This window comes from Silene latifolia, chromosome 10 (assembly GCF_048544455.1).
Source record: "Silene latifolia isolate original U9 population chromosome 10, ASM4854445v1, whole genome shotgun sequence".
Lineage (NCBI taxonomy): Eukaryota > Viridiplantae > Streptophyta > Magnoliopsida > Caryophyllales > Caryophyllaceae > Silene > Silene latifolia.
The window spans coordinates 22027406-22099494 of NC_133535.1; the positions used below are offsets into that span (position 1 = coordinate 22027406).

The 72089-nt window shown below is 37.6% G+C and overlaps 7 protein-coding genes across 8 annotated transcripts; 3 read left to right on the top strand and 4 right to left on the bottom strand.

Moving 5' to 3' along the window:
* The first annotated feature begins 16421 nt into the window (after nt 1-16421).
* Nucleotides 16422-20357, top strand: LOC141607269 (uncharacterized). The gene is made up of 4 exons (XM_074426626.1): nt 16422-17187; nt 17231-17820; nt 20144-20212; nt 20319-20357. Exons 1-4 carry the CDS (start codon nt 16422-16424, stop codon nt 20355-20357), a joined length of 1464 nt encoding a protein of 487 aa, XP_074282727.1.
* A 178-nt stretch (nt 20358-20535) lies between these two features.
* LOC141607271 (protein AGENET DOMAIN (AGD)-CONTAINING P1-like) lies at nt 20536-20958 on the bottom strand. The gene has a single exon (XM_074426627.1). It carries the CDS (start codon nt 20956-20958, stop codon nt 20536-20538), a length of 423 nt encoding a protein of 140 aa, XP_074282728.1.
* A 9744-nt stretch (nt 20959-30702) lies between these two features.
* Nucleotides 30703-35160, bottom strand: LOC141605352 (uncharacterized). 2 transcript variants are annotated; one of them, XM_074424073.1, is made up of 6 exons: nt 34897-35160; nt 34704-34774; nt 32199-32304; nt 31687-31819; nt 31421-31561; nt 30703-31032 (listed from the first exon to the last, which is right to left on the bottom strand). In XM_074424073.1, exons 1-6 carry the CDS (start codon nt 34971-34973, stop codon nt 30916-30918), a joined length of 645 nt encoding a protein of 214 aa, XP_074280174.1. In that variant the 5' UTR covers nt 34974-35160; the 3' UTR covers nt 30703-30915. The 2 variants fall into 2 exon arrangements, with proteins under 2 accessions (XP_074280174.1, XP_074280175.1); XM_074424074.1 differs by having other exon boundaries at nt 30703-31059; nt 34897-35132.
* A 14327-nt stretch (nt 35161-49487) lies between these two features.
* Nucleotides 49488-59283, bottom strand: LOC141605354 (single-stranded DNA-binding protein WHY2, mitochondrial). The gene is made up of 8 exons (XM_074424076.1): nt 59145-59283; nt 58220-58335; nt 58041-58126; nt 57839-57931; nt 54332-54426; nt 54179-54252; nt 52055-52143; nt 49488-49911 (listed from the first exon to the last, which is right to left on the bottom strand). Exons 1-8 carry the CDS (start codon nt 59174-59176, stop codon nt 49762-49764), a joined length of 735 nt encoding a protein of 244 aa, XP_074280177.1. The 5' UTR covers nt 59177-59283; the 3' UTR covers nt 49488-49761.
* Nucleotides 59284-61222: 1939 nt separating this feature from the next.
* On the bottom strand, nt 61223-62566 carry LOC141607272 (uncharacterized). Its single transcript, XM_074426628.1, has one exon. The coding sequence runs from the start codon at nt 62564-62566 to the stop codon at nt 61223-61225; it is 1344 nt and encodes a 447-aa protein (XP_074282729.1).
* Nucleotides 62567-66299: 3733 nt separating this feature from the next.
* Nucleotides 66300-66977, top strand: LOC141607273 (uncharacterized). The gene is made up of 2 exons (XM_074426629.1): nt 66300-66720; nt 66829-66977. Exons 1-2 carry the CDS (start codon nt 66300-66302, stop codon nt 66975-66977), a joined length of 570 nt encoding a protein of 189 aa, XP_074282730.1.
* A 3050-nt stretch (nt 66978-70027) lies between these two features.
* LOC141607274 (uncharacterized) lies at nt 70028-70895 on the top strand. Its single transcript, XM_074426631.1, has 2 exons — nt 70028-70544; nt 70588-70895. Exons 1-2 carry the CDS (start codon nt 70028-70030, stop codon nt 70893-70895), a joined length of 825 nt encoding a protein of 274 aa, XP_074282732.1.
* Nucleotides 70896-72089: the final 1194 nt, after the last annotated feature.

Genomic DNA, 72089 nt, shown 5'->3' on the forward strand with positions numbered 1-72089 from the left:
TTACATTGGGTTGTGTATAATTTAGTCTTGAATTTCCATTTTCCCCCACTTGCTATCCCAGTTGCCTAATTGAGGAAAGAAGTTTGTACTAACTTAATACGGATTACCAAATATGGAAGATGCTTTTTTTTTGCGGGAAAAACTTGACACAATGAAAGATAAATGACAACGGTTAGGCACCAATCGATGTAATATAATGAAAACAATTATGGGTTTATAATCAGCCGTGGTCATATTGCAAAACACAGAATACGGTTTCGCTTAACCCGTGTTTACTAGTTTCAATAAAATATTCAAACAACACACATGCAAACCTTCTCCTCGCCCACTTAAAATCCTCGAACACTAAGTTTCCCTAGAACCACTACTATTCTCCATCTCCATCGTCGTCGTCTTTGCAGTCGTCTTCGCCGTCGCCGTCGTCGTCGCCTCTGCCGTTGCCATCCCCATCGACGTCCCCTCCGTCATCGCCATACCTGAAGTAATAATAAATCCTACACCTTCGTCTCATTAACTTAATGTCTTTATTTTCTTAGTTGTGATATTATCCCCTAAATATCTTAGATTTATTGTGTGTTAAACAACACCTATTATTTTAAGTATATTGCGTGTTAAACAAATCTATATTTTTAGGTATACTGTGTGATCATTTATTTGAGACGATGCTCCTACTATGTCGACTTAATGCTTAAAGTTATTAGTTTGTTAATTTCTGGTTTAGATATGGGTGGAAAGCGGAAAAGAAATGATGGGAAAAGGTCAAACGAAGAAGATTCAGGTGATGAGAATAATTTGGAATCGGATACTGGGCGAAGGACCCATAGGGTTTCCCTAGAAGCAATAGAAAGTGGGATACCTAATAAACTTGAATGGGATCCATTAACGGGGTTGCCAGATGGTGATTTTGCTGCAAATTTCGCGACTTGGATTGGTTATTGTGTAAGAGAGTATGTGTCTCTCAGTTTGCCGCGTATATATCAATCAGTTGAGTCAAGACCTGGAGGAAAAGCTATGGGGGAGAATAAAGGTATGTATATACAATAATAAATGCAGTGAGATGACATTATCTTAGTATTTGATATGTGCTATTAGCCGAAACTAACAAAATATGATCACCATATATGCAGGCAGCTTACACTGTCCCCCAAGAACATGAGGGTTACCTAAAAAAAGAAAGATGGGGTATTCCTTCAGAGCATGTAAGTTAAAGGTTACTCAGAACCACTTGTTCGACAAGAAGACCGGACAGATAAACCAGAAACCACCAAAGAATAAGTATAAGTTTGTCAGCCAGCAAGATTGGATTAACTTTATTGCTTATAGGCAGTCTAAGAAGTTTAAGGTAATTTATCTGCGACTCATTGGGATCACTTTATTAGTAATCACTTAATAAGTAATGAAATATGCTTACGTTACTCGATACAATTCATTTTATGAAGACTATGAGTAGGCAGAACCAAGAGAAGATGTCAAAGAAAGAGAGCGTCTTTCATGGCTCCAGAGGTGGTTATAGATTGATTAAGAAGAAGCTTGGAACTGTCAATCGTCACGATGCTTGGGTGGCCGGTCACACTCCTAAGAATGGAAAGTTAGAAACTTCATATGATAAGGTCATCAAAGAGAAAATTGTAAGTTTGAATAAATGTATCACTCCTACCACTGGTGGTCGGTTATATAATTGTGAGTTTCAATAAAATTTTGTTGCATAATGGTTTTATGTGTATGTAGAAAATCTGTGAGAAGGAGGTACATGAAGGAAAATGGAAGCCTGAAGGACGCGATGACATTCTTGCTAAGGCAATCGGCAAGGCAGAGCATCCAGGTCGTGTGAGAGGGGTATCGACGCATGTTGGTATCACTAAGTATTTTGGAAAAAATACGCGAAGGACAATGAGTGGTGATGATAGGGTATATAAATACTGTATTCTGAAATTATTCTAATTTTAATCATATTCATTTCTACTACACAGCTACAAACAATGGCCAAGTTGATACTCAGAATGGTGAAAACGGGGGATAAGCCATCTGAAGAAGAGTTGGTTATGGTTCGGCAAGTCATAAAGGAAACAGGGGAGAAGAAGAAGAAAGCGGGCATGCGAAGTGAGAAAGACATGGCAAATGATCAAGATGGGGGAGATGAAGAGGAAGCCATGAAGGCAGGGGAGAAGGACGAGGAGGTGGGAGCCGAAGACACGTTCTTATCATCTCCAATTCCGGGTTTGACAAGGTATTAGCTACTACGACTAGTTTATAATTGCTGTATATATACTAATTAATTAAATTTATTATTTAAATTAGTGCATATATATATAATAATCAATTAAAAATGTGAAGGTCGTTTGCAAGAAGCCTTGTGTTCTTTACTACCAAATCTCTACTGTGGCAGCGGGCAGAATTACTGTTGCTAGGGGAGTTGAGGTTGAAGGCATTGCCCCCCGTGAGGGATGGAAGGAAGTGGAAGTGACCGAGATATATATGGAGAAGTATGGTATTCTAATAATACCATGTAGTGATAATTGGCTTTTGCAAGATGTCGTGGGTTCTATTGTGCAATGGCCTGAAGAATTCATTACTGTTGACATCTCCGGGGTAGTTATGCTAAAGCGAACGAATTTTATATAATGAATGCCTTTAAATTTATTAGGGTAACCTTATCTAACAAATAGTAAGTATTTGGATTTTTACATTTTCAGGAGTTACACGAAGCCATTATGGCTGAAATTAGGACTAGTACGTCAACACCCAAAGTCACTGATTCGACTGCTACGTCAACACCCAAAATTCAAGAGGTAGTGATAATTTGAAAAATAGATTGTGAATTTTTCCTTTTTTTTTGGTTATTTAAATTATATATGACGTCTCGTGTAATGTATATATTTGTTTTTTTCTAAATTATAGACCGGGGTTACATCTACTCTTACTGCACACAACGTTGGTGTTCCTCTTAATCCTAAATATCAGACCGATGTTTATACGCAAAAATTGAGTACTCCAACGTTCGTAGCTTTGCACCAGCTGGCTGAAAGGAAGCTAGCTGTCGGGACAGTACTCATGATTAACATCGAAGAGGATGTTATGGGTTTCGATTTCACTGTTTATATGGATGGGGAATCACTGTGTTAGTTTCTCGACCTTGACGAGTTAGATGTTGTGCATATTATAATTTGGATGAAGTAAGTTTTTTAATTAAAACTTGGCATTTGGCTTTTCGAATAATGATGTTTATTTAATCATCAATGAAAATAACATTCTTCATTCCATTTGACGTAATAGGTACCTGTATACACACATGGCTGAGAGGAACTATGTTTCTCATGACTACGGATTCGTGTCACCTGAATTGTTCTCTCATAAGTCATGCGGATACACATACAGCGAGTACAACCAGAGAATTGCTGAACGGTTGAAGACGCCCAAAAGCCTATGGTTTGCCCCATACAATGAGAATCAGTATGTATAGTAGTTTATTATAATGAATCACGATTCTATTCATTTATTAACACGCTTACGTGCATGCAATGTATATGAACTAACAGTTCAATTTTCAATATTTCATAGCAAGCATTGGCTGCTAACGACAATCAGTGTGAAAAAAGGCATAGTGTACTGGATTGACTCTTAACATAGTCCCACTGAGAGATTTGTAAAGATAATGACTGAGTAAGTTTACAACCTTATATTATAATGTTAATTGTTATTGTATGACCTTTGAAGACTAGGATCCTTTTAATGTCCCATCAGTATTACTGAGCCAAATGCTAATTATAATTTCCTGTATATATTTATGAATTAGTGTGTTTCAAAAAATTGGAGCATCAAGTCCAACATTTGTCAGGATAAGAGTAAGTGTATTCTTAATAATTACTCCTATCATTTAATTTATGTTTATCCCAGAGGTTGATCTAATTTAGCTTATTTATATGTGATTTATATAATAGTATCCAATACAATAACCAGGCAGCAACGAATGCGCCTTTTTCTGTTGTCGGTCCATGTGGGAGATTATAACCCGAAAGTATATCGACATACCCTCACCGGTTAGTGTGTTTTAATAACTATTTCAAACGTAACTTGGGTTTAATTCTGTGTAATATTTCACTTATTCTGTCTATTTTGATTAAGTATATTTTGATTTGTAGTTCCCACCCTCAATCAACAAAGACCCAACCTATTCGAAGAAAGACCTCGCCGACATGAGAAATAAGTGGGCCACTTATTTTCTTTCAGTAACGGATGGTCAATAGTCTGCTCATTATGTATGTGTGTATATAGAGCCATGTCTAATTAGTTTTGGTCACCCTGTTTATAATATTTTGATGTTGGGTTGAATAGATCAATCTGTGTAATATTCTGATGTTGCAGGATTGAAATTTTGCAATGCACAGCTGCTGAAATGCTATTTTGCTGTAGCATTTTAGCGGAACCTGCTACTGCAAAAATTAGCATTTCAGCAACTGCTGGAACCTGCTAAAACAATTTTTTTAAAAAATATTTATAAATTCGATCACGGTTAAAAATAAAATTGTGGTCAATAAATCTATTGAAAACGGTCGCATTTAAATAGAAACTCGTTGACATATTCATCCATAATATAACGGTTTAGAAATCACAAATTGTTGTCGAATTCATGACATTTAAAACGGTTTAATAAGCATAAACCGTTGTCATATTTACTATTTTACAACGGTTGTCTTTCAGTAAAACCGTTGTCATAGGTTTTCGTAGAGCATTCAGACTAATACTACCACAGTTTCAATATTATAGACAACGGTTTTTGAACCGTTTTTAACATTGTATAACGGTTATCTGAACCCGTTATTTACATTTCATAATGGTTCTGCTTTTTAAACAACCGTGGTCACGAAATAACAACGGTCGATGTAATAATGATTCCGTATTTTGTATTACAACGGTATATCACCTTATCTAACCGTTGTTGCACCGATTATTTGGCATAGTGTGAGACATATACCTCGATTAGTCATGATTAGTGGAAGATTTTGATCAAGTTTTGGCGGAATGTCGTTGGAATTTGAGAGAGTTTTAAGAGAATTTGTGTTTTGTTATAATGAGGAAACACGGGTTCTGTCGAGGTTTTACTCAGACAAGGACGAACTCAGGAAAGGACGTAGCAGGTGTTGCGCGTCTTCCTCAGCTTTCCTCCAATTCGATTTTCAAAAATTCGTTACAAGTTCGTTATTCGTGGGCCCATGTTTAGTGCGCCTCTTCTCCAACACCATATACCATACATTTGGTCCGTTTGATATTTATTCTTTGTCCGGGCTCGTATCTTCGAGCATACTGTGAATTGTCGCAGTATTTCATCAAGGCTTCGCTTGCAACAACGAGCAGGTTTTCTCCGACGGTGTTTCAACACACCTCAATCATTTCCCTAACGAGAGTTCACAACAGCCGGTTGTACTTCTCGAGACATGGAGCCCGCTTGAGACCGACGCAAGCATATTCCCCCAGTAGTTTCTACCTACGTCCTGTTGCCTTCAATGTAATGTTATACTTTGTTCCATCCAGATGTTCTCGTGCCAACTATCTTGTAGGTTCCCAGACTACCCATGTTCCCACACCTAGCTTTCACCGATAGGATCGCACTCCTTCGAAACCGCTTTTTCCTGGTTCATACGCCCAAAACCTTGGTTAACCCTTATGCCGCCTTCTCGCCGATGTTTTCATTTGAGGTCCCACACCCATAGCACAACCTTTATATATCTTTTAGGTCCTAGCCTTAGCTCTTACGCTTAACCTTAGCTCTTACGCACCTCCAGAAGCATCTCGAGAAAGAAGTTTCAGGTATGGTTTCTTCTTATGGCTGGCGAGCCTCCTTACGTAGTCTAATGGACTTTAAATGACCCTCCCTAGAAGTCAACAGACTCTAAAATGTTCCCGATGACAGGTCCTTGGCTCAGACCTCTTGAGCCGTCTCGCGTCGCAATAGTCGTCAGGTTGTAATCTTCGATTGACCTGATGGCTATACTTTGACTTTCGCCTTGTCTAAGCCTCAGTCAAAGTGGGGGCTCTGTAGATACCTCATTTATGCACCTCCCGCAAACCACTTGGTGATGATTGGGCCGCATGTTTGGTACACGGAATGATTTATGACAATTCGTAAGTTTATTGTCAAGTGATAACTCAAATACTTGTGTCTATCCCTTGGTCGTCATCTACGCACCGTTACGGTCGTTTTGACAGTAATTAGAGTTCATTTGGAGTCCGGGTCAAAAACCGTCTTCATTTTCTAATAAATTATTTAAAATGCCGAGTCGGAATGTTCTGGAATATTCCGGATATTTCTATTCCATAATTTTAATCTTTTCATCTTTTGGCAAAATATATCCCGAAATCTTATTTTAAACAATAAGGAAGTTGAGATCTACCGCAATTCCATAACGGAAACGCGGAAAATCTTTCTTCCGCAGGAGGAAACCTCTGGGGAAAGGACGCAGCACCTGCTGCGCCTCTTCCAAGGGTCGCAGTGGTTGCTGCGCCTCTTCCCCAGCTCTTTTCTGCGTGTTTTAAGATCTTTTCGAGATTTGTTTCTAAAGTTTTACCGTAACCCTAATTCCTCCGTGTGATTAGTATAAATAGGGACCTTCGTTCCTATATTTCTCACGTGAGTGTCAGCCCTTCTCTTCTCCCTTTGCATTCTAAGACCGCGCTCTATGCTTATTGACGTCTACGTGCTTGATCAATCGACCACGTAAGCTCGGATCCTTCTGAGTACCAGTCTCGTTGCATGACCGACCAATTTGACCAACTCCACTCATTAATCAAATCAATTTAATTTAAATCCTCTTACGAGGGCACTTTCATCATACATTCGAGTCGAGCAATCACTAATCGTTAACTTAGTTAATCTCCTTTCGTTAAACATGTAAGTCTGAGGGTGTAAATCCCATATTTTGTTATTGTATTTTATTATTGTATCAAATGAATGTAAGATTTATAAAACCCTTTATCAAACCTTTATCAAAACTATTTTCACGGATTAATAGAAGACAGACGTCGAGAAGAAACGCAGCAACTGCTGCGCTCCTTCGAAGAGCCGCAGCATCTGCTGCGCCTCTTCCTGAGGTTGCCGCAATTTCTGCCTTTCTTCTTCTTCCTTTGTTCTTTGTTGATTCGTCTCTTTTGTTCCGTCTTTTCTTATTTTCTTCATGTTCCATTCGCATAATGATCATAGTACATAGTTCACAATAATTTATCGTTTTTAAATCCGACTTAAATCCCAAGTAATCAATATTTGCGGGTTTTTCGTCATTAAAATCAAACCCGAATTTTAGAGATTCGAGTTGTTCATATCAAGTGTTTGGAATTCGCCTTTTGTACATGTTTTCATATGTTTATCACCACCTTTCTTAATAATTTAACATAAGTAAGCCTAATTAATCTGTATTAATTTGTATTGATGACTTGTTATTAATCACAATCGGTTTTAGTCCGTTTTAATTCCTTCTTTATCGCTTTTATGACTAATTCACATGTAAATAATCTGTTAAATCACTTCTACTTGAGTCGAGCATCAATAATCGATCATTAAATCACCAACGAACATTAACAATATGCAGTTCCGGCTTCACAGCCAGAACTCACTTCAAGAACAGACGCAGTGACCACTGCGCCTCTTCTAAGGGACGCAGCACTGCTGCGCCTGTTCCAGGGTGAGTTCTGTCTCTGAACTTCCGTTCTTGCTTTGACCTAGTTTGTTACTTTACGTATTAATCGACTATTAATCGTAATATCACCCATAATCTGTCCGTTTTCTAACCCTAATTATTTTCTTTTTTCTTTTTCTTAAATTATCCGTTTTAAATGTATTTTCGAAGTAAATCATTGAACCATTGTAATTATTGTAATTTTAATCATCGCATTTTATTTATTGTACCTTTATTATCGTCTGTTTGCTTTCACATGTAATCAATCTTAAATCCCTACTTCAACCTAATGTATGCTAAATTACGTGTTCACCGACTTAGTTAATTCTCACATGCTAGGATTAATTTATTGTTTGTTGCATTACATGCATATAATCGACAACATATCGAGTATAGATAATTTCCCTGATCATTAGTAGAGGCCGCTATCGAGGCGGGCGGGATTAGGTGTTCGATCAAAAGAGCTTCCAAATACGTACCCTAACCCCTTACTCCAGATATCTGTGAATATCCGTGTTCATTGGCATCCACGAGAGTCATTCTAGACATGGAATGCTAAGGGTAACGAGTTCTTAGTGTCTATGTCATTACTTTGTGTCTTGACATGACGCGAGGTATTCGAACAGTTTCCAATTTTCTACAATAAATTGGTGGCGACTCCACAAATGCAAACGCTTGTTTTCCAAGCGCCCCCGTGGGCCCCCCGTGTCCAAAATCGTTTCTCTCGATTTAAATTTTAAGTTTTTATAAAAGAAATCCGGAATTCGATTTTAAAACCCGTAATTTTCTGTTGACTTTGCATTACATTTCCGCTCTCCCTTTTGTTTTTCATTTTCCCTTTTCTATTCGCATTTTGAGATGTGCGTTCACCCATGAACAGTTCTAAAGGATGATTCATGTCAGCCGACCCCAAATCATTTTGGGATTAAGGCTCTGTTGTTGTTGTTGTTGTTGTTGTTGTTGTTGTTGTTATTGTTGTTGTTGTTGTTGTTGTTGTTGTTGTTGTTGTTGTTGTTGTTGTTGTTGTTGTTGTTGTTGTCTTATGTGGATACTTAACCCTTCTTAATCTTAAGGTTAAAATGGATATCCCGTTTTAAATGAGAATTTATATTCTTGGAAAGAAAATGGTTGGCTTGAAGATATTCAAACACAAATGTGGTTAAAGTGTGTGATCTCCAAAAATAAAAGAAAAATTGTTATCCTTTAGCAAAAAAAATTAATTTTGTAGATATAAAATGTATGTTTAATTTTAAATGTTTTTTTTTTCAGAAAGTTGTTCTAAAATGAAAAATTTAGCAAAATAGGGTCAATTTAAAACTCTTTAACAAAATATGGATCATATTTAAGACTAGTATAACATTTAGTAGTAGTGACGACGTATATTATGATCGGTAACAAAGAGACTTGATCTCTGATGGCGTAATTATTATAGTCTGGTTGTTCGGTTGTGCAGACCAACGAGCACACCAAGTGAATCAACATGCCTTCCTTTCCTCAAATTTCGAAAATGTAATCCTACACGGACCTATTTCACTAAATAACTAGTTTTGTAGCCCGTGAAAATCATGGGTTTGATTGTTTCGGGTTTTTTTTAAACGTTGTGGTGTTTGTGAAAGTATAACTTTCTTATTATTTGTTGTGTAATTAGGAGGACCATAATCATATTGATAATCAATCTCGGTGCAAAGAATTCTAATAATGTTGCGATCAAACTGTGTTCGAGCTTCTGCATCAATGGCGCAAGACAACAATCTCTGTCATCAATGGCTGACGCCTGACGGGATTCTACGAGAATCGGGTACTCATTTTGGGGCATCGTCTTTATAGCAAATAAAATTTAACATTTTAACTGATAACAAGGAAAATAAATAAGGGTTAATGATGGAAGTAGATGAAGTGAGTCATTCATTTCATGTAGAATTGAATTAGATCAAACCTCAAAAAAAAATAACAGTACTCTTCTTTTAGTAAGAGGATGGGCTCTTGACATAAAAAAAAATGAAGACCGTGGGGTAGGGTAAGGTTGTAAAAGGTGGAACACTAATTAATTTTTTTTAAAAGATAAGAATTACGTTAAACAATCAAATAATAATTTAGGGTTTTTTTGATAACTGCTGCCACGAGTAACCAGTTTTTGAGAACTACTACCAAAGTAAAAAAAAAAAAAAAAAGGTTTAAAAAGTGCTACCATATTCATTGGTTCGGCTAAAAATCAGTACCAATTAACACCGAAGCGCAATTTTTGACTTGAAAAGACATAACTACCCCTTCTTCAACCTTTCCCCTTCTTACTCGGTTATAGAAACACAATTTAACGCTCATCTTCTATCAAGTTCATCCTCTTCACTTAACTTTTCAAATTCATCATTCATAATCTATCAAATTATTAACCTACTCATTTGAAGAATTTAACCTGACAAAATTAACCTTCATCACTTAACTTTATTAACCTGAAAAAGGCTTTTGTCGGAATTATTTATTAGATTTCATAAAACCCTAAATTTTGAGTTTTTAATATCATATGCCTTAATTTGCCTAAGAATGGTAGTGGCTTCCTTGAACCTCTTATTTTGTTCCAACAAGTGTTCATTCTCACACTTAATCGTCATCAAATCACAATTTTGGTACCTTCTTCTCCAACAATATTCAAATAGCAAAAAACCCAGATTTTGTAAAACCCTAATTTGAAAACAAAATACAGATTTAACATGAATTAATGGAGTAGAAGAAAAGAGAATGAATGAATTGAAAGGATTTTTACCTGATAATAGATTCAAAGAGCAAGATTCAATGAATTAGGGAAAAACAGTTGAGGAATTGAAGAGGGATTAATATAGTTGAAGAGTTTAATGGGTAAGGAGAGTAGTGTATGTTATAAAAAGGGGGGAAGGCAAAGTAGGAATCAGAATTATAACTTAATCTAAAGATCTGAAATGAATGGTTGAGATTCAATCATTTAGCCTCGTTTAATGAATTGGTACTGATTTTTAACGAACCAACGATTATGGTAGCAGTTTTTAAACTTTTTTTACATTGGTAGCAGTTCTCAAAAACTGGTTTACTTGTGGTAGAAGTTATCAAAAAACCCTAATAATTTATAATTTATAATCTTAATTAATAGAAGTTAATTAAGATAATCTTGTGTGGCAAAAAATTAAATGTGTTAGGATGTCTTTTAACTATATAGTATAGATGATGATGATGATGATGATGATGATGATGATGATGATGATGATGATGATGATGATGATGATGATGATGATAATAATAATAATAATAATAATAATAATAATATTGTTATTATCAACTATAATAATATTAATATTTATAGTATAAATGTTAATAATAATATTACATTTATAGAAAAAAACTATAATATTATATATGAATAATCGTTAATTATAATAATGACGAATCCTTTGGCTCTCGCGATGTCTGGTGCGGTTTGACAGTCATCATTCACTAATAAAGCATGTGCTGAAAAAAAAAAAGAGAAGAAAGGTTGTTAAGTATATAGTCATTTATGCATTTAGCAGTGAACAATTAAATTACTTTTTTTTTTAAAAAATAAGGAGAAATGGTTACGGTTGTTCCAATATAACCGTAGCCTTTTATCACTTAACAGCTACAGTTGTTCTCATATAACCTTAGCCTTTTAAACTTTAGGCTACGGTTGTGCAAGCGTAGCCTTAAGTACTTACCTACGGTTACCCCCTGATTTACTACGGTTCAGCAACCGTAGCCGTATGTCCTTTTTAACCGTAGCCGTAAGTGATTTTTTTTTTTGATGCCGATGGGGTTGAGTCCCCCCGGGCCCATGCATTCCCGCACCACCACATGGACCATGTAAGCCACCCCCTTCGGGGGCTGCAGTGGCCAAGTGATCATCACCCCAGCTGGTAGTCGAACCTGGGACCTCTCAAGTCTCAGCTCCTGCATTTCTGCAAGCTTCAAGGTTTAACCCAGCTACCACTGGACTAACACCACTTGGTTCGTAAGTGATTTTTGTACTAGTGAAGGATCCACTGCATCTAACTACAGGTGATCAAACTCTTCTTCGGATCACACCGCAAGTCTTTTCTGGTAAATCATTTCTCCATTGGTCCAGAAACATTCGCATTGCTCTAATTTCTAAGAATAAATTAAGGTTTATAAATGGAAAATGTGCTAAACCTGCTGAAAATAGCGATAGTTACTATGATTGGATTAGGACTGATTACACTGCTATGCACTGGATTACTCATTCTCTATCCGATGATATTGCCGCGAGTGTTAGTTATGCGACTTCTAGTAAACATCTTTAGGAAGAATTGAATGAACGCTTTAATCAGTCCAATGCTCCATATCTTTATCAGTTAAGAAAGGACGTTACTCAGATTACTCGGGGAGATTTGTCTGTTGTTGAGTATTATGCTAGGTTAAAATCTGTTTGGAAAGACATGATGTCTTTGGATCCTTTGCCTACTTGTGATTGTGGTGCTGTTGATAAGTGTACTTGTCAGTTACTCAAAAAGCTTGTTGATCGAGAAAATGCAAACAATTTAATTGATTTCCTTATGGGATTAAACAAGAAATATAAACACGTAAGGAGTCAAATTCTTGCCCTAGATCCTTTGCCAACTGTGAACCAAGCTTTTGCCATGATTCATCAGACTGAGATGCATTTGAACATCTCAAGTGCTGAGAGGAATCCTGATCCTCATAGCCTAACCCTTGCAGTTTTACACCATTCTCCTGCTCATGTTGTTCACTCTTTTTCTGTTAATGTTGTACCTCACAATGCACCTATTATTGTTGGACCTGGCACTCAGTATATGCCTTATAATGTCTGGAGGAGAGACAATAAGAAGCTTAAGTATGAGAAACCAGCCTATTTCAGCAATCATTGTGTCAAGTCTGGTCATACTATACAATACTGCTTTCAGTACAAGAAAATGATGGCAAAAGCAAGCCAGGGTTGTTGCTGCTGCACAAGAACATGCTACTACTCAGGGTCAAGGTAGTGCTCCTAAGAAGTTTGCTGCGAATGTTATAGAGACACATGCATTCGTTGCTGATACTCCTTGTGAATCTGCTTCTTCTCCACCTATTGATCCAACATTGAATCCAGGCTTTATTCAGTTGGTGCCCAAAGAGTTATTCAAACTCCAGGGAAATAATTCTTTTCAAGACATTGCTGGACCTAGTCACTCAGTTCATTCTAATAATTCAGTCTCCTCTAGTTGGATTATTGATTCTGGAGCTTCTGACCATATGTGCCATGATTATGCATGTTTTCATAATGTTAAGCAACTCCCTAAGCCTTTGACTGTTACTTTGCCTAATGGTCAAATTAAGCAAGTGCAATACATTGGTGAGGTTATAAATATTAGTGATAGGTAACCAACAAGAAGTTCTCTATATTCCTGATTTTAAACACAACTTGCTTTCCCTTGGTCAGTTACTTAAAAATGCTACACTGACTGCTGTTTTTACTATTGATGGATGCCTGATCCAGGATACTACAACTCAGGAAATCTTATGCTTTGGCAGGAAGAGTGGTGGCCTCTTTCATTTAGTAACTACTCCATGTAATAAGCATAAGCCTAGCAATGCTATTAGTTCAACCTTTTCTGCTGCTGTAACTTTTGATGATGTAGCACTTATGCATGCTAGGTTAGGACATACCTCTGTCACTACGCTTAAGCATATAATACCTAACGGCATGAGTTCAACTAATAAAGAGAATTTTCATTGTGATACATGTGTTTTGGCAACGCATCACAAATTGCCTTTTTCCCATAAGTACTTCCACTAGTGCTCATGTTTTTTATTTGATTAGGTAAATGTGAGTTTTTATAAGAGATACAGAGGAATAATATGTAAGTAACTCTTCATCTCTTCTATTAAAAAATAAACATAGAAGTCAATGAGATTAATTAGACATTTATCTTTTATTTATACTAGCACATAAATTCAGTAATGAATTATTTTCTTAACAAGCATATCATATATGGAGTATTTTAAGTGATCATAGCATGAAAAAACTATTCATCTCCTCTATTAAAAACCATAGAACTTAATGAGATTAATTGGACATTTATCTTCCATTTATGCCAGTACATAAATTCAGCAATGAATCATCTTCTTTAACAAGAACATCATAGTATATGAAGTATTTTAAGTGATTGTAGTAATGTCACATATCGCAAGAGGATGCTCAAGCTAGGCTTTTTATATTATTTTATAAATTAGGGAGAAAAAACATTTAGAAACTGACGTTCAAAGGATTGTGGATAAATGAGAGTTGAATGGGGTGATGGTTTTGGAATTTGAAGGGTTGTAGATTTTGAGTTTTTTTTATATAATCTTTATGGTGAATTACAAAGTTAATACATGAATTTAATGAGGTGGTGGTTAATTATTGTATAAATATAACAAAGTTAATACATGAATTTAATGAGTTGAAGGAGGGGACCCACTGAAGTGTGCGAGTTTTGTGACGCAGTGGTATGGATTGAGGAATCTGTGGGCAAAAGTACCACCGGTCCCAAATTTAGCATTTGTTGTCAGAAAGGAAAAGTTGAATTACCTTTACTTAAAGAACCACCAGAATTTTTGCAACGTCTGCTTGACCCAAACGGTGGGCCAAGGTCCAAGGAATTTAGGAGGCTGATAAGATCCTACAACACCATTTATGCATTCACATCAATGGGGGGGAAGGTTGATCATGTTATCAACAAAGGAACTGGACCATATTGCTTCATATTGGGCGGTCAAAACCACCACAACATCGGCTCTTTCTTGCCTCCGGAGGGTAAACAACCTAGGTTCATGCAATTATACTTTTACGACAATGAACAAGAAGTGGCTGGAAGAATTAATAATGCAACGGGTAAAAATCAGCTAGACCCTGACATTGTGGAAGGACTTGCGAAAATGATGCAAGAACACAATGTAATAGCAAAGGTCTGTAAGATGACAAGAGAAAGACTTGATCCAGTCGACCTACAACCTGTGCAACTCAGGCTCCTAGGGAGTCGGAAAAAGGATGCTAGACAATACAATCAACCAACCGCGGATGAACTCGCTGCATTAATTGTGGGAAGTGAAGGGACCGAGAAGGGTTGCCGAGACATAATAATCTATGATCGTGCCAAAGGGGTTAAAAGAGTCTCAGAGTTACATCCAAGCTTCATGGCAATGCAATATCCTTTGATATTCCCATATGGGGAAGATGGCTACACAACTGGCCTGGAATCAAACACAGGGACGCTGAGACGACTAAAAGGAAGAAAAAGAAGAATGTGACGATGAGAGAGTATTACGCTTACCGCTTCCAAGAAACAAGAAAGGATGGAAAAATCATTGACGGCCTTTGTGTTTTATGTCGTAGATTACGGCAACAATTTATGGCAGATTCTTTTACATGTGTAGAAGAGACGCGGTTGGATTATATCCGATCCAACCAGAAAGTCATACGTAAATATTCCCTTCGTGAACTAATGGATGCTGTCGGAGCCGGAGAGACAATACCAGCATCACTGGGACAGCGCATAATTTTGCCTCCTTCATTGCCCGGCTGCTTCAGATTTCTGTTTCAGAATTACCAAGATGCATTGACAATCTGTCGGTGGGCTGGGCCACAGTATTTGTTTATCACTTTCACATGCAACCCAAAATGGGCAGAAATAAAAGAGTTCCTCTCAGCTATTCCTGGACAACAACCAGAAGACCGCCCAGACATCGTTGCTCGAGTCTTCAAAATCAAACTAAATGAGCTAATCAATGACATTACCAAAAAATAATTCTTTGGACAAGTGCTTGTAAGTAATGTTCCTACATTAACCAAAAATTGTATAATTTTTTAATTCACATAGATAAAAGTTACTAACACCTTAGACTTTTCATTGCAGTTGTATATACTATAGAATTTCAGAAAAGAGGTTTGCCGCATGCCCACATTTGCCTCTTTCTACATCCAAGCGTGAAGCACCTTGATCCAACTCATATTGACAAGATTATCACTGCGGAGTTACCTGATAAAGAAGAAGACCCAATCGGATATGACACAGTTATGCAATTCATGGTTCATGGTCCATGTGGAAACTTGAATTTGGAATCACCATGTATGGTTGATGATAAGTGCTCTAAATACTACCCTGGAAAATTTTGTAAAGAAACAACAATCGATGAAGATGGGTATCCCCAGTATCGCAGAAGAAAAGACGGCCGCACAGGCAAAAAAAGCGGAAAAATCGTGGACAACAGCTTTGTCGTCCCTTACAATATTGACCTCTTGGTCAAGTACCAGGCACACTTGAATGTAGAATGGTGTAATAAGCATAGATATATAAAATACCTGTTCAAGTATATGTCCAAGGGTCCCGATATGGCGCTCGCAAGTGTACAAGAAGTTAGAGGTGACGATGGTGACAAATATGACAAGTCAGTGGATGAAATAGAGACATTTCTAAGATGTAGGTATGTCTCTGCCTCATAAGCCTAGAAGGAGAACAAAATGTCATTTTTGATGACGAGGAACCACCTGACGAAGTACTTGAAAGAGTTGGGCAGGCACAGACGACCCTAACAGAGTGGATGGTAACAAAACAAAAACACAAGGAAGCTCGCCAATTAACATATGCCGAATTCCCAACAAAATGGGTTTGGGATTCTGAAACAAAAGTATGGACGAAAAGGAAAAAAGGCATGAAAATTGGGCTAAATTATTTTGCACCACCCAACTCGGGAGTGTTGTATTATTTAAGGCTCATGTTGAATATAGTGAAAGGAGCACAAAGTTTTAAAGATATTCGAACCGTGGACGATGTGGTGCATCCAACATTCAAATCGGCGTGTAATGCTCTGGGTCTCTTGGACGGTGATGACGAATGGCATACAGCTTTGACTGAAGCCGCCACTTGGTCAACCGCTCGACAACTTCGTGAGTTATTTGTAACAATACTATTATTCTGTGAAGTTTCAGACCCAAACACCATATGGTCGGCACATTGGGAAAAGTTATCTGATGACATTTTACCCCGCCAAAGAAGAAGAATGGGAGTTGAGGACTTAACTCTAAGTGAGGAACAGATTAAAAATTACGCTCTTCTTGACATTGAACAAATCTTAAATCGGAGTGGGAGGAGCCTGAAAGAATATGCGGAATTCCCTCTTCCAGATCACACACTGTTACAGTATTCAACAAATCGACTTATACTGGAAGAGCAGGATTATGACGAACTAGCACTCCAACTTCAAGTAGAGAACTTGCGCTCAAAGTTGAACACTGAACAAAGGGTAGTTTATGAAACTGTGTTAGATGCAGTGCACCAAAAGAGAGGAGGTGTGTACTTTGTTTATCACAGCGGAGGAACCGGGAAAACATATCTTTGGAAAACATTAATATCCCGCCTTAGAGGAGAAGGACATATAGTCCTAGCTGTTGCCTCATCTGGAATATCAGCATTGCTACTGATTTCGGGAAGAACAGCACATTCAAGGTTTGCAATACCATTAAATCTAACTGACAGTCAAAGTTACTGAATTAGCAGAATTCAATAAATGGGTACTTGATGTAGGTGATGGCAACATACTCGCAACAGCAAAAGAAGGCGAAGATGAGAGAACATGGATTAGCATACCGGAAGACATCTTAATTGAAAACAAAGGAGACCCGGTTAAGTCCATAGTAGAAGAGGTATACCCTCAACTACTTGACATCTACAAAGATCCCATATACTTACAAGGAAGAGCCATTCTCGCACCCAAAAATGAAACAACTGATGACGTGAACCATTACATGTTAGACCTCCTACCAGGAGATGCAGTAGTATCAAAGAGTGTGGACAGAATATATCCATTAACTAGGAGTGCAGAAAACATGGAGAACTTATACCCGCCAGAATTCCTAAATTCACTCAAGTTTCAGGGCTTACCAAACCACGAAATTCATCTTAAGGTGGGTTGTCCAATAATATTGTTGAGGAACATTAATCAGACAGCTGGAATGTGCAATGGTACAAGGCTCACAGTGACCAATATACAAACACGTATAATCGAGGCTAAGATCATCACAGGCACTAAAATAGTCTCTATTCCAAGAATTAAAATGACCCCAACAGAGACAAAGTGGCCATTTACAATGAAGAGGCGTCAGTTTCCGGTAAAGGTATGTTTCGCAATGACTATAAACAAAAGCCAAGGATACCGGAGCCTGTTTTTAGTCATGGGAAATTATTGTTGGAGCTTGTGTCCTACACAAATTAGTGTGATAACATTTATAAATCTCTTATAGGTTCACAAGGGTATACTTCGTATTTTATCAGTTGATTAACGATTACCTAATAACGGTTGGCTTGCTAGAAAGTTTGACGTTATTATCATACAGATGGCGGTGATCAACTGGTCCCTAAAAGTCACACCTAAAGGATGTATTTGAGAGATGTGATTGTATGAAAATATAATCACATTGATGCCTGACTAAAAGGTTAGTCCAAGTAATTGACTAAACAGATAGTCAACGTGTTGATGAGACGATTATTTAATGCCGATTAAATAATATTAGCTGAGACGAATTAACTGTCAATTCGTAAATTGAATATAATAAGTTATATTTAATTAATGTATATAATGTTAGCTTGGACGAATTAATATGTTAATTCGTAATTAAATGTAATCGGTTATATTTAATTAGCAAGTTAAAGTATATATTATACGATATTGTCACAGACCGGCATTAATAAGTTTACTGCAAGCTGTTGTGTGTAGACTAATTAATACGGAATGATATAAATGACAATTTATAAATAATACATTTTATACATTTTGTATACTACCAAAATAAGAAGATTTAATCTCCTTATTTTTGGTAAGTAGAAAAACCGAAAAAAAAAGAGAAAATAATTTCTCTTATTTTCGGAAAAATGGGCCGAAATTAGGAGATAAAAAAATCTCCCTTTGGACTTCTCTTTTTCGGTGTAAATAAGAGGAGAAGGGAGATTATTTCTCTACCCTAATTTTTCTAACCTATTCTTGCCTCTCATCTAAAAACACAAAAACGAAAAACCCTAAGCAATTTACTGAAATTCGGGGATCGATTCTAGCAAGAAGCAAAGGGCATATCTCATATCGTCTTGGGTGCAACTGATAGGTGAATATCATTGCGATATTGTTCTTAGGCCGATTTTGCTAGGACCGAAAGTTGTTTCTTTTTCTCTACCCTTTTGTTTATGTAATTTATTTTATGACTAGCATTCATCATTATAAATTCGTTATAATCCTTAATATTAAGGGAAGTATACAGATTATTTCTCACAATTATATGTAGCTATTTCAAGAGTAACCACCCGTAAAGGATTGAAGATATGCATACCTAAAAATGAGAATGATGACGAGTACAACAAAAAGACTAAAAATGTTGTTTATAAGGAAATATTGTCAACCTTATGAACAAACATTCATAAGTAAATCCTCTCTTCAAAAGACTTTTACTGGGGATATCATCTTCAGTCTTCGGTTTAAAAAAAAAAAAAAAAAAAAAAAAAAAAAAAAAAAAAAACTTTGTTATCTGGTGTGCACCCATATTTTTCTTAGTGTAATTCTTGATATCTTCATCAGCTTCAATCTTCATATTCTCAAAATTCTTCTAAAGGTATTTAGTATTTATGTTACTGTTTGTAGTACAAAGCACCAATATTGCAATTTATTCTGTTTACTTACCTAAATAACATAGTGCATTTCAAACTTAAGCTAACTAGATATACCCTCTGAAGTAGGTTTAAATAAATCCACCAAGAGTTCCCCAAAGGGTTCCCTAAAGACCTGTAACTTTGAAATGAACTAATTTTATCACATGATTTACAATTGCGGAGAAACGTGAGTGTACCTATAAGGAGTGGTGCAAGAAGAAATCCCTGATGATTTTAATTTGATTTATATCGGATGGACGAGGCCACGAGGGTGTGTTGAACTTGATGATCTTGCTATTTGTTATCTTGACAATGCTTTTAATTTGATTTGGTTGTTTTGAATATCTTATTTTCGATTTTTAGTTTCTCTTTAGGGTACACACTACATTTGGTCACATTAATCTTGGCTGAAAACTTTCATTTGGGCTGAAGAACAAAAAATTTAGGATGGTAAACATGTCTGTTGTTTCCTGTGTCATAAATGTTGATTATGGATTGCTCATTTTTCTACAGTGAATGATTTATTATAATTGCGCATGGTTTATTTGGTTCTCCAATTATCGTCGGTGTAATTCCCTCGCCCTGGGTATATGTTACGAAAATTAAAATTGGAGAAAAAAATTGCTTTTGGTAAATGGTGTTCTTCGCATAAAAACCATCATGGTTCGAATGAATTAACTTATTAGACTTATGTTATATATCATTTACGGCGTAGTTCTCACATTTGTAGGCTTTCTAGCCTTGATCATTTATGATGTAAGCTTAAAAAACTAACTTATAACTTATGTTGGATAATTGCTTTAGGTACAAAGCTTACACCTTGGGCTCCCAAAGCTACTTTACGACATGAAGGAAAAAGGCAGATATGAAATTGTAAGTTATTATTATTTTAAATTAATGTTATCTACTCTCATGGTTACATTTCTAATATACGATTAAAAATAAAACATTCTCAGTAACCTTCACATGTTTTTTTCAGTTGGTAAACAAACCTGGATTTATTTCCTATAACTATTAGTTTTAAAATTAACTTCAACCAAACGACACTTTGAAAGTTCTCTTTCTCATACTGAATCTAGAACACAATGTTATGTAATTCAAATGAAAATAAAGGATAGACTTGATACAAACATTGTCCACACCATACACTTGCCAACAAGGAAAAAAAAAACAGCACACCTATCTAGATTTTACATTTAATCAATCACAATAACCCATCTTTCTTCCTCCCACACCTGATGTAGGCGCATTTGCCCAAGTTCACAAATAACTACTTCATCAAATGTATCAATAAGCACTACATGGTAACTATAAAATGGGAATGCACAAACGTGCAAGACTCTTCCAAGCCACCAACCACCATCGAAGTACACCTCCGCTAGATCACCGCCATCAAATCTGGAGCTCTGGATATGCGGCGGGCGTGGCCGTATTTTCTCAATGGCAACAACTTCCCTATGAAGCCGTAGCCCATCAGGTTTAAACCAGTCCTCAAACTCAACATAAAAAACATCATCCTCAACCTCAAAAAGTAAGCACGCAACAAAGTAGGTAACTAAAAACCCCAACTCAGGAAAGCATACCTCAACTATGTCACCAAGAGCGTAAGAGTGAACCATTTTCAGGGGTAAGGATATAGAATATGATCAATTGTTAATTTAAGTGAAAAAATAACAAAGTGTAGCAAATAAGAGGCTGATGACATTATATTTATACGAATGACTAGGAGAAAAGAACTTAATAATATGTTTTAAAAGTATTGTGACTGTTACAAAATTTACCTTAGAAAATAATAGACCCAAATATTAAATGCGGAGAATGAATAATTAACACAATAAAATAAAATAAAGTCTGAATGATCTGCTCTGAAGTAAGTACTACTGACTGTTACAAAAAACGGACAGTCAAACAATAAAATCAGCATAATAAAAGCAAAAAATTGAATAATTACAAAATTAATCATCTTCAACATAATTAGCTAAATTAAATCATATTTACCACAATTAAATATAGCAATAAAGATCGGTGACATTATATTTGATATGAATGCAAACCAAAACTGAAGAAATGGAAAAGACTTTTCATATCATGACATTTATATTAATTTACTACCACGAGGCTATAAGTAACAAGCTAAAAACGTAAAAGAAACATAAAACAGTCAGAGAACCACAACTAACACAAAAGTAAACACAAAACACAATAAAAATTTAGTTAAAAAAAATTGTGAATTACGTTGACGCAAAACATCAAAATAGAACTAATATTTTGCCTAAATTAATGCAGGGAAGTCAAATACAAAATAGCAGCAAAGACAACTATGGCCCCTCAGGCAGCAACGGTCGCCACATTATCTCCTTCAAAGTCACTTATGAACTAACAGCTCGAGCAACCAGAATTTGGGAGATAACCTCAACCGAAAACGAACAACCACTTTCACTAGACATGGTTCTACTAGACCAAGAGGAACAATACAAAAATAAACAAGGTAAAAAAAATGATATATGATTATTAGCACTAACAATTTCTGTATATTATGTAAACAGGGCAACCATATACACACTACTATACCAAAACGCATGGTTAGTTCTTACAAAGAAACTCTCAAAGAAGGCAAAATCTACAAACTCCAACATTTCGATGTAGCCAAGAATAACCGGTCATACAAGCCTGTCACGATCACCGAAAACATCATCAAATGCACCACGTTTACTTCAATAATGGAAGAGCAGGACCAAAGTCAGCCAATCCCTCATCACAAGTTTGAGTTCTACCCACTAAACACTCTCCACGAGCATTCCAACAAATACGATTACTTAATAGGTATATTAAAATTCATACCCTTTTAAGTATTTATTTAATTTATTGATTTCAATTAATAATAATGACAGTTTCCTCACCATATCAAGAATATATAACCACCTCCGGTATATATTTTGTAGATGTTATTGGCTTCTTAACAATTGTTGAGAACAAGAGACAAATAGTAACCAAAAACGGACTCACCGAACTACGCCACATATACATCCAAGATGAGAGGTAAGAATCACTTTATCAAAATGCACATGCGATTATTATTTGGAATATATAACCAAGTACTGCAAGAAGCAGGAAAGAAGCGGTGAGAGTCACATTGTGGGGTAAAACAGCAGACCTAATAGGTGACAAACCAGAGTTGAACAATGCTCAAGCACACGTCGTCGTATAACATCTGTGAAAGATGTTTTGTATGATGGTAACTACATTAATTAAACCCAGCCCACTAACAATAACCAACACAATAAGCGCGAATCAATTAATATTATTTCTGAAAAATGCAGAGGCTGATCAGTTACAGTAAACATACGGTACAAAAATATACATCAACTTGGAAATTCCAGAAGTAAAACACTTAAGAGAAAGGTGCCACCAACCCCAGGCACGCTTTTAACTTATAATATAATTGTGTACAAACTATCTCAAGAAAAAAAAAAACAATTTTCAACGCAGGAAAGAAGAACCTCATGAGGTGAAGTTCATCAGCAATGCAGGAATTAACACAGAAGAACCGTTGTTCAAATCCATTGAAGAACTACAAGAGATGGAACTCCCATATGAGGTAAAATAGAAAATGATTCATTCGTTTATGTGAATTCTATGTAGAAAATATTTTCAAGATATATACATGCATAACCAAACCATTCCTAAAGAGAGAATTGTTCCTTTGTCAAGGGGCCATAACGGAAATAAGATTCGACGTTGAATGGAGGTACATGTCTTGCACGACATGCAAAACCAGTCTACAGGACGACAAAATTTGTACCCACTGCAACAAATATATAGAATACCCAATGCAAAGGTAAGTAACAGTAATATCCTAAAGTAAATCAAAATTAACCTTACCAAGACATTAAAAGCTAGGACTAAACATCATAGTAAAACAGGTACAGGCTAATGACAACCTTATCCGACGGAGTCAGCTCAGCGAAATTAGTGCTCTCCGACAAGGAAGCGGAGAAAGTCATAGGCAATCCAATTAACAAACTGCTTGACCTATATGAAAAGGTATGCCAGATCCCAAAACTATTTAAACCAAACAACTATTCTAAAACCAAATAACACAACATTGAAATTGGATACTAACTACGGGAGTATCAACACCTTGCAGGATGATGGAAAAGAAAGAGTTTTTAATATTTTACAGGAATGTGTTGGCAAAGAATACACATTTAAAGTCAAGGTCGGGATGAGCAAATTTGGGAACGAGAGAGAACTTAAAGGACAAAAGACAATGCCAACCAATCCAGAATTCGAAGAACCAAACAATGCCAATAATGAAAAAGAACAGGTACGTAGGACTACACTACTACTACTACTACAGTAAACCCTGCAATACTACTACAATGCAGCCAAAAAAATACACGGACGTTTTAAATGATTTAACATGAACAATAAACAACAGGTACATAACTCCGATGACAATTCCTGGAAGCTACTCTCAACCACAACACCAGAGAACAAAGAAAAACGAAAACAAGCAGAAAAGTAAGTAAATTTCATACACATTAAACTATGATTAAGTAAGAAGCGTTCGCAGCATTCTTCACCAGTTATATATATATATATATATATATATATATATATATATAATTTTTTCTTTTTCGATTTAAATAATATTATTACTCGCTACATAATTTTTATTAGTTTTAAGTTTGTATAACTTTAAAATAAATAAATGAATGTTTAATTTTTAGGTACTACGATTTTTGAGAAATATATAACGTTACATAAAATTTAAAGTTTAGTATTTACTTTTAAGTTTAATTGCTTTTTAATCTTCTTAACAAATAAAAAGCAAAATTTAATATTTATTATACTTTAATTTGTTTTTAATGCTATAACTATTCCAACTTTTTTGCAGGACAAAAATAAAAAAACAAGAGACCGATCTGGTGAGGTGCAACACAAACAGAAAGCGTCCAAAATCAGCGGAGACAACAACCCCACGTAACACCACCACCAAAAGAGCTAATGGATAATATAATGAGTAGGGAAAAAGGCACAACTGAAATAACGGTAAGAAGAATCTATTGCCTCCGTCTAGAGTTGCCATTTATTTTTCTAGCTAAACCCCAACAATAGTTTCCTTTTATTTAATTGTCGTATCTTTTCATTGTTCAATACACTATATGTACTACTGCTTAATTTACAATTTCGTACCCAACTAAATGGCTACCATATACAAAAAAAAAAAAAAAAAAAAAAAACCTAATACTAATAGCATAGCTAAATTCGCTTTAAACAGCCACTTAACAAACTAAAAACGGTAAAATGAATAACATAACCAAGAAAAGTAGCCAAAAAAAGATTACGTGGCTTTTTTTTTATCCGATGTGGCATTGTCTACGTGGCATTTCTAGGCTAACCTTTTAATAATATTTTATAGATTAATCTTTCTACAAGAAGAAAGGGCAATTAAAATATTAAATCATTCTGCTTTGTCTACTCATCATAAAGCATAAATGACCCTAGTAAATGAATAAATACTCTGGAGCCGAGAAGAAAAATATACCTATTTTATTCACCAATAAAACAATCTTCTTATTTCTGCCTGAGTTTCGCACCATTTTCTCCATATCAACACATCGTGTACCAAGGGGGTCACGAGCATCAAGAACCTCCACTATGGCATCAGATAAATCAATGACCTTAACCAACTCCTCATAGCAAACCTTGTCAGAATTATCTGCAAAAAGGAAGGAAAAGTAACTCACTCTGTCAAAAAACAGTCATCAGCAGAAACATTTCCTTCATTGTTTGTCGATTGCAAGCAAACATCGATAAGTCCTAAATTAATGCTAAAGTGCATTAAATAAACATGATATGGTATAGTTTACCGAGTGTATGCTATACATATTCAAAAATAAAACTAAACTGAAAAAAGGTGAACATAGTATCTGACCCAATTGGGATTGGGTCTTCAAACTTCTCAATCCTTTTGCAATAACGAAGCGCGATAGATGCATCATTCTTTCTCGATCTTCACCTTCTCCGTCTTCTCCAGATTGGCTCGCTTAAGAAGTTGAGCTCACTTGACTACATTCATTTTTGTGCTGATTCTACAGTTTTTCTCTTTGTTGTTTTCTGTTGTACACTCCCAGTAGTTGTCATCATCCAATGATGTCTTCTTATAATGCTCATGACATAGATAAACAGCGTATCCGATATGGCAAACACTATGTCTTTTTGTATTCTTATCGTTACATGTAACCTATATGCATTTGTGAAGGGTTATGAAAAATAACTAGGTTTGTGACCCGTGAGATTCACGGGTTTATCTGTTTTAGTTTTGTTATTTTTATCGTATTGTTTATATTTGTCGGAGCAATTAGTTGATCCATTTAAAAAATATAGTCTTGAAATACATAAAAGTTGGTTGGTTAATGCCTTATTTATGTGACAATTTAGGTTTATTTTCAAAACTATATATTGTATTTTAGTTGTTATTTTGATTATTATACTAAAAATATGCGGTTTTAAAAAAAGTTACCTTTCAATGAGTCCAGTAATTCATGACACCATGTAAAAAAATTAAATGCTTAAGGTTGCTTTTTGTTTAGATTGTATATATTTTGTACTAAATTTTCTATGTAAAAGTTTGAACGTCGCTTTGTCTTCCGGCAAATAAAGTTAATAAGTAAAGATGAAAGGGCAAATTAATGCACCATGTTGAATTATTTCTCTTTTTTTTCCCTTCTTTTTTTGAAAATAATAAATCTCACAATGTAAGGAGCTTAAAACATATAGAATTATAAAGTTTTTTTTATCTTCTCAATATTTTAACTGTCATAAATCATATAGTAGCATAGTTATGAAATTTAATAAATGCTAGTCTTACTATATCATTTATACCAATTTGTCAAAAATTCCAAATTTTATATTTTTGCATAAATGATAAAATGAGTTAAATAATAGCCTACTACAAATCTCATTGCAATCTTTTATGTATTATAAGACATATGCATTAGATAATATGATTGACATGTGCACATAAATATTGGATCATAATTTACATTTAGTCATTATCTATGTCAATAGAATTTTTTTGTCTAACTTGTTAATAAGATTGAGATCATCGCAACTCCAATTTCATTCTATGAGAGTTATTTTTCAAAGGAAAAATAATGAGTAAAAAAGAAACGCGTACCCAAATAAAACATACATTTGAAAGTTTCTGAAATACTAAATTTTATTTATAAACCTAAAAACAATTAGTCATTCACATTCATGTAATCAATTTTGTAGTTAGTTTATAACATAGTATTAAGTGAAATGGAGGGATTATTTGTTTAAACAATTTTAGTATTTATCTTTTTCAAATAGTCTTCTTTCTCCAATGAACTATCCCTAAAAAAAATCCACTGAGTGATTAATAAAAAACAAATTGGTGGAATTTGATTTATCTAATATTAACCTTATCGTTATTAATTTAAGTTTTCCCTTAAATAATGTAAGAAATAGGGTATTGAATCTTAAAGATGTAAATATATATTTACCTATGAATAGCACAACTTCACAAATCTTGATAGCCCCTAAATGAGGATAAAAGAACATATATGTGAAGGTTAAAAATGTGAAGATTACTTCATAACCAATGGAACATAAAAATAAATACATAAATTATTAATTTAAAACCTTAGTACACTTACCTTGATGTTGATATAATTATAAGAAAGATTATTGACACATATATATAATTCCTTTTGGCAATGGGGGTAAAAAAAATATTCGCTTTAATTTCGGCTCCCAAATGATGCCTTCCATCAAACATTTATAACCAAATGAGGATGCGTTTTATGACTTTTGGGTTTTTTTATTATTACAAAATTTAATATATACATAAATATGTATAAATGTTTTATGACGTTTGAGCATTCATTTTCATTATTAGCAAATTTAATATAGACATAAATATAGAGTAATGAGAAATGAAATATAAAAGGTTTAATTTATTTTTATTTTTTTACAAAATCCACATTGCATGAGAATTGTTTAGGGAGTTATCTTACAAACTAAAAAATGGTGGATATTTTTTCTTCCCTTTTATTTATAAATCATATTTATAGATTTACATATGTATTCAATTTAATGAAATTGAGCAAGTTTATTGCAATAATATTTAAGAAGGAGTTGCACATATAAATAATTTAAAATTAGAGTAATGTAAATTTTTATTTTTTGTTTAACCAATTGTAGTTTTAAAAATTAAAATGTCAATGTTTAATGTTAACTATATTATTATTTGCCTTTAATATTTACAAATTATTTATTATTTCATAAATAGCGTAAAATAAAATTATGTGATATTTATTTGTTACTTAAAATATTCTAAGAATAAACGTAGAAATTTAAAATTTAGTATGAATTTTGATTTTTAATTATTTTAAAATTTATCTAGAAATTAAAAAGGCCAAAATTTAATGTTTGTTATGCTAATTTATTTTTTATGTAAATATTTTTTAATGTGTGTATCGTTTTAAATGGATCATTATACGAACATGAATTACCCTCTTAATTAAACACGTCATACTACGCGAAGGATTGGTGACGTGGAATTTTGGTAATGCAAGGTGACATTTAGTAATACAAGGTGACATTGTCTACGTGGCTTTTAAGGTTTACCCTTTTAATAATATTTATAGATTTTGAGAGACCCATGGTTTGCTAATTGTAAACGTTCAAAACATTATTTTTAAAAGAAGTTTGATTTTTGAAGCTAATTGGGGGTTGAATTTAAAAAGGTGGTTGAAATCGAAATTGTAATTAATACTATTTCAAAGGTGATATCTGAAATATTTGAGTAAGTAGCTGAAAATGTACACCTTAATTAATTCTCAATAAAAAAGAACATTATCGGAGATGTCTTAGTCTAATGGTTAAGACGAAGCTATTGTGGACAATAGGTCCCAGATTCAAATCCCCCTCCTTTTTATTGTAATGCGACTTTTTGCACGCTTTAATTGACCAAAGATAAAATAAAAAAGAAGATCAAACAAAAACAAATATATAGAATCAATTTTTTCTCTCATGCCACTCCAAGTAGGTTTTTATTACAAGTTGCTGAAATTGATTTCGGTTGTTCATAACAAACACATAAAAAATAAAGTAGCTGAAAATTTGATGAAATAAACTATTTTAATCAGATAAGGTAACTTATTTAATTCACAAAGACAGTTTTGATAAAGTATTATGCTTGAAATTCCTTTTTTCATTAGTAAATTTAATTTCCATGCAATAAAATCGAAGCACTAGTCACTTGAAATTACATCACGAAAAGGATTACATTGTTCACCGCTTCGATATGGAAAGAATCAAGTCCAAAAATATTAGACATACGACAATCTTTTAGCCATACATGTTATAAAATCTACTACTAATTTTTAAGGTCAACTTCAAAAAGATCAACAATAAGTGTACTCGGCCAATTTGGGAGAGAAATGCGTTGGGATCATATGATCGACAGAAATTTGACAAGTTTAAGGTTCGGAATAATAGTGGAGAAATCACCTTTATAAGATATCCGTAAGAACTTGTTTGGATGAGGAGTGGAGGGAAAGGAAGTGGAGAGGTAGGAACTAGCCAACTAGGAAGGGATACAAAATCCCGGAAATGGATCATCTTTATTTCCTCTTAGGGCTTGCTTGGATTGAGGGTAATAGGAGGGGAATGAATAGGGGAGTAGTATGTGAGGTGTATTTCCCATGTTTGGTATGGGGGTAATTATTCACCCCCTGGAATTATTACCCTTGTGAAAGGGTAATACATTAACCACCCTCCCCCCTGGGTAATGATTGAGGGAGTAAAAGATCTACTCAGTAATCATTACTCTTATGTCAAACATATCATCAAGGAACTCATTACCCCACTAATTAATTTCCCCAGTAATTATCGCCCAATAAAACTTACCCCCTTAATAATTCCATGGATTCCAGGCAAGCCCTTAAACTTATTTAATACTCCCTTCTATTCCGAATAAGTGTCCCATTTGAACAATGACACGAAAATTAAGGAATATAGTTAAAATAATGAAAATTATTGTATAGGGGTAAGAATATATGAGTTAAATAATGAAAAGTATTGAATATAATGGCCTAATGGGTTATGGGTAGTTGGGGTTAGAGTTGGCATAAAGGGCCGCGGGCCGGTGGGCGGCACGGCCAGGCACGGCGCACGGCACGGCACGGCCCGGCCCAACGAGAAAATTGAGGAAGCACGGGCACGGCTGACTACTGGGCTTGAGACGCAGACTCCGCGCAATTTTTTTTTCAAACCGTGCCTAGGCACGGCACGCACGCCCAGACGGTGGGCCCGTCACACACACCAGCACGACGCGGGCTTGGCACGGCCCGACACGAAGAGTGGCCCGTTGATTATTATTTATTAAACAAAAAGTACATTAATATTTAATAAAATATATATTTAAAACATTAATCATCATTTATTAAACAAAAAGTACATTCATATTTAATAAAATATATATTTAAACCATTAATCATCATTTATTAAACACAAAGTATTAAAAAATATCAATTATATAACGTTTTTTTTTTAAATAAAAAAAAATATTAAGGCACATGGGCCGGCCCACGGACAAGGCACGAAAAGCCCATGGGCCAGGCACGGCCCGAGCACGAAAATGGCCGTGCCTTGAGCGGGCCGCGCGTAGGTTTGGATCGGTGGGCCGGCACGGCACGGCCCGAGGAGCCCAATATCCGTGCCTGGGCCGGGCCAATTTTGGGGGAAGGCACGACGGGCCGGCACGCGGGCCGGCCCAGCACGGCCCATTGCCTACTCTAGTTGGGGTGGTAAATAAAGAAAAGAGCTAAGGGTAGGAAAGTAAAAACAAACCATGTCCAAATATGGCAAATGGGACAGTTATGTGAATAGACGAAAATGGCAAACGGGACAGTTATTTAGAATAGGAGGGAGTAATATTTTTTCCCTCCAAACCTCATTATCCCTTTATTTTTACCCATAAATTTTTAGTCGTTCGATGATGCCAGAATACGATCTGAATCATCGAAAGGAAATGGCATCTCCATTTCTTTTTAGGAAATGGAGAGAAACTCTCCTCCAAAATCCCTTGTTTGGATAATATGTGGGGTACGAGGGAAATGGCAAGAATTTAGAGAGGTCCATTTTCCGTTCTCCAAGCATAATCAAATCCTTCCACTATAGGAAAGTTTTGGAGGAAAACACCACCTCTCCATTCCTGCTTCCCTTCCCTCCCCTCCCCTCCATCCCCAAACCCCCTTCCCTTCTCTTTTCCTTTACTTTCGCTATCCAAACACACCATAATCTAGTAATAAGTTATTTTGAAAAGATTTGACGAACTAGAAGTTATTTACGTTAAACTTACGACCTTTTTATGGCCATATATAAGATTCATACAATCTCGAACTGACGCCTTTACATAAGTACACAATTAATTAATTAATTAATTATACAAGAGGATTATGAAACTAATATGGTTTTATTGAAGCATTATAGACTAGTGCTTCCTGCATTAAGATTCACCATGTATAAACTAATTAACATTAGTTTCCAAGGCTTTGAGAAGAACGCAAGGGAACCAACAACTCAGCCATTTCAGAAGAATCAGCCATATTCGGTGCCCGCGCCTTTTGATCTTGATGCTCTTCTTTCAGATGATGCTACAATACAGCACATCATGTTTTCAACTGATTCATGTGCAATATTAAGTTTAGGGGATTCACATGCAATATTACTCGGACTCGACTACAAGCATCCAACACTGGGCTCGTCTGAATGTCAGACTGACCTTTTTACGAAAGTTTTTTTTTTTTTTGTTTTTTGCTTAAACCAAAGTATCCAGGTGTTGTACAACTTTCCGAATGTCGAGTGTTCGACATGGTACACAGGGTAATGTGACGAGTCTGAGTAACATAGTTCACATGAACAAGAACTGAAAGAGAATCAGCTACATGCCTACATGTCCTACAAATTCGAGCGACTCAACGTTTATAACCTAGAAACTTTTGATCCAACTAAAGAAAATAGCATTCATCAGGAATCCCTCACCTTAAGCCTGACTTCTGAGCTTGGTTTCTTAGGGCTTGATGAAGAGGACTTAAATTTCCGTACTAGAACCTTGAAACAAGGCAAAAGTAGGATATAAAGTACGGCCATGATAAATGGTGTCGCAATGAGCCATCCCAGCAACTGCAATTAAAAAAAAAAAAGTCAGGCATCAAATATCTTAACCACAGGAAACCAAATTCGCTTAAAGGAGTCAGGTAAGTACTGGATTAAAGGGAAAAAGAAGACAAATTATAAGGTATACATACCGCATGGAAAATGCTCAAAAGAACTTCAGTTGAAGCTTCACCAGTCAAGACCTTTTTGAGAGCGTCAGAGGTTAAAGCGAAATGGGAGCCTCCAGATATAGTTTCCCCAAGACGCAGGAAGGGTACAATGAGACTACAATTCAAACAAGAAACGACTTAATGAGCAAGAAACAGTAGAAACCTAGAAAATAATTTTTTAGGTGTCGCTTAAATTTTCTAAAAGTAATACTCGTATGAGGTTCTAGTTTGCTAAACACATAAAATCAAGCAAAATACACCCAAAAAGTGAATTTCTATGGTCCTGTGATGCCATCCCATGAAATACAACGTGCATCTCGCCAATGATTTTTGTATTATCCTATCATACAGATCAAACATAAAAGCTACTGTACAGATACTATAAACAGCAGACTCTATAATAGCAGTGTCACCATGTTTTAAAAAAAAAAATCCATCTAAGAAACAGAATGCACAGCAGCAGGGTAGACTGTAAGATCCAAAGCAGATTTTACCTCAACTCTACTGGAGTTGCCACAAAATTAGTTAGCAAGACAGTTGGAGCATGGCAATGTGATCCCAGAATTGTGATAGCCAGCCCACATAGGAAAACGGTAACTCCTGTCATGGATTATATTTACTCAGTAAGGGAAACCAGTGTACACCATTTTGCATTCATTACCAATCAAAGAGAACCTCTACCACATACAATGTGACAGGAATTCAGGAAGTATACTTCAGATCATGCAAAACCTAATGCTACGTTCATCCTCTCACCAATTGTTATTGAGAACAAAAGCTGACACCGTGCATGATTGAACACATATCATAACCCGGTAGTATGAGAGGTCTCCCAAATTCTTATGAGGTTATCATCTCAACTTGTAGGATTTATGAGTTGGTGAGACCATCTCATATAATATTTTATTCACAATGAACTCACTCTCCAGAACAAAAGCTACATTTCCATGTAGCTTTTGAAGAGCCCAAAATAATTTTGCAATCCAGAATTTTGATTGCGTTACTTGTACCAGATTGATGGGTGACTTACGACAACCCCTATATCCCTCTATCTATAAGGAAACACCGGCATAAAAGATTATCAAGCACCAATTAGATATGAAAGCTTAAGCCCCATGAAGACCTGACAAGCTTAACAGTTAACAGTTTAACACTATGCTAATGAACCAACACAAATTCTCATTGAAGACGGACACTATCCGTCACAGCTGAAGACGGATAGTATCTCTCTCACAAAATGCTAATGGATCGTGCAAGTGAGGGTGAAATGGATACCCCACTTACCCTCTCACTTGCATTTTGTGAGAGGGTCACTATCCGTATTCAGCTTGTGACGGATAGTGGTCGTCTTCAATGAGACGGACTGATGAACCAAAATGTGATAGTTTTATTGCCGGAAGTACTAAAATCACCGTGCCAAAATCAGTTGCAGATAAGACGACATTGTTGGCTAATTTTACTCTTCTTTTTTAAACACCCCTCTTAAAAGACCGTCCTACATTATATGACAGCCAGGAAATTAGAGTAGCCAAGAAAAAACACTTGAACCTTGTTTACATGCTTCGAATCTCGTTTTTGCTGATTTCCCTCTTTTTCCCCTCTCCTATTTCATATCCCACCAAAACTTTATTAATGCAATACTTCTCTTCACCCTCCACAACTGTCAACTAATCCTCTCCCTATGTCCATTGCTAACTTATGCCATTACTTTCAATTTCACAATGTCAACTGTCAAGGGGTCCTCAAACTCAACCAATAATTCAGCTGTAAGGAACCAAGGATGAAATGCAATTGTGCCTACCCCATCGCCTACCCAACATCTTGGACGTTCAACAATCCAGGGAGACGATTTGTTGCATGTAGAGTTGATACTCATTTTTCATGTGGGTTGATGATTATTACCTATTAGAGGGTGCTAATCGACTTTTCTTGTATTCCACATTTCCACAACAACATTACCCCAATGCCTTAGTGGCTCCTGCAAATTGCGGGTTGAGGGGAGTCGGATGTACCCCACTGTCACTTTTCTTGTGTTAAAGAAGATTATTGGTGATGGTGAAAATAGTTCCAGCAAGTAAGTAATTGAAAAGGAAGAGGAGGAGAGTAAATTGTTGGAGATGACAGTAGGAAGGTGGTGGTTAGGTTATACTTTTTGCAAGGAGGGAAATGAACAAGGTAAATAAGGGGATATCAGCCGAAAAGGAGATTCCCACACGTGTGAATATGGCCAATGCCCGATCATTAACTAAAACTCGACAGATTCATAGTTTTCGACAACAAAAAAGAAAACAAAGGTAGTTTAAAATAAAATACGATAAGATAGTCTTTTTCCAAATGCCCTTGATCTAAGATTGTTTTTGACAAAAAAAAACTTTGATCTTATTTTCAATGGCCTGATCTTTACCAATATACCGTCCCATACAATTTGGATTTCATTTGATTCTCCAGGCAATACAAGTAATAATATCCCTATTTCCAAATGACAAACCGAATTGGAAGAGCAAAAATCGAGCAATAGAGAAGAACACGCATTTAAAACTTAAAAATCAGAGCTTCCATTAAATTAAACACTATGAATCGGTTATCCACCTGATCGTAACCATTAGTAAGTATCCCATGTCTGATTATAACAAAGACAATCAATCAGAAATTAACTTCAATACAAGAGACCCATTTATACTAGCAAGCAGTTCAATCATAATAGAAAAATCGACATTTCCAGCTAACAAGGTTTTCTTTTCTGGTGTCAAAGGAGACACAAGGTGGGTACAATACCGAAGGAAGACGAATTCGAACCTGCAACCTATTATCCACACAGTAACTCCAACTCCGCCTAATATAAGACCTCTTTGTAAATTTAGTACTCTAACAATTCAATACATGATGCATTAAAACACAAATGCTGAACCTAATTACACAAATAATTACACAAATAAATGAGAAATTACAAAAAAAAAAAAAAAAAAAGTAATTAAGAGGGTAAAAGTAGTAAAAGTTACCACATATTGGGAAAACACCAAGAGTAAATCCAAGAGCAGATGAAAAGGCCAATTGTTTTGGCTCAGCACCCCTATACTTACAATAAAAACAACATAATAGGTTAAATCAATCATTCGAGAAATTATTAAGACGGTGGTATCGTGGACATTAGGTTACGAGTTCGAGAAAAGAAAGAAAGAAAGAAGAAAAAACCTGCGAATAATTTGGAGAAGAGGATCGACAACCTTGGTATGTAACCAAGAACCGAAACCCAATGTTTTTAATGGCATTTTCTATGTTTGATTTTGATTCAATGATTGCCGTTATTAATTTTTATTTTGTTTGTTGATGATGTTTATTAGATCAGGCGTCCCAAAGCTTGCTTCCCATTTCTTTCTTCTATTTTGTGGATATAAGAGAAAGAGAAACAGAAAGAGAAAGAGAAGATCAAATACTTTTTTTAAAAAAAATTGGTTTAATCTTTTTTTAAGTTTTTTTTTCTTTAAGGTAGTAAATTAATCACGAATTTTCATTTGTGACGAAAAAATATGATCATTTTATGATAATATATGTAAACTCACTAATTTTTTCTCCAAAAAACATTTTTTTTTATTAGGTAAGAAAACTAGGTTGATCCTCTAGGGTAGGACCAACCTATCTCATCCTTTCGAATGACGGAGGTAAGTTGAAGTCACCGGCTATCAAACCACCTTAAATAAGAAAGCTATTAATAATTTAATTGTATTTACTAAATAAGAAAATTAATAATTATAATGTATTTCGTTATATAATTCTTTTCATTAAAATCAATATTTTCATCAAATTATATAATTTTCACTAAATACTAAACTATAATCTTTTAATTAAAGTATATAACCCGCTTTCTTTAAAAAAAAATTTCTTTTTACAACAACATCAAAGCCTTAATCCCAAAATAAATTGGGGTCGGCTGGCATGAATCATCTTTAATAAATATTATTTATACTTTAAAATTTTAATTAAAGTATAAATAATATATAATTATAAACGATTAAATCTTTATTGATGCTATTATTTGAGAATGACTTGACTCATACTATTCTTATTATGTATAAACACAAGGAAAATGAAAGGGCGCCACCGGGTGACATCCAATTTGGGCGCCACCCTCTCACATGGGATGAGTGGGGACCCGTTCAATAAACAATTGTTGTGAGAGGGTGGCACCCAATTTGGGCGTCACCCGGTGGCGCCCTATATTATAAACACAAAATCTCATTTGTGACGGCACGTATCCGTCGAAGTGACGGATACCATTTTCCCTCACAAATAACCCAATTAGAGGAGAGAGGGAAGCACATGGGGGTGCCCCACCTTGTCCCCCCTATCCGTTTTATGAGTGGCATTATCCGTCACTTGATCCGACCCGTCTTCAGCAAGACTAATTAATAAATAAATAGTTTTGATTATTTTCATAACAAAAAAAAATGAGAGAATTTATAAATTGGAATCATTAGTTTTGCGGTACAAAAATACATTTCAGCACATTACTCAATTATCTTGGATTAATTTCAATTTCAATTTTTTTTTTTTACTCGAAACAAAATACAGTAAAGCAAAAAATGAACAATTAACAAGATACCAGTATTATTTTGCAATTCAATTTTACTCAATTTTCTTGAATAATTTTACAGTTCAATTCCTTTTGTTTTCTCATATCAAAATATAATGATGTGAAATACGAAAAATTAATGAGGCGTTACTTTAGCATAATTTAAGTAATACAAAAATAAAAACTCTATAAAGATCGCTCATTTATTACGCGGAATCTAAACTAGTTAGTTATTAATTATTAATTTTCCAAGTATTTATTGGTAGTTGAAATAAATATATGATGATTGTAAGATAATTAGCTTTCTTAGCTACTCGCTAGTATATATCAACATTTCACATGTGAAAAATGAGGTATATTATAGTATTAGGTAGAGTCTTACCAATCAACGACATTGTCTCAGTACTAAATCTGGCTATTGTATTTGTACTACATAATACTAAAAATTAAACAAAACTATTTACTAAATTAAACAAAACTATTTACTACTTGAAACGTAAATACTCCCTCTCATCCAAACTAAATGTTACATTTGACTTTTTGGCACTATTCATAATTGTAGAGGATCGTTGGTATTACTAGTAACGTATAAGAGAAAACATAGTCATGCGAGATCTTTTTGTATTCATCGTCATGAATGTTATATGAATATTAAGTTTTTAAAATTTTTAATAATGTGTAACTAAAAATATTTATGTTGTAAAACGCGTCTCGACAAGCATAATAAAGTCAAATCTAACCTTTAATTTGGATGGGAGGGAGTATCAAATAAAAATGCAATCGATGCACAGCGATTTACGGTGGCAGTTTACTGCATATGAAAAGAGAGAGAATAAGAAAAAAACGACACTCAACTACCCAATCACTCCACGCGTCCCCTGCCCACCACCGACCACCCTTGGGCTCGGCGACTACCAGCCAATTCCAACCACCCCACCAAACCACGTCCCTCGCCCTAGGCCAGCTCCAATGCCACCACACCAACTACCATTGCCACCCCATACCCCTCCCTCTCTCCAACAAACCACAGCCACCTACGCTTCACCACCCACCTAAACCACCACCACGCAAATGCCTATTCCCCCTCCCTCTCCCTTAACCACAGCCTAGACATCACCACGTCATGCTGTCATCGGCAACCCACACTGCACTTGTCTTTGTCATCGTCAATTTACGTAGTCAACCTAAACAACCCAAAACCATAACTTAAAAAAAAATGAAAAAAAAATTGGTTTGTTTAATAATCTGCAATTAACAAAGGGTATTGATTTTCGCATACACATTTTACTCATCATAGTACACTTTTTCCCAAATTACCCCTCTCATTTTTTTACACTCATATGCAAAAATTCATCTCCTCTTTCATCTCCCTTTTTGTACTACATTGTAATCTAAAACAAAACAAGTTATATAGTACACATTAATGTCAAGCCATTGATTCAACATCCACGACGAACAACAATTACAACTTTGATCATCGTTGGGGGCTTCCAAAAAAGATGGCAACTTGGCCAACACTGCTGTGTCGTCTTCTTTCTCAAGCACCGCAGTAACCAGAATTCAACTATGAAAGGGGGTAATTAACTTGGAGCATGGCATGGTACGAGGAGAATCAAGCAAAAACAAGGGGGACATGCCATGTAAGATTACAATTCTTCGGTCGCCCGACTCTATGTAGTAAAATCCATGATGTCACCATTATAAACTATCCTGATTATCTCAAATATCAAACCCTAATTAAGAAAAAACCAAAAGTACTAAGATTCTAATTAGAACATAAAAATAAATAGTAGACTGATCAATTAACATAATTTAAAAATTACACACTTGTACTTCAATTAAATTATGATCACTTACTGTGTTCCGGGTGTAATTCCAGAGCAGTATTGTTTACCACGCAAGCTTGGTGATTGGATGTCCTTCCTTGTCTTGACTCTTCCTCTCGGTCTCTCCTGAAACGATGAACAAACTGAGGGATTAAGATGTATGTTACTTGACAAAGTATATTGTAGAGAGATAAGGGAGTTTATACCAGATGAATAGTGAGTTTTAGGTTAGATTGTGTATCCTTTCCTCAATGAGGGTTGAGGAGTATTTATAGACTTTCACCTTTTGTCACGTAGTGGCCAAGTGGCCAAGTGGCTAGCAGGTGGAAAGACTGATCTACCCTCGGCCGAGGGACCCATGGCGGGCGGCGGGCCTGTTGACTCCATGCCGAGGGTCTTGGATATGAGTACGCGGATATGTGCCCATACCGTGCTAGTTGTCCCAACCGAGACCCAAGAGACAGCCGACAGCAGTGCGTCGGTTAGGGTTAGGCTTTCTAAGTCGTTGACTTGCTGTGGATATCTTTGACCTTGCTCAATATGTTGACTCGGTCAGCGGGTGCAGAATATGCCCCATCAATTTGCCCCAGCGTAGTCTATGCCGTGGTATGGACCTTCGATGAGTGTTGAGCGTATTCTGCGCAAAATCAAATTTTTCTGTCCCGGCTTCTTCTACCTCGGCTTGGTTCTGCTTAGGCCGTACCGTATCATATCCCCCCTCCACATGGATGTGTAATGGACATCAGATGTGGAAAAGAAAGTGGCGCTGGCCGAGACCGAGGTTGTGAGTGCCGTGTGCTTTTGATTGCCCCTAGCCGGTGCTGCCAAGCTTGGTTGAATCAGCGGGCCGTTTGGCAAGTAGATACCAAGGGGCGTGTTGAAGAAGATACGTCGATTGGCATTCTGTCAAGGAGCGTGTTGAAGAAGTTTTGTAACTGTTTGTCGATTGACATTCCATGGCTGCATGCTTGACATGTGTCTCGTTGTTGATTGGTTGACGCTTCATGGGCTTTGCCCTGATTGGTCGGATTGAGTGGGCTTTGCCCTATAAATGGGAGAGTTAGCCCCTGAATTTGGCCTTCCAAATTCATTCTCTCAAAAAATTTTCTTCTTCTCGCTTAGTTTTCTTTGACGAAACTTCTCTCTAGTCTTCGAAGCGTTACTCGGCGTAACACTCTTCCCAAGGTAAACAAACAAGTTTTTCAACTTTTAATTGTTTAAGTTTCTTTGTTGTGAACATGTCTTCTGCTGATGCCGGATCTAGTAATCCTGCGCCGGGGGGTTCCCCGTCGCGTCTTTATGAAGAGGAGGCACTAGCCGCCGTTCCGGTAAGGTCTGGGGGCCCTAGGTCTCCTTCTCCTGAAGTTGATCCAAAAGTTCTGGAGGATTGGGAGGATGATGATGATGTTGATGATGACGGTGATGATGAGGAAAGGGCTCATCCTGATGACGAGAGGCCGTACGTCCTCGATCACGGCGACGCCTGTAAGATCGGCCCTGACCGTGCTTGGACCCACAAATTTGCCAGTTGTTCTGGTCCTGACTTCTTCGAACATCATTTATCCTTCGGCAGGGAGTATAAGATTGTTATTCCTAGAGCGGGTCAGGCCGTCTGTTGCCCTCCTCCGGGCTGTATCGGCGTGTACATCAGACACCTGGAGTATGGGCTCCGGTTTCCTCTGAATGAATACGTTATGGCCATAATTAAAGCCATGAACGTCGCCGTGGCCCAACTGCACCCGTTGGCCATTAGGACTATAGTCGGCTTTGTGTGGCTCTGCCTTTTCAAGGGGGAGGTCCCAACGGTTAACTTATTCCGCCGGCTTCATCACCTTCGGCCGTCAGCCCCTGGTCGCGTTGGGTGGTACAGCGTGCAGACGGAGGCGGGTTACGTCTCCGTTGATAAGCTTTCTTCCTGCAAGGACTGGAAGGCGCGGTGGGTGTACGTTGAGGTTCCGAAGGATTATCCACTGCCCGGTCCTTCCAAAGACACCGCGTCAATTTGCGGTGCGAGTAAGGGGGAGCATGACAAATGGGTCTCCGGAGTAAGCTTAAGATGGACGCCTTGGCAGGTCCCTCTTAATGCGGATGAGAAGCGGGCGATGAGGCTGTTTGAGGCTGAGAAGAATGGGGTGCCGAAGGGATGGATGCCCCCGACGCAGATCATTCTTCAGGATGAGCTGCTCTGCCACGTCGGCCTCATACCGGCCCTCGAACGGGGTGAGTGGGGTCGGTGTGAGGCCCATCTCTGCTTTTAATGTTTTTGTTTTTTGAACTTTGATTTATTTCTTCTGTTTAACCCTTGCTTCGTTTCTTTTACAGACCGTTTTGGCTCGGATCTGTCTGAAGATATCCTTAGGAGAATGGGACTTGATAAGGACAAGCAAGTTGTTGATTTGCATCCTAAGGCCCAGACCCGTGATCGCAGACCGACGCCAAATGATCTCATGGATCGCGGTGAAGGGCTTAGATACGACGGCGCCCCAGGCGAAGGTTGCTGGTAACATACCGCGCCGAACGCGAAAAACAAAGTCTTCGGCGGCGACGGCGTCAACATCAGTTCCACCTCTCATCCCTTCAGTCCAAAAGGAGACGGTGGAGATCGTTGATATTACCGCCGAGGAGGAGGTCACCGTGGCAGTGAAATCTCCTCTCTTACGCAAGAGAAAAGAGACTGCTGCTGCTGCTACTACTGCTACCGAGGCCGCCAAAGAAATGGGTCCTCCGGCCAAGAAGGCCAAGCCTGGTACAGATCTATCCCGTGCTCGGACTTAGCTTGGTTCATTAGGCGTTCACGATGACAAAGCTCTCTGGTATGTCCATGAATGTTGACATGGATGCTTTGATTGAATTTTTTGTAGATCAACTGCCGCCGTCTACCGGACACAATGTTGAACGGCGTCCTGAGAAGCGACCTGCGCAGGCAGGTGGTAATGATGCCACCGTCGTCTCCTCCTTCCCGAAGCCTACCCCCGTCCAGATTAGGTCGGAGGGCCTAAGTTTGGCCAGGATCTTTGTCGAAGTGGGCCGAGGTGGCGGTGCTCTTATTATGGAGCAAGAAAAGGCCATGGTGAAGCGCCCCACGCTCGAGCGGCTCGGCTTGAACTCGGCTGCGGGAGAAGGAAGCCGAGAGGGCCAAGGCCGAGGCCGAAAAGGCGGTCCGTCTTTGAGAGAAAACTTAGGGAGGACGCTGAAAAGGCGTCCCTTCTTTGAGAGAGTCAAGGCCGAGGCCGCAGGGGTCCGGCCGCTAAGCTGCTGGAGGAGCGTAACAAGCTTCAGGCCGTCGCCGACTTCAATGCTAAGAAGAGGGAGGAATGGAGGTCCATGTTTAAGGCCCAGGGGAAGGCGCTTCAGGATAAGCAGGCTATCATCGCCCAGAGGGAGTTGGACACTGAGACGCTCCAAAGCAAGATTCTTCCTAACATGTGCGCCCAATACCGGGACCTGGCCGAAGAAGCCGCCAGGGAAGTGATAGGGGAGCTCTTTCTTGATGGCTCCTTTCCGTGGCAAAAATTTGACGAGCTGCTTGATGACAAGCTTGAAGCTAGGGAGAAGGCCGCGGAGGCGAAGGCCGCTGAGGAGGCAAGGGTGAAGAAGGAGGAAGAGGAGGTCGCGGAGAAGGCGGCCCTTGCTGAGAAGGCTAAGGCGGCCAAGGAGGAAGCCGAGAGAATGAGGGCAGCTGAGGCTGCTGAGGCTGAAGCTGCCAAGACAGTTTCTGGGTCGCCTACCAAAGACGATACTGCTGACGCCGCCGATGGCGGGCAGCAACAGGCATAGGGAGACGGGCGGTCGTCACCAGGCTCACCCGGCATCTCGGATAGCTTCAGCTGTTCGGGGGCCAATTATTAAGCCTTTCCTCCCTGCCATCTTTTGGCGCTTCAAATGATATGTCTGTAACCTTTTGTTCTTCTTTTCCTTGTTTTTTGTAAAACTTTGGTAGGTTGTGTTTTGGCTTATCCCTATGGGGACGGCCGTCGTCTGTATTCTCCTTGTAATCATTTTCAGTAAAGTTTGTTTATTGGCCCTCGGCTTGGCCGGGGCTTTGATCACAATCCTTCACTTGTCTTCTTACGTTATTAATTGAGCACTTTTTCGTTTTTACCTTCGGCCGGGCCGAGGCAGTTAGAATGCGTATCTCAACTGTGTTTAACATTTTTTTTTTAAGCATGTTGGCATGTTGGTCGCTTCCTCTTTCACTCTCGGTCTGGCCGAGGCGTCCGATTTGCGTTTTCCAACCGCCGATGTGAACATGTTAGCGTATCGACCGTTGTGTCCCCTACCAGGCCTTCGGTTGGCCGAGGCGGCTAGAGGTTACGACTCGACAGCGTTCGTATCTGTAGACATATTGATCGCTTCCTCTGACAGGCCTTCGGTTGGCCGAGGCGGCTAGAATTGCGTCTCAACTGTACTTATACGTTCCTAAGGTATGTTGGTCGCTTTCGCGAGTATCAATCGCTAGTTTGGTAGTGATCGCCGTGGCGTCTATTTCTTGGGGTGACTGCCCGGCTTGGGCCGTGGCGTCTACCTCGATATGACTACGGAGGGGATAAACACTTTGATGGAAAACTTGGATGATTTTTCAATAGATATAAACACGCGTTGGGGTGCCAACAACAGTTTTTGGACACCTCCGCCGCTATACAAAGTATTTCCTGAGGTTGTCAGTGTTCCAATGGCTCATCAAAGGCACGCCCTCCATATCTGTCAGCCGGTATGTACCCGACCTCATTTCTTCAACCACTTTGTAAGGACCCTCCCAGATGGCCGTCAATTTACCATGAATGTTCCCTTTGTTGGTGGCGGCCGACTTTCTTAAGACTAGATCCCCTACTTTTAAGTCCCTTTTGTGGACTCTTCGGTTGTAGGCTCTTCTCATTCGGTTTTGGTATACTTCCAAGTTGAGGCGTGCTGTATCTCGGTTTTCTTCGACCAGGTCTAGGGAGGTTCTAAGACCTTCCTCATTTTCAATCGGGTTAAAGGTGGCCGTTCTGAATGTCGGCACCGCTGCTTCGATTGGCAGGACTGCTTCGGACCCGTAGACTAAGTGGAATGGACTATACCCCGTTGCTTCTTTCTCCGTGGTCCGGAGGGACCACAGGACGACGGGTAGTTCATCGGCTCATCTTCCCTTTAGGTCTTCAACTTTCTTTTTCAAACCGTTGAGGATTGTTTTATTGGGTGCCTCACTTTGTCCGTTGCTTCTCGTGGGTGGCGGAGACGGAGGAGTATGCAAATTTGATACCAAGTTCCTCCAACCAGTTCATTATTGTGTCACTCCAAAACTCTCGGCCGTGGTCAAATACCATGACTTGGGGTAACCCAAAACGAGTTATGACATTTTCCCAGATTACCTTTCTTACGGCCGTCGTGGTCTTGGCAGGTACCGCGACTGCCTCGGCCCATTTGGTGAAGTAGTCGACGGCGACAATCAAGTACTTTCTTCCTCCGGATGCCGTTGGAAATGGCCCTAGTAGATCCATCCCCCACTGTGCAAAAGGAAGGGGACTAAGTAAATCCGTACGCAGTCTCGGGAAGGTGCATGTATCACCGGAGCATGCATTTGACATTGTTGCACTTTTTGGTTTTGGCTCGGAATCCTCAAGCATGGTGGGCCAGAAGTAGCTGGCTCGGAGAGCTTTGTGGGCTAGTGTTCTTGCCCCCATGTGATGACCACAGATGCCTTCGTGAATTTCTGTTAGTATTAGCTCCGCGTCGGCTGGGCCGACACATTTCAAGAGTGGCCTTATCACGGACCTCCTGTATAATTCTCCTTCAAACACCAAGTATCTTGCTGCGATCCTCTTTATCTTCTGTGAGAGATTGCGGTCCTCTGGTAATTCATTTATCAGTTTGTACTTCATTATCGGAGTCATCCACGTTGTCTCGGCCTCTATGTCGCCCACCATGCCGACGGTCTCAGTAATGCTTTTGGCATTCCTGATGTCCACCAAAGACGGTTCGACCGACATTCTTGATGGTTGAACCGACAAGCTTTGAGAGAGCGTCGGCTCGGTTGTTCTCGGACACAGGGAATGCATTGTATCTGAAAGATTTCAATTTTGAAGTGTCGCTTTTACCCTTTCCAGGTATCTTACCATCCCGTCGTCTCGAGTCTCGTACTCTCCTCTGATTTGATTAGCCACTAAAAGTGAATCTGTTTTCAAAATGATGTGCTCCGTCCCGGCAGCTGTAGCTAGCTCGACTCCAGTTATCACCGCCTCGTATTCGGATTCGTTGTTTGAGGCCGAGAAGGAAAATTTCAAGGCGTACTCAAACTCGTCCCCATTTGGGCTGATGATAAGTATGCCGGCTCCTGAGCTGTTCGTCGTGGAGGACCCGTCGGTGTATACTTCCCATACTCCGGGGTTTTGCTCTTCTTGATATGTGCACTCGGCCAGGAAATCTGCAAGTGCCTGTCCCTCTATCGAGGACCTCGGCTTGTATTGAATGCCGAAGCCGGATAGCTCTACTGCCCATTTGATGAGCCTACCGGATTGCTCAAATTTTTCCAATGCTTTCTCCAATGGTTGGTCGGTTAAGACCGTCACAGGATGTGCGTCGAAGTAAGGCTTCAGTTTCCTTGCGGCAACGACGACAGCAAAGGCTGCTTTTTCAATAAGTGGGTAATTTCTTTCGGCGGGCAACAATGTATGGCTAACAAAGTAGATTGGGTGTTGCTGTTTGTCTTCTTCTCTGATGATCACGGCACTGACCGTGGCCGAGGTAACTGCTATGTATAGATATAGCGTCTCCCCCAGCATCGGCCTGGATAGGGTTGGGAGAGTTTGAAGATGAGCTTTGTTCCTCCCCCCAGCTGAAGTCTTTATTTCCCTTCAACACCTTGAAGAATGGGGTGCTCTTGTCGGCTGACCGGGAGATGAAACGGGCGAGAGCTGCCATCCTCCCGGTCAACATCATAACCTCTTTTCGATTCCTCGGCTCCGGCAGGTCCAGTATTGCTTGGACTTTTTCTGGATTGGCATCAATTCCCCTGACGCTGACAAGTACGCCGATGAATTTACCTGACCGGACACCGAAGTTGCATTTCATTGGGTTAAGTTTCATCTTGTATTTCCTTAGTGAACAAAATGTCTCGTGTAAATCGGCTAATTGCTCGCTGTCAGACTTGCTTTTTACAATAGCATCGTCGACGTAAGCCTCAATGTTTCGCCCTTTATGATTTTGGAACACTTTGTCCACCAGTCTTGTGTAAGTTGCGCCGGCGTTCTTCAAACCGAACGGCATCATTTTATACATGTATGTGCCGTTACCGGTGATGAATGCGCATTTAGGCATGTCTTCTTCGGCCATGAATACCTGATGATACCCTGAGAAGGCGTCCAGCAGGCTCAGCATAGTGTAGCCTGCCGTGGCGTCGATTAAACTATCTATTCGAGGCAAGGGATAGCAATCTTTGGGGCACGCTTTATTAAGATTGGTAAAATCTACGCACATCCTCCACGCCCCCGATGATTTCTTCAACATTACAACATTAGCTAACCACTCAGGATAAGTACAAGGCATGATAAAGCCCGCCGCTAGTAATTTATCTACCTCGGCTTTGATGGCCTCATCTTTCTCGGCTGAGGAGTTCCTCATCTTCTCGCTTGACGGGCGAGCGGTGGAGAGTACGTTCACTTGTGAACAATTACCTCCCGGCTCACGCCGGCATCTCGCCGAGTAAGCGAAGACGTCTTTTGTCCTTCCTCATCGGTCTAGGAGAGCGGCCCGAATTTTGGCTCCAGGTTGACACCGACGCTACGGTGCGCCCGGGTCAATTTCCACTTCTTCGGTCTCCGCTCCTTCGACCATGCCGATAGTGGCATCCATGAGGTTGCCCTCCTGTTGTAAGGATGGGTTTTTCCCCTTCTCTGACTTCTTCGCCACTTTGAGGGATTGCATGTTGCACCCTCTGGCAGATATTTGGACGTTGACTACTTCGTCTTTTTCGTCCTTTGAGACGAGCTTATGCGCTTCCCCCCGGTCCGAGACGTACATCAGTGTCAGGGCCCGGATGGACATTACTGCATCGGCCTCGCTCAGAGTGACTCGGCCTATGAGGACGTTGTAGGCAGACGAGCCGTCAATGACCACGAACTCAGATAGGACGTTCTTAGCCGTATTCCCCTCGCCGAACATCACCGGCAGTCTGATTGACCCCAGGGGTACCAGGCCGCCCCGTAAAAACTGTACAATGGATTGGTGCAGGGGCTCAAGTCCTCAATCTTCAGACCGAGATTGAGAAAGCACTCCCTGAACATAATGTTCGTGTAGGCGCCTGTGTCAATCAGGCACCTCTTGACCAGGTGGTTGGCTATGTCCAAGTGGACTACAAGTGGGTCGCTGTGCGGGGCGACGACTCCCTCGTAGTCCTTCTTCCCAATAGTCATATCGGGGATGTTGGAAGCGGGGATCACTGTTTTGGGCACAAAGTTGATGGCCTGATATAGCTCGTTCAGGTGCCGTTTGTGCCCATGAGCGGACCCACCGTTCTCGTTGTCCCCGATGACAACATGGATTACTCCTATCCGTTCAAAGACGGACTTTTTATTTGAGCCGCCGGTATTAGTCTTTTGGCCTCCGGCAACATATTTGCTAAGGCTCCCCTTCCGGATCAGCTCTTCAATGGCATTCTTCGGATGCCTGCGCGAGTTGTCGATTAAGTGACCGGTGTGGCCGTGGTACTCACAGTACTGGCTCGTGTCACCGTCCCCCCTCGCCTTGGGAGGCCTTTCCCACTTCTGACCCTCGTTCTTGCTCAGGGAGAAGACCTCGGCGGCAGATACGACCAGGGGGGTGTGACCATTGTACCGCTTTTGGTAGTACGGTCCTGAACTCCCCCCGGCGCCCACCGAGTTTTGTTTCCTGGCGGACTTGTCAGACCGTGACCTATTATTGTCACGGCGTCCTTCATTCGGGTTGTCCTCCCGGCGGCTCTTACTCTCTGAGTGCCCGGCCTCGCTGGGGCCTACCCAGGTTTTGTGATAGTCCTCCACCTTTATGGCTTGGTCGGCCATCTTCCTGGCGGAGTCTAGGTTCGAGCCTCCGCACTTGATGAGCTCGTTTTTAAGTCTCCTCTCGGGAGGCCTTTCATCGATCTGAAAGCCGCCAGGTTCATTGCTCACTCATGAATCTGCTGAACCTTGGCGTCGAACCTCTTCACATAACTTCGGAGAGACTCGCCTCCCTCCTGTTTGATAGTCGGTAGATCCGATGTCTCGACGGCCCTTCTCTTATTGCAAGAATACTTTGGGCCAAAAATATGTCCCTTAGGTCGCCATAACAAAGATATCGACCCATTGGGTAGCCCCTTGTACCAACTTTGTGCCATCCCATGCAGGGTCGTTGGGAAGACTCGGCACCAAACCTCATCAGGTTGCTCCCATACCGACATGTAAGACTCGAAAGCCTCGGCGTGGTCGGTTGGGTCGCTTTCTCCTTTGTATGATATGGGCGACAATTTTAGCTTAGTCGGCACCGGGACCTCTAGGACATAGGGGTTGAGGGGCATCGACCACATGTCGAATGACACGCGGCGATCGGCTCCTCGCATCCTTAGTCCGGCTCCTCTCCCCGTGGTGGGAAGGGCTTCTTCTCCGACTCTGGTGAGTCGGGCTTCTTCTCCGACTCTGGTGAGTCGGACTTCTTCTCCGACTCTGGTGAGTCGGACTTCTTTCACTCCTCCGGGGCAGGCCTCGTCGGTCTTTGCGGCGACATCGTCCTCCCGCGAGTGCGGGAAGGACTCGAGTCTACCACCGGCACTCTGGGCTCCCCGGCGTCTTGACATGGTCGCTTCCTCCAATGCTTCGTTCAAGTTTCTCGAGTCACTTTTTGGACCCCGATCTCTCTGTGGGGTGCCGCCGCTCTTGTCGTTGTGACAGTGTGAGTCGGCGTGCTACCCATTAGGTCCAGGAGTAGCTTTAGTTTAGCTGCATCAACCACATGTCCCATGATAGTGACCTGGTCGGTGGGCGGTGTATCTGTTCGTTGGCATCCCGTACGTCGTATCGGTGATACGGCCGGTGGGGATCGCCCGATTTCGAGTTGTGGAATGTGTCATCTTGGAAGAATTCAGTTTCCACACGCACCATCTCTGGCTGTTTCGACATCTTCTTAGCTCGGCGAATGGGTTTTGTTTTTTTTTTTTTTTTTTTTTGTAAGGGATTTGATTAGCTTCTAGTATCTTTCCCACAGACGGCACCAATTGTTCTGGGTGTAATTCCAGAGCAGTGTTGTTTACCACGCAAGCTTGGTGATTGGATGTCCTTCCTTGTCTTGACTCTTCCTCTCGGTCTCTCCTGAAACGATGAACAAACTGAGGGCTTGGCTTTGCACCGAGCGTACTCACTCCGACGCTTAAGTCAGTGAACTTAAAGGGATTAAGTTGTATGTTACTTGACAAAGTATATTGTAGAGAGATAAGGGAGTTTATACCAGATGAATAGTGAGTTTTAGGTTAGATTGTGTATCCTTTCCTCAATGAGGGTTGAGGAGTATTTATAGACTTTCACCTTTTGTCACGTAGTGGCCAAGTGGCTAGCAGGTGGAAAGACTGATCTACCCTCGGCCGAGGGACCCATGGCAGGCCGGCGGGCCCTGTTGACTCCATGCCGAGGGGTCTTGGATATGAGTACGCGGATATGTGCCCCTACTGCTAGTTGTCCCAGTAGAGACCCAAGAGACAGCCGACAGGCTGCGTCGGTTAGGCTGTCTAAGTCGTTGACTTGCTGTGGATATCTTTGACCTTGCTCAATATGTTGACTCGGTCAGCGGGTGCAGAATATGCCCCATCATACTGAATTATGATTCATAATTGAAAAAATTTGATGTAACTTGATCAATTTGTGAGATCCTGATATTGGAAATTGAGAGAATTAAGTTTTTGATTTTTCAAGAGAAGGTATGCAAATGGAAAATATTACGTAAAAAGTACTGTAATGAATAAAAAACGTACTGCGAAAATAAATTACGTTAACGAATCAAGTTACAAAACACATTTTACATTATAGTTATCAATCTTATCATCCATAATTACAACCACCTTAATCCCAAAATGATTTGAGGTCGGCTAACATGAATCATCCTTTAGAACCGTCCATGGCTGAAGAAAAAAAAAAAAAGAAAAAAAAAACGTACAAACATAAAGCTTTGTACAAACATGCAAATGAAAACCGTTGTACAAAAATAAAGCTTACTACGAAAATATATACTACAATAAATAGAACACTTCCTTTATTTTTACTTCTTGTGGGTTGTGCCTCCATCTTTAATTTGGGGCCATTTTTATGTGATGGTGTTTTACTAGAAAATGGACATTGGACATGATAGAGTTAAAGCCGAACAGGAAAAGAAAAAAAAAAAAAAAAAAGATGATCACTAAAATGAGGTGGTTAACAAGCAAATTATTTAGGCAAGCTCACAACTTCACAAGATCTTCAATATTCTTTTGGCTGAAGGACCATAACCATGTACGCGGGACAGCCCCATTACAAGAAAAGGCATAAACGTGAAAAGGCTGCAGTTCGAACTTCAAACACTGACTTAACAATTAAACGATTGTATCACTTATTAACCGGTAATTAATTGGGTAGCCTACAATTGTTCCACATTTTCGAAAGACTACACTTTGCGCCATGGTGTACACATAACACATGGCACATTTCATCTATCCCATTCTGAACTAAATGCTTTCATTGGTGGCGGCCCGTTGGAGTACTCTGCCTTGCGACCCGAGTTCAAGGAATACTCTGCCTTCATTGGTGGTGGCCTGTTGGTGTATCGATCCCATCCCATGATGTGAGGCAAAGCAAACTACAAATCGAATCCATGCCAGGTAATTAGATCCACAAGAACACAAAAACGGATCAAAGCAATTAGAACACAGCAACAAGGCTAAATGCCTAAATGGTAAGTACCAGCAAGCAGTACTTGCTAGTTTGTGTGCGATGTTCAGAAATCGTACCGCTATTAACAAAACCAAAAGACATGAAACAAGCGAAAGACGGCAAGTTACTCTTACTCTTTATACCAACACGCGTACCCTTGTTCGAAGCACGACACTCCAATGTAGGTATCACACTTGGGCAATTTATTTATTTTAGACCAAAAATTTGAGAATGTGTCATAAAATAGCAAAGTCCGACACTCAATATAAACCTCAGGAGTATGCCTAAACCTAAAAGATAATGTGAAGTGCAACAACATTGCTTAATTTCCCAAGTCAACAACATTACCAATTTTCGGAATGAAACTTATTTATCGTTTTGGTGTCCACCTAGGATCGGTAAATCCCAAACCGAAAACCAAATGAATCTCAACCACCAATCCTCCACCGTTTTGAAATCACCTTTCAATCTTCCATCTCTATTTACTCACCCACCATCACCACCACCGCCACCATATCGTCACCCTACCACCATAATCGAAACCCCATGCCATCACCACTGAACAAGCCGCTATCAACCATGTCCTCTCAATCATCTCCAGGCCCAACCGCCATCATCTATGTCATCTTCATCACCGGAACCCACCACCACTGACCACGCCACCATCATCCATGTCCTTTCCATCAACTGAACCCACCACCACTGACCAAGACGCGAGCGGCGCATAAGGCCGGCATGCGGACAACCCAGATCCTCCCCCTGCTCTTATTCCTTCTTAAGGTCGGCGGCCTCGACCGTTGACTGTGGTGTCGCGGTGGATGAGGGTCAGCGAAGGGAGGGAGAGTTTGCAGGTTGTGAGGATTACGGTGGTTAAGTGAGGGGTAGAAGGGAAGGTGAAAGGAGAGGGGAATGGTAGAGGAGGGTGGGGAGGGTGGGGTATTTGTAAGGGAGGGGGGGGGGTGCCGGTGATGGCAGGTCGCAGGGATGGTGGCGCTGTAGTGGACCAGTAGTGGTAATGGTGGATGGTTGCGACTTGATAGATGGTTTGAAAATGTGATGGATGGTTGAGATTGAGTTGGACTTAGGTTTGGGTATTTCAAGCCTAGTTGGACACCAATTTCAGAAATAAGTTTTACCCCAACCCAAAATGATAATTTTTTTTTCAACTTTTATCTTAAAAAAACATTCACCATAAAACTGTGCTCTTTCATTTCTCTGTAGGTAGAGAGGTCGGCTACTACAAAAAAGGAATGTAGCCAAAGCTGAAGGAGATAAGGGAACACTTTTATTTAGCATTATAAGCTACCCTCTTAGTTAAAAAAAAATCGCAGCATGCACTGAGGGGGATAAGGGCCCATGGCGATAAGGTGCAAGGCGTGGGCATCACAGACACAGAGCAGACTCCTTTTACAAAATGAATCTATATTTCAAATTGAAATTTTGTGCGATAATTTCCTTTTAGCTTTTCAGCTCTAAAGTGGACTGACAAGTAAGGTAAAAACCTAGCCATTGTGTGGCAAAGAGAAGGGCATAATAAAATGACTTAGGCGTGCTATTTTAAACTGAGGCAACCTCAACCCCAGCTGTTGGCAGATACTTGAATATCAAAACATATGCTAACCATTTTCCATGACAACATAAAATATCTCAAAAAGACCTTCCAAACCAGATAACATGTCTACTTAGCATTGATACAAAACCTCTACCTTCTTCTCCACTTCACCTCACTACCAATCGCCTAATTTCCCTTAGCTACCCAAAAAATAAGGTTTCATCTCAACTTAAGAGGAAACAAAAGCCTGCTATCAGATTGCGAACTTTTATGACAGGAAAAGGGAATGCTTTTATAATTTCCCATTTTTTTAAGAACCAAGCTTCATGTAAATCAATTTTTTTTCCCTTTCAAGCCCTCCTTCCCCCAAAAATGAAAATTGGAATATCTTGTTGAAAAGGAAGTGAAGCTGTCAATTGACATGTGAATCATTTAAGATTTAAATTTACTCCTAGTTCAAACTCCAAACGTATAAAATAAAATTCAGGTATATAAGGGAGTATTCATAATCTCATACACTGAATGATGTACGGATGACAGAAAATTCTCCAGGCGTCACTTGTATTGTAAAGCGGTCGTTAGTTTTATTGATGTTATCAGCAACACCTGAAAGAGGAAAAACAAAATGCCAAAAAAACAATTAAAGGCATGTAGTGTATGCATTTAAACCAACATAACCCTGTTTAGGCCAAAATAAGAAGCCAGAAGCAGCCTCAGAAAATCAATAAAGTGAAATATCTTTGTAGCATAAGAAAAAAGATAAACGCCTTGTAGCTCATGTTGCAAAGAATCACCAAAGATCGTCTAAGCAAGAAAAGATAACCTAGCACCTCCACCTCCACCTCCACACCAACCCGGTGCCTCGAGGACTCCAAGACTTTGTACGCAACCTTTCCCACGGGTCAACAACATAGAGAGGTTGTTTCAGAACCTATAATGAAATTTGTATAAAGAATTACATTGAATGAATGTCACCCCAGTGCTTCATACTAAAAAGAACACAACCAGTTGAGAGCCATTTTGCTTTGTGACATCATAATTTATAACCAAATAATAATGACTCTTCGGCTTCATTAGACATGAACTTATTCCACCAAAAAACAAATTTAAAAAAAAAAAACAAAAAATTCCAAATGGTTAGCACTTATGCCTGGAAAAAAGAACTTCATATTCCAAGCTATTTATGGAACAAGAAAATGTCCTTGAACTCTGTGATGCTCGGACTTGAATACGAGGATCCGACACGGGTACGGATCCGAGTGTCGGATCCTTGAAATCTCAAAAACAAGGACTCGGATACGAGGATCCAAATTTAAATTTGGACTCAGTTAATTTTTATTTTTTCTGAAAAAACGTAATTTATTTTCGCAGTACGATTTTTACTCATTACAGTACATTTTACACAATACTTTCCATTTGTTTACCCTTAACTAAAAACTAAAACTTATCTCTCAACAAAATGACCTCTAAAATTTACCAAATTTCTTGAAAGTAGAATCTTATTCAACTGTACAACAACATTTGATTTGCTCATTACAAATTTAATCATGAAATCAATATTGACTTCCACTTTCTTTCATTTCTTTCGCAAGGTTTGGTTTTGCGGTTCGGTGGTAGGATTATTAACGACTGAATTAAGACACGCCCTTTGAAATTAGTGCAAGTAAATACCACAATGACCATTTGTTTTGTCCATTTAACAACAATAGCGCGTGGATCTATCTTCTGGAGCATAAACTATGCAAATAAGGTGGTGTTATGAGCACATCTAATTTTTGCCTATTATTTATCTGTTGGATGTCTTGTCGCTCTATTTGACCAAGAACGAGAGGTGGTGGGGAGTGCGGTGATGCCAAGTTTGGTTGCCGGTTGACGAAGGCTGGTGGTCGAGTGCCGAGGCGATTGCCGCAGGGGGCTCGGTGGGGGTGGTTAATGGAGTACTTTTTCCTTTCTTTTTCTTGCGCAATACATGCTTAAATTTATGGGAGGGGTAATTTGGTCAAAAGCGTACTACGTTGAGTAAAATGTGTACTGCGAAAATCAATACCCTGAAAAAATTGATTATTAGTTAAAAAAAATCAAAGAAAAGAAAGGAAAAGTAGTTTTTTCATGTTTAACATGAATGAAGACTTTATTAAAGCATTAAATTCATATCAAGATCACACTTGATATAGGGCTGCGGTACAAAACACAGGGTAAGAACAAAACACTCCCACACCGAAGGATCCAATCTCCCATAGAAGGATCCGTCAAGGGATCCATGTCCGGATCCTGTCCACCGGATCCACAAGGTCAGGTGAATAGTCCGAGTTGAACTCACTCCTTTTGTTCTAACAAACGTTCAACTCACAGAAGAACAGGAACTCAGCACTTATGGCTTCTGAAAATTGAAAATACGATATCCCAAAAAAGCTAAATCACGTATAGTGCGATAAAATAGGAAAGTATGATAAATAAATGGAAAACAAAAAAGTTTAATTGCTTATCATCAGCAGGAGGAAGCACATGCCAAATTTAAAATTTAGTTTCATCATTTTATTTGCCTTTCAGCTATCTTTGCAAAGCCTGATATGCATGTGTCTTTAAACTTCAACTAAATCAAAACTTAAAGTGGTGAAACCATTGCTGTAAAAGAACTTACTCAAGGTGATGAAGTAGAATTTCCCATCAGGATTTCCTTTAACTTGTAAGTTCTTCCGCACTTGACCGGCATTACTAAAATTGATACACAGATTAATAAATCTCACTATGTCACTAATGATGGGATAATAAATCATGTATGCTGAAAGCTTACCCAGTCTGCATTGCCGGGTCATGGAAGAATTCACAGGAACCACCAGGGCCCAAACTAACCAATGATCCAACCTCTGTAGGTGACATAGAAAATTTCTGGAAGAAGACAAGCAAGGAAAAGCTAAGTTACTTCGACACTTAGTCACCGTATTGCGTGTCAAACACGATTCATGGCCGACGTGAACTAGGACACGTGTCTGATACGCCAAAATCAGACACGACACTGAAACCTGACTAATATTCTTAAAATAACGTAGTCAAGAAAAGAGCGTGAAGAGGGGAAGATGGAAAAAGAAAGTAAAAGGTGTAATAAAAAAACACTTTCCCGAAAAGAAGAGGAAGACATGGGAGAGGCAAGTACCCGTTGAAACTATAAGAAAATTTAACTTTCCTCTCTTTAAATCTAGTGTTAACTGTTAAAGCATGGCTAGTTAAAATATTTTACAATATCTGTCATGTTCGTCAGTCTGTGTGTAATAATTGGTCAAGATACTTGTTTAACAGTATCCTCGCGTCGCTCAAGTTTCAATACAGAGTGTGAGACTGTCACAGCCTACACTATGATAGCGAGACTGAGTAATATATAGATTACCAATCCCCTATCTACTAAAAGAATAGGTGAACTCACAATTTTTCCCTCCAAAAAGCATCTTTTTAAATAAGGAAGCTATTGATAATTTAATTGTATTTACTAAATAAGGAAATTAATAATTATAATGTATTTGATTATATAACTCTTTTTATTAAAATTAATCTTTTCATCAAATAATATAATTTTCACTAAACAATAAACTATAATATTTTAATTAAAGTATAAATTATAAAACTATAAACTATTAAATCTTTTAGTGATGCTATTATTTGAGAATGACTTGACTAATACTATATTCATACTATGTATAAACAAAACTATAAATCGTTTTGATTACTTTCATAACAAAAAAATTGAGAGAACTTAGAAATACCACTACTATTTTACAGTTCAATTTACTCAGTTTTCTTGAATAATTTTACAATGCAATTTTTTCTTTCTCATATCAAAATATAATGACGTGAAATATGAAAAATTAATGAGGTGTTAATTTAGCATGATTAAGTAATATAAAAATAAAAACTCTATAAATACCGTGCATTCATTGCGCGAGATCTAAACTAGTTTACAAGTAAATCTTGGGAACAACAACATCAACATTACCCTAGTGCATCATGGGATTCCCACAAATAGTAGGGTAAGAGGGTCATTAGTATATAGTCTTACCCCTGTGTTAGCAACGCAAAAAAAAATGAAAATGCATCCAAAATTGCACAGAAAGACGGTTACTTCTTAATAAAAAGAATCGCAACCAGTTTATTACGCCGTTTGCTTTAACATCCTAATTCATAACCAAAGAATGATAAGTCTTTGGCGCTATTGGACATGGAAATCTTCGGAAAATGAAAGGAACTAAATTGAGAAACAATAGAAGATGTGGGCACTTATCTGGCTTATCTCAATATATAAACCACAGAGCTGAAGCAATATATTAATCAAGGGAAAGGTTTAGAACAGTTCAGAAGAAACTACATCAGAAGAAGCATATTGAATATAATAAGTACACAAGTAAATGTTAAAGCAACATGCATAATAGTACATCTGCCCTATGAAATTAATGTTTTCACTTTTGCCAACTATGAATAAACAAGCATTTTATATATTCAAAACAATCTGAGCCCACTTCACGAAGCAAAATGATTTTCCAGGTGATGGTGATCATAAGAAATGCCTAGATAATTTTTTGCCAGCTCATAATGGATTTAAAACATATACCGAAAGAAATCACAAAATAGCGAGTGACACGTAAAACCTATGTCTATCGAGGCCCTTCAACTTTTAATAAAATTGAAATAGCCAACAGCATTTAATCCAACGTGCTATTCAAATTTGAAGCCCTGATATCGTATTGGTTCGATCTCAACAAGCAGGTCGGACGTCTTGGAAGTTGCACGCATAATTGATAAACTCTTATTTAATATCATTGTATTGAATAATACCTTGTGCTGTTAGACAAGAAACCCAACCCCCCCAAAAAAAAGAATACACCTTATTGTCTAATACTTCCTCCGTTCCATAGTTTTCATAACGTTTACATTAATGTTAAGAAAGTGCAAACAAGTTGGGGTGTCTAATCTTTCCATATGTCGGATAACCAAAATACCCTCATGTATGGCCCACAACTTTAGTGTCACAATCACCAAGGAGGAGTTATAATAGGGGTAGTTTGGTCAATTAGTTGATTAAGTAGGTCCATATACGAAAAAGTAAACAATCAAATGGAACGGCCCAAAATGGAATACGTAAAGAACACAATGGAACGGAGGAAGTAATAGAGTACATGCAAAAACAGAAAATCATAAGTACTTACTTCCTCTATCTTGATATGTACTTTCCGTTTCCTTTTTGGTATGTATTAGTTTGTCCTTCTCGCTTCTTTTCTCACCTTAGTCACCTATATCTGCTAAAGCTTTCATAGTAAAAAACAATGGCTTGAGTACCTTAAATCCCCAACAGTAAATCCATAAATACAAAGATTGTCGTTGCGTAATATTCTTCAAATTTGATATCCTCTTAAATACATAACCTTCTAATTACCTAAACCAGAGCCTCCGCATGAGAACACCGCTACTCTCTCTCCTTCCTTAAAAAACCACCATTGTTCTCAGTGACGAGACCTCCTAAAGCCTACTCCCAAGAGTAAAATAAAAGAAAGTAATAACAAAGCTTATGAAGTTATGATAGAAATTGTATTTTCAGTGAAGAGGCCTCCTAAAGGGTTATTTGATAGTAAAATTGTAGTAGTAAGAAACATTAAATATGAAGCTGAATGATGCGTTTTATGAAAGCCTATAAAACTATACAAAGGCTAATATCATGACACGTGGTTCAACAAGAAAGAAGTGTACGACTTACAAATGTCTACATTATTACAAACTAAGATGCGTAAATGTAAATCCTAAAAATCGAAGTGTGTGGACCAACACAATTCACCTGCCGCAACGCCAAAACCTCCTCCAGACCACCGGCGACAACCTTCACCATCTCCCCCGTAACTATATTTGTACACTCACGCTTGTTTATTATAGATTTAAGTCCTAACCACTCGGCCGCTTGTTTATTTTTAGTCATATAATAATTTGTGCTTAAACCATGTGCAAAAAGGATGGAAGAACATTAAAATCACAGGGCGTATAAGTGAGAGGCCTAGAATTGCTGCAAGTAAGAATTTACTAGGACTGATAATTAGATATGCACCAACTATTGCCATCCAGAATTATTGCATGCAGATACATCATATAATAAGTTTTGCCAAAGAGATCAGGAGCCAGTATGTGTATTAACTTCTGATTACTAGCCCAAGCAAAGTTTGTAAATAACTTGGTTATAAAATACAATAGAAGAAGCATTATCTCATATAAACTTTTAACTGTTTGAAAATATATCAACAGAGTGGAAAAGGCAAGCAACCCTAACCTGCATCTGCTCCCAGTCATACTTACGCTCCCCTATAGAGTGCGAAAAGGACAGCATAATACAGCCCGAACGCTTGAGAAAGAGATCCCCAGCCTACACAAAAGGAAACCAGGTGAATCCCTTATTAGAATGCTACTACAAAACACTGTCTACAAACTCCTGAAAAATGACATCAAAGGAAGAAAAACAGTCCATTCCATACTTCATTTTTCGTAAATGTGGGTGCTACAGGCTCGGCTTTAAATGCCGCTTTTCCTTTGTAAAGCATAAATGGAGCAAAATTGCGACCTGCATAATTCAGCACACATCAGAAGCATGGTAAGATTACAAGGATTGCAGCACAATAATTCAAATACTATCTCTCAAAACTGTAGTCATTACCACCAGTAGAAGCTTTTTGTGCAACAGTAGAAGCTTCTTGTGCAACAGTCGAGAATCTGGCACTTCCCATGAAAACATCTTGAGCACCACCCAGTAATTGCCCACAATTACTTCCCCTAACAAAACAATTAATATCAGCGACACAAAGCTACTTAAGTTCCAACAGATTATTCCTAATGCCAACAAAATCATAACAAAAAGTTAAACAAAAATCAGATGTCTTCAAATTTCTCATTGTTCATTGTATTCTATGACCAAGTAAACACACCAACAAACTTATTCTCTTAGCACTCGAAGAGGCGAAACTAATATCTTCAAGAATTAATTCATCGAACAACCCAATCCCAGTTTTCAAATCTGGCATTAATTCATTCCTAGAAGAGCTTTTCTATTAATATGCTCCACCATCACACATTAAACAATAAAACGCATAAATTTACCTAATTTCTCTCAACCAATGTTTTTTTTAACAAATAGTCTTGCTTACGACCATCTTAAGCTTACAACAGTCATTCTAGCCAGCTTCAAATGAACCATATCGTACCAAAAAAAGGCCGTCTTAAGACGGTCTCAAATGAGATTTTGTGGAATAAAAATACATCCTTTTAATCATGAAAATTAGTAACCCTGTAAAAATCCAAAACAAAACAATGTAAAATCATAAAGTGTATCTCCACTCCTTTATAAAAATACAGCCTTTTTTTCATGAGATTTTGTAACTTCTACAGCAGTTAAAATAACCCAAAAAATTACCAAATAATCAGAAGGATTATCAAAATTACTGCAGGGAAACATGCATTAATGTAAAAACAATTGAAAGGAAAAAATGTAGAAGGATAAACCCTAAAACTGCAGTAAAAAAAAATTGAAATGGACAGACAGTAAAAAAAAAAAGGAAAGGGAAAGGTAAAGGTAAAGAATTAACCTGGACTTGAAAATGGTGGCTAGTTTCATCATGTTTGAGCGGAAAGTTGAAGAAGATTGCGATAATTTTGGTGAACCAAGGGTTTTGTGCGGGAAGGGTCAGTCAGTCTACTAGTAATTTGAATCACAAAATCTGACTGACGTCTACTATCCGTCTAAAGTTGTAGACGGATCAAATATATAACCACTTTCATAATAAGACAAACAACGAAAATGGGGTTTATCTTATTATGAAAATGGTGACATATTTAACTCGTTTAGATATTTAGACGGATATACCTGTCTAAAATGAGAATAATTGTTTGAATATACGAGATAACATGCAAACCTTGTATACCATTATCGGACAAGTCACCCGAGAGCGAGTTATTTTTGTTTGAATTGAGACAAACTAAATATGACTATTTTTCGATAAATGTAAATACTTTTTGATAAAATGCACTATTAATTTTCTATTAAAAAATAATCATTTTAGTTATACGAAAGTAGGTTTGGTGCCCGCCCGTTAGATTTTATTTTCTAAGAAATAAAATTACGTTAGACTTACTTAACTCATATATTTATCATTTATACTAAAATGTACTCCCTCCGGCTTCCTATTTTCTTCCCACTTACCTTATTAGGAAGTATTTTTTTTTTCTTCCCACTCTTCATCATTTCCTTTTTTTGGTAAGTCTTTTTACCATTTTGTCCCAATAACTTTCATATAATTACACTGTTTGCCACTGATTAATTTCTTTAAATAATTTTGTTTAATAAATTTTTCAAGATTAAATGAGTTAATCCTAATTAACTAACTTAAACACTCCCTCCAAAATTTTTAGATTTTTTACAATTTACGTACCAAAACCTTCATATTTTTGGATCAAAAAACCCATTTTTTAGATATCATACCTGCAAACCCAACCTAAACCCAATATCACACCTAAATTCATTACTACTCCTACCCATGAAGCCTCCTTTATCCCTCTTTTCATCTCACAAACCCTAATTTCTGCATCTCTCCTACCTTTGCGGCGCAATACATTCACCATTTTTCTTGTTTCTTTTTTCAGATCTAATTAATGTCCTCTATAAGATCCTAAACATACTATGTCTTCTTCCAAACGGTACTTTCCTAAGACATTATATTACTACTCGGATACTCATGGGTATGGTGAACCTGATTCCTACGAAGGATTTGATGACGTATTTGAAGATTCCGATTGTGAGATTTCCTCAGTATTTATTCTAAAGCACTGGGACCAAAAATTAGCAGAGGGTCACATGGATGGTTCAATTGGACGTCGCAAAAAAGTTAAGCCGTCTAAAACATCAAAAGATACGGTTTCATCTGATGATGACGACGATGATATTTATGGTGATAGCTTGGATCCCTGGAAAGATCTTGGGGCAGTTAATGAAATGAAAGGGTTAATAAAAGAGGATAACAAAGAGGAATAAAAAATGGAGGAACAAAGAGAAAAGGCAAACCCAGAAAAGAAAGAGGAAAACCTGGAAAAGAAAGAGGAAAACCCAGAAAAGAAAGAGGAGGGGATGAAGGTATATCTCTTTCATAATTTAATTTATTGTGTTGTAAATTGACGTTTTAGTGCTGTAAAATTGGTTAGTGTGCATAAAATTGCTGTTTTTATTGCTGTAAAATGCATTTTTCTGCAATATTTTGATGTTATATTGCTGTAAAATGGGTTAATGTGCAGGAAATGGCTGTTTTTTTGTGTTTATGTGCTGTAAATTGACGTTTTAGTGCTGTTAAATTGGTTAATGTGCTGAAAGTTGCTGGATTTTTGCTGTAAAATGCATTTTTTTTGCTGTAAAATGCATTTTTGTGCAGGAAATGGCTGTTTTTTTTTTGCTGGATAATGTCATTTTGCAGGATAATGTCATTTTGCTGCTGTCTTTTCATGTTTATGTGAAATGGTGTTTTCAACCTGTATATAAACTGTAACCAATGAAAATCAAACTGCATTCTTTCATATTCAGTCAGTTCATTACATTAGATTCCATAGATTGCACAAAATATATAAGCAAAAGGTTTACAAAAGAAACACCATTAAACTTGGAGAAGTTCTATGGGCATCAGTTCGGAAGTACTATTCCCATGTCTGAAATAAGTTGCTCCAAGTTTGTTTCCTTCCCTTCTAACATTAACCCTTGAATGCATTCTCTTACCAACTCATCGTCAACAGTCAAGTCTCTAGGTAGAGTTCCTTCTCGCCTTTGAGCTTGCTTCTTCAAATGAGGTAAAGGATAGTCATTATGACCTTTTCTTTTCATAATTTCAATCATACATGCTTGTAGGCTTAACCAAACATTATCCAAACATTCATGTTCCTCCTCCTCACAAGCTTCCGTAACATTTTTTACCAATTCATCGATTGTTGCTGCTGGTTTTGTTGATTGCAAAGATTGTATTGACCGAAAAAAACCCAAATCCAACACGTTAAGATCTGGAGAATTAGCTGGTTGATTCCTAAGCGTAATATTGAACCCTCCGGATGTGGCGGCTTGTACAAACTCATGGTCAGTTGATTTCATATGAGGTCGTGCGTTGTCTTGTTGGATTGTTATAGTTTTTGAAGCACATGTTGGCCATTTGCTTTTAATGGCAGACAACACTTTGTCGATGAACATAGCTTTAGTCACTTCTCTATTGATGCTAGCAACAAACTTCGTTTCAAGTGTTCCCGCTTCTCTATTTCTACTTCTCCTATGGGCTGGTTGTTGAAAAGTGAAGGGAAATAACCCAATTTTCCCATCAAATATGAGTGCCTTGTTTTCATCATAATTGGGTCTTGATACAACAGCCATGAACATAACTTTTGTGATATACCTTTTGCTTTTACATGACCTATATGGGTGAGTTTCACCCTTAGTAAGGTACACCCTAGAACTTTTTTGCGTCATATCAAACCATTTCTCATCAACATGAACAATATTATCCATTGTTTTAAACTTGAGAGCATTCAATAATCTGTCAAAATATAACTTGGAAATTGCAAAATTAAGACGAAGATACTTGTTATCCGCAGTTAGTTGTGGTTTGATGGCTGAGGTATGAGGTACAATTTCTCCTTCTTTTATCCAAGTTTGTATTGTGCTTTTTGCTACACCTATTGATTTGCTGAGTTTGAGCATTGTGCTTCTATTCCCCATGCTTGTTGCCCTTATTTGTTCAATTGGTACTGCCATTTTTGGTCTTCCTTTTTTCCCTACCATTTTGGAGTTGACAGCAAGAGGCTGTCCATTTTGTCTTTGTTCTTTTGCTTTTCTCCAAATCTCAAAGACGGTTCTTCTATCAACTTGAAATTGGGTTGCCAGTAACTTGAATGTTCCTCTTGCGGGTTTGTAATCTCTTGATTTCTCGAACAGGATGCAAGCGATTCTATGCCTCTCATCGTCAGTGAGATTGGGCCCTCTCATTGAAATAAATGTGGGTATTTTTTTGTGAATGAAGCATTATTTAATGTAGGGAAAGTATTGAAGATTCCCTCAGTAAAAGGGAAATGAAGATATTTTCAGAAAATGAAAAAATGTCTTTTGTGGTTGTACCTTGTACCAGCTCCTCTAGTGAAATTTCTTTGAATGTAAATTTTCCCTCCAATGTAAATTTTCCCTCTAATGTATCCTTTTGAATTTCCCCCTTGTAAAGTGGTGGGAAATTTAGGCACTAAAGTGGTGGGACACTTTCTGTAACTTTTTGAATTTCCCACTTGTAAATTGGTGGGAAATTTAGTCCGCTAATTTGTGGTTATTGTTGGTATTGTATAATTGACTTAATTAGCTTTACATTAATCAATGCCCACTTGGCCACTCAATCTATTTCATTTGCTTTCTTTAATCAGTTCCTTAATATATGTGCAAACACAAATGGGAAGAAAATTATAAGCCGGAGGGAGTACTATAGAATTTATCAAAAATTTATGAGACACATTCACTGCACTCGCTCTTAATATTATAACATTCACGAAATATCATATTTTTATAGTACTAGGTTTGGTGGCTGGCTACGCCCGGGCTACCTTTATTTAACATTTAAATTTTATTTTCTATGAAATATGATTTCTCTAAATTTGGTTAACACATACATTTACAATTTATATATCGAAATTATGATGAGAGGGAAAAATAATCAACAAATTATGAGACATGTTCACCTCTCCCGCTGTAACATGGTCGATTTCCTTAAAATAAAATAATTAATTAAGATAGTTAATTTCTTTAAAATAAAATAATTAATTAAGATGGTCAATTTCAAGGAGGCTAAAAGAAAGAAGATGCTTGACAATTTTCCTAAATATTTATAGAAGACTGGAAGATGGTCAATTTCCATAAAATAAAATAATTATTTAGTATAAACATGCACACTTATGGTATTAATTATTATAATCATAAAATTATATATTAAATTTAAAATTTATGCAATTTTATTAAACTTTATAGTTTATTAGATGTATAGAGATGTTACTTATTTAACATACAAAAATATAATATGAGTAGGTTATAAATAATTCAAGTTATATTCCATAATATATAATATTGCATAATTCTTTCGTTTTGACTTAATGCATATATGTAATATATTTATATAAATATATAATCCTCTTAAAACTGCATGTCTAAGTAATAAAAGTAATTCCGTCAGTAAAGAAAAGAATTATAGTAACATTGGATATAGTTATATGATACTAATCACTCATTTGAATAGTAAAAGTAACAATATTATCAGCGAGATTAGTGAAAGTGGTAGAAACAACAACGAGAGTACTGAAATAATCAATATTAATGCGGCAATAGTGAAAGTAACAATAATTACGACGGGAGTAGTAAAATTATCAATATTAACGTGGCAGTAGTGACAAACTGACAATAACAATAATTACGGCGGGAGTAGTGTAAGTAACAATGATTACGGGCAATTAGTGAAAGGTTATTACTATTGTTTCATTAATAAGAGTAAAATATTAATAGCGGGAAGTGTGAATTTGTTTCAAAATTTATTTCATCGTTATTTTGGGATATGTCATAGAAAAATATATTAATGATAAATTTATGGGAAATGCAATTTTTATTCATTTTATTTAATAAAAAAAAAATTAATGGTAAGTAAAGGTAGCCCGGGCGAAGCCGGGCACCAATACTAGTAATACTCCCTCCAATTTCCTATTATCTTCCCTCTTTCCTTTTTCATACAAGTTTGATTATCACCCCCATTTCCTTTTTTGGTAAGTTTTATTTATTTTTTATTAATTTCTCTATCCTAAAAAATCAACAACTCTCATTACTTTATCTATTCTTTATTATCATTCATTCTTTATTATTTTCTCTCACCTATAAATTTCACAACTTACAATACTTTATTCTACTTTATTCCTTCTTTCTTCCCCTTTCTTAATTTTTATGCCCAAAAGAAAGGGGAAGATATAAGGAAATAGGAGGGAGTATTAGTTAGTATATCAAATATACATACATAATACTCAAATATTATCTAGTTAATATTATTTGTAGTAAGTTTAAGGCTACTCTTGGGTGCACACCAAAGGAGACCATCTATTTTGATGGTTTGGTGTAAGAGGAGGATCATCCACATTTACATAGCTCAAGAATTACAAAGGTAGGCGATCTTTGTGGTGTCCATTTCGCCTTATATCCGATGTAAGGAATTTTCCGTCTTAAAATCTTTGCATGCATGTAGATTTTAGACAGTCGCATAAAATTAGTAAGTAATTTTATATCATAAGATGAGCCTTACATGGTCTAAAATACTAACAACATCTATACAAATAAAATATTATTCTACCCGTTTTTAACTTATGTCGGATATATTCGTCTTAATAGAACAACAATGAGGAGAAATTAAACCTCGTAGGTTTGAGATTCCTTTTGAAATTGTAACATCTCCTTGTAAAACATTGTCACATGGACAAAAGTACCCAACAATTATTCAATTCCAAAAATAACTCGGTTTACTAATTTTAGGTAGCACCAAAAATAACTAGTTTCACTAATTCTAGTTTACATTAAAAATATGTTACATAATTTTGAATGTTGCCATATAGAGAAAAGAACAAGTGGGCTGAAATTGTATTACATTTAGCGGATTAATAACTTGATCAAAAGATGTCATTCTCCCTACTACTAAGAGAATAAAAATTCTCTTAATTTTCCCTCCAAAAGGCATATAGCTAAATAAGGTAACAAGTAAAAAAAAATTAAAAAAAAGCTGAGATCTTTAAAACACTCTGATTGGTTATCAGGAAAAAAATATAAAAATTAAATGGGCCCACAACAAACCCACGTTCTAATGACAACATTTCTTTTTATTTGAGCATAGTTTGAAAATATTCCAACGTACATCTATCATCAAATATCACTTACCTATAATATAATTTTAAGAATACAATTAAATTTTAACAACTTACTTAATAAATTAAGATTAAAATCATAGTCTCCCATTACACATTTATAACTTGGGGTCAATCCATTAAATTGCCTTCAGTACCGAAGAAGATTACCTCAACTGTCGGTACGGATATTCCTGGTCAACACCAAAAAAATATCAACATCATAAATTCTTTACAAAATCAGTTGATTACATTACACATTAACTATGTCCAATCACATTAACATACTAGGCCCTTACAAAATTTATTCTTATCCAAAGGATTTGATGATCATCTCTATACTATAAACGTGAAATTTTTTTTGAGAGTTTCTATTGATCCCTTAATTTACGGGAATAAAAAGTAACTTTTTGAAGGTAACCCCCACCACATATTTGGGGTAGATTTATTTAACCCAGTCAATGCAAATTTTAGAAAAATATATATAGGAAAGATATCCATAGAAAGTGTATAACAAGTATGAACATTATAATTTCAAAAAAATTCAGAAATGAAAAAATAAAACTCAAATTTGTATTGTTAAGATATGTTAGGAATATATCGGTTATACCGATATCTTTGGATATTATATATGCCGTAATTATAGGAGATATTATAGCAATATTGATTGTATTCACACCATACATTGTAACTATATAAGCCAGTGGGCATTGATCAATAAGACTCAACTTTTTCCCTTCATACGCTTATCATGGTATCAGGGATTTCTTCTCAAAAACCCTAAAACCACGAAAATTCTCAAGTCAGCTGCCATGGGCGACAAGCTCGATTCCACTGTCGAATTTCCAAAAATCGACCCTTCGAGCCCGTATTATCTCGGATCCCAATATGGTCCTGGCGCAAAAATATCTCATATCATGCTTCGTCGTGACAACTACCATGACTGGCAACACTCCATGACGATGTCTTTAAAAGCTCGACGCAAATTCGGATTTATAGATGGTTCGATCAAAAAGCCAACAAGCAAATTTGACCTCGACAATTGGGAGGCCGTTCACTGTACACTCGTGCAATGGCTACGCAACACAATCGATCCCTCCATTATCGACAATGTCTCCTATGTGGCGGATGCATCAGTGTTATGGGCGGAATTGAAAGAGCAGTTCGATGTCGTTGACGGCACCAAAATTCACGGTTTGAAAACTCAACTCAATAACTGTAAACAAACCAAAGGTATGGATGTAACCACTTATTATGGCAAATAAAAAACCCTCTCGGATTCTCTTATTGTGCACGAACCACCGTCTGCTTGTAAGTGCGGAAAATGTGAATGTGACATAGGCTCCGCTGCCCTTAAACGTCTTGATAATGAACGATTGCACCAATTATTTATGGGTCTTGATTCCTCCTTATACGGTAGTGTCAGGTCCCAACAGTTTCAGTTGGATCCTCTACCTAGTCTCAGCCGAGCCTACAGTGTAGTCGTTTAACAAGAACGTTTGAAAATCGAGTCCAATCCGGATGTGTCTGAAGTTGCTGCCTAAGCTATCCCTAATTCCTCTATCGATTGGAGGGTATTACGCGATCAGGAGAAGGGTGCACAACGCCAATTATTCTGTTCCTTTTGTGAAACCAGAGGCCATGAAGTTTCTGGGTTTTTTTTCAAATCCAAACGGTTTCCCGATTGGTGAAATAGGATTCGTTTTGGCTAGAACGCCCAAATCCGCGGGTGAGAGACCACGAACGGTGGCTGAGTATCGTCGTTGGCGCAAGGAAGTGGCTCGTGGGAAGGACTCGGGTGCTGCCTCGGGTTCAGATTCCAGCCGTGACAAGGAGCCTGTGACGCAAGTCAATGCCGTCATCTTAGGCGCCAGTGCTCATTCCCTCCTCGCTAACGACCGTCTCAGTGGTATGTGTTCTTGGATACTTGATACAGGAGCCTCTAATCATGTTACAGGTACTCTGCAATATTTGGAGGACAGTTACACGATTCCAGGCCGACCCGTCTGTCTCCCCAATGGACAACAAGTTGTGTCCACGACGATGGGTTCTATATATATAAATCCGTCTCCCACTCTTCATAAAGTGTTATTTGTTCCCAGCTTAAAGTGCAATTTGATTTCTATATCTCAACTTACGACAAACACTAATTATTGTTTTGAATTCTCCCAAAATTCATGTCTTATACAAGACCGTTCCTTGAGGATGACGATTGGAGTCGGTGAGCTACGGGATGGACTTTATTGGATTTGTGCGGGGGAGCGACCTTTGGCGGTTCATAGTATAACTGATCAAGGTACTTTTGATCTTTGACATAAGCGTCTGGGCATCCATCAGATAAAGTTGTCAAGACCATTCCCTCTTTGAGTAATTTAATTTGCAATAAGAACTCTGCTTGTGACGTGTGATATTGAATGAGGATGATGATTATGAAAAATGAGTGTAGCAACATAAGAGTTTCTATGAAGGAAAATCTATCAAGTATAAAGGGGTAGAAGATGAAGGTAGACAGCTATAACAAAAGAGTAATAGGGTTTCATAAAGAGAATAAATAATCACCGTAGTGCACAATAGTACGAGTAAGAAGTAACAAAGATTTTAAAAACGTACCGGTACATTTTTGTACGGATATAAAACTAGTTTTCATTAAAACAGAAGTACACATTAGATACCACTTAACTGTTTTGATTAATTTTTTCCCAAAGTAAAATATAACGATGAGAAATTTAATAGGTCTTATCCCCTATTTACTAAATGAATAGGTGATTCTACGTTTTTTTCCCGCCTAACTATATTAACTTCTAATTGAGCCTTTAATTTTGCATTCTACTAAATATATTGTGGGTCAAATCTGCAAGCTCAAAAATATAACGTAAAAAATAAGTATAATAACGTACTAAACCAGAACAATCATCAATCACTGCTATAATTAAATTATCTCACTAATTCATAATATATTAACAAGGATTAATTCCTCAATCATTGCCAAAATTAACTTGAATAACAAAATTAATCAGTGGCAAAAAATTGATACCATATAAAAAGGACTAATTAATGGGAATAATTCATACTATGGGTGTCCTTTCTATAATAATCCAAACTATGTTTTAACTCACTATAATCCTAACTATCCTAATCCCTTTCCTGATTACACTTGGTCATTTTGTTTACCGTTGATGTCGGTCATCTTCTATTAGTCTATTTATTCCTCTTTCCCCTTTTTTTTTCTTTTTTTTTTCTTTTTTTTTCTGTAACTTCTTTTATTTTCCTAGGCTTCATCTTCATTGTTCTGTCTTCCCTGTTCTTTTTGTCTTTCTCTTTCCTAATTATCATCTCCATTTTATCTTTTTTTTTTAACAATGAAGAACTCCCCAAGACCTTGGTTGCTTATTCAACGGCCTCAAACACGTCAACGTCGACAAAAGAGTAAAAGCAGCCAACAACGCCAGCAACCAGCGGCCTCCATTATATCCCCAATTTCATTGCCTCACTGCTCCTCCTACCATCTCCAAATTACATTAATTAAACTTGAAAAATCACAAAAACCCAACAAGAAATGCCCCAATTTTGAAAGTTCTGAGGGTTATTAATATTCAAAAATGAAAAGAATCCATTTCATAAAAAGGGCAAGAAAATAATAACGGGTTTGGTTGGCTCAAGATCAAGATATTGACTAACATAATAAGCTACTTTCGCACATGTGGGTTCTCCGTTTTCTTTGGCCATCGGATTAGCAGGCCATAACTTCTTAATTTTCCTATAAGCCATAACCTCTTAATTTTCTTTATTGAATACAGTATCATCATGAGATTTGGTAGCCCAGCAACATTTCAAAGCTCATATTTTATTTTACCCTTTTTAAAATTGAAGGAGAAATTAAGTGCTTCCCTATTCAAAATCTGAGCATCAGAGGCATCTTTTATTGAGAGTACAACAGTGCAATTCCGACGGCTAAGTTATAATTTCAATCTTCGATTAAGGGATTGAAATCGGTTGAGGTATATATCGGTTCCAGAAACCAAGGGACTTCTATGTAATTAAATAAATTTATACAAATTAATTATACTATATAGTTTTAAATCACTAGCGCTGTATGATGGACCTGAACAAGGGACTTAAATGTAAATATTATATAGTTTTGGTTAAAAGTATAAATTTAGAGAATATTAGAATATGACGAGTTTCCTTAAAATAACGGGTCCCACGTATGATATTAATTAATATAAAGATGTTAATTATTTAACATACACAAATATAATATAATAAGTATATGTTATATTTTGGAAACTATTAAAAGGTAAGTAAATCAAATCAGATTTCCAAAAAATATATTATTCCAAAAAATACAATGCTCAAACTCAGCAAATCAATAGGTGTAGCAAAAAGCACAATACAAACTTGGATAAAAGAAGGAGAAATTGTACCTCATACCTCAGCCATCAAACCACAACTAACTGCGGATAACAAGTATCTTCGTCTTAATTTTGCAATTTCCAAGTTATATTTTGACAGATTATTGAATGCTCTCAAGTTTAAAACAATGGATAATATTGTTCATGTTGATGAGAAATGGTTTGATATGACGCAAAAAAGTTCTAGAGTGTACCTTACTAAGGGTGAAACTCACCCATATAGGTCATGTAAAAGCAAAAGGTATATCACAAAAGTTATGTTCATGGCTGTTGTATCAAGACCCATTTATGATGAAAACAAGGCACTCATATTTGATGGGAAAATTGGGTTATTTCCCTTTACTTTTCAACAACCAGCCCAGAGGAGAAGTAGAAATAGAGAAGCGGGAACACTTGAAACGAAGCCTGTTGCTAGCATCAATAGAGAAGTGACTAAAGCTATGTTCATCGACAAAGTGTTGCCTGCCATTAAAAGCAAATGGCTAACATGTGCTTCAAAAACTATAACAATCCAACAAGACAACGCAAGACCTCATATGAAATCAACTGACCATGAGTTTGTACAAGCCGCCACATCCGACGGGTTCAATATTACGCTTAGGAATCAACCAGCTAATTCTCCAGATCTTAACGTGTTGGATTTGGGTTTTTTTTCGGTCAATACAATCTTTGCAATCAACAAAACCAGCAGCAACAATCGATGAATTGGTAAAAAATGTTACGGAAGCTTGGGAGGAGGAGGAACATGAATGTTTGGATAATGTTTGGTTAAGCCTACAAGCATGTGTGATTGAAATTATGAAAAGAAAAGGTCATAATGACTATCCTTTACCTCATTTGAAGAAGCAAGCTCAAAGGCGAGAAGGAACTCTACCTAGAGACTTGACTGTTGACGATGAGTTGGTAAGAGAATGCATTCAAGGGTTAATGTTAGAAGGGAAGGAAACAAACTTGGAGCAACTTATTTCAGACATGGGAATAGTACTTCCGAACTGATGCCCATAGAACTTCTCCAAGTTTAATGGTGTTTCTTTTGTAAACCTTTTGCTTATATATTTTGTGCAATCTATGAAATCTAATGTAATGAACTGACTGAATATGAAAGAATGCAGTTTGATTTTCATTAGTTACAGTTTATATACAGTTTGAAAACACCATTTCACATAAACATGAAAAGACAGCAGCAAAATGACATTATCCTGCAAAATGACATTATCCAGCAAAAAAAAAAAAACAGCCATTTCCTGCACAAAAATCCATTTTACAGCAAAAAAATGCATTTTACGGCAAAAATCCAGCAACTTTCAGCACATTAACCAATTTAACAGCACTAAAACGTCAATTTACAGCACATAAACACACAAAAACAGCCATTTCCTGCACATTAACCCATTTTACAGCAATATAACATCAAAATATTGCAGAAAAATGCATTTTACAGCAATAAAAACAGCAATTTTATGCACACTAACCAATTTTACAGCACTAAAACGTCAATTTACAGCACAATAAATTAAATTATGAAAGAGATATACCTTCATCCCCTCCTCTTTCTTTTCTGGGTTTTCCTCTTTCTTTTCCGGGTTTTCCTCTTTCTTTTCTGGGTTTTGCTCTTTCTTTTCTGGGTTTGCCTTTTTTCTTTGTTCCTCCATTTTTTATTCCTCTTTGTTATCCTCTTTTATTAACCCTTTCATTTCATTAACTGCCCCAAGATCTTTCCAGAGATCCAAGCTATCACCATAAATATCATCGTCGTCATCATCAGATGAAACCGTATCTTTTGATGTTTTAGACGGCTTAACTTTTTTGCGACGTCCAATTGAACCATCCATGTGACGCTCTGCTAATTTTTGGTCCCAGTGCTTTAGAATAGATACTGATGAAATCTCACAATCGGAATATTCAAATACGTCATCAAATCCTTCGTAGGAATCAGGTTCACCATACCCATGAGTATCCGAGTAGTAATATAATGTCTTAGGAAAGTACCGTTTGGAAGAAGACATAGTATGTTTAGGATCTTATAGAGGACATTAATTAGATCTAAAAAAAGAAACAAGAAAAATGGTGAATGTATTGCGCCGCAAAGGTAGGAGAGATGCAGAAATTAGGGTTTGTGAGATGAAAAGAGGGATAAAGGAGGCTTCATGGGTAGGAGTAGTAATGAATTTAGGTGTGATATTGGGTTTA

Excerpts from the sequence above, each read along its gene's own strand:
- LOC141607269 (XM_074426626.1), top strand. The coding sequence starts at position 16,422 with ATGTTGAATATAGTGAAAGGAGCACAAAGTTTTAAAGATATTCGAACC. Across the intron at positions 17,821-20,143 it reads GGCGTCAGTTTCCGGTAAAG|GTACAAAGCTTACACCTTGG; the intron begins GTATGTTTCGCA and ends TAATTGCTTTAG. Across the intron at positions 20,213-20,318 it reads AAAAAGGCAGATATGAAATT|TTGGTAAACAAACCTGGATT; the intron begins GTAAGTTATTAT and ends TGTTTTTTTCAG.
- LOC141607271 (XM_074426627.1), bottom strand. The coding sequence starts at position 20,958 with ATGGTTCACTCTTACGCTCTTGGTGACATAGTTGAGGTATGCTTTCCT.
- LOC141605352 (XM_074424073.1), bottom strand. The coding sequence starts at position 34,973 with ATGCCATTAAAAACATTGGGTTTCGGTTCTTGGTTACATACCAAGGTT. Across the intron at positions 34,775-34,896 it reads CTTCTCCAAATTATTCGCAG|GGGTGCTGAGCCAAAACAAT; the intron begins GTTTTTTCTTCT and ends TTGTAAGTATAG. Across the intron at positions 31,820-32,198 it reads GCAACTCCAGTAGAGTTGAG|TCTCATTGTACCCTTCCTGC; the intron begins GTAAAATCTGCT and ends TTTGAATTGTAG.
- LOC141605354 (XM_074424076.1), bottom strand. The coding sequence starts at position 59,176 with ATGATGAAACTAGCCACCATTTTCAAGTCCAG. Across the intron at positions 54,427-57,838 it reads ATGACTGGGAGCAGATGCAG|AAATTTTCTATGTCACCTAC; the intron begins GTTAGGGTTGCT and ends GTCTTCTTCCAG. Across the intron at positions 52,144-54,178 it reads ATTCTACTTCATCACCTTGA|GTGTTGCTGATAACATCAAT; the intron begins GTAAGTTCTTTT and ends TTCCTCTTTCAG.
- LOC141607272 (XM_074426628.1), bottom strand. The coding sequence starts at position 62,566 with ATGAGAGGGCCCAATCTCACTGACGATGAGAGGCATAGAATCGCTTGC.
- LOC141607273 (XM_074426629.1), top strand. The coding sequence starts at position 66,300 with ATGGGCGACAAGCTCGATTCCACTGTCGAATTTCCAAAAATCGACCCT. Across the intron at positions 66,721-66,828 it reads TAACTGTAAACAAACCAAAG|GCTCCGCTGCCCTTAAACGT; the intron begins GTATGGATGTAA and ends AATGTGACATAG.
- LOC141607274 (XM_074426631.1), top strand. The coding sequence starts at position 70,028 with ATGGATAATATTGTTCATGTTGATGAGAAATGGTTTGATATGACGCAA. Across the intron at positions 70,545-70,587 it reads TCTTAACGTGTTGGATTTGG|CAGCAACAATCGATGAATTG; the intron begins GTTTTTTTTCGG and ends CAACAAAACCAG.